The 72089-nt window shown below is 42.9% G+C and overlaps 1 long non-coding RNA gene across 1 annotated transcript; it reads right to left on the reverse strand.

The window, feature by feature from the left end:
• Nucleotides 1-21589: 21589 nt before the first annotated feature.
• On the reverse strand, nucleotides 21590-33839 carry LOC126101127 (uncharacterized). Its single transcript, XR_007522270.1, has 2 exons — nucleotides 33689-33839; nucleotides 21590-21942 (listed from the first exon to the last, which is right to left on the reverse strand). It is a non-coding gene; the product is annotated as an uncharacterized LOC126101127 (long non-coding RNA).
• Between the last annotated feature and the right edge of the window lie 38250 nt (nucleotides 33840-72089).

Here is a 72089-nt window from a genome sequence, read left to right on the forward strand (position 1 = left end):
TGCGTAGGTATATATTGGACTGCGGTAATTTATTAAATGTATACAGCGAATGGCTTTAAAAGAACAAGATTGTTGCTGTAAAATATTTTATTTCAAAAACATAAATATTTATTTATTGCGACCCTCAATATCCACCCCTGCTCTATCCTTAAACGTATCCATGCGAATTTTTCATTGATGGGAACAGTGCTGGAAGTCTTCTTCGATGAGCTGCTTTATAATGCATGCTGCTTTTCCTTTTACTGCTTCAGTGAATTGAAATTTTGTTCGTTTTAATGCAGATTAGATCTTCGGGAATAGATAAAACTAACATGTTGCTAGGTCAGGCTAGTAAGATGCATTGTCTAACACTGGGGAGCTGTAGTTGCTAGAAACCTTCTGATAGGCAATGATATGAGCTGCTGTGCTGCTTGATGCAGAGCGCATGATGTGCCCTTCCACAATCCCATTTACTCATGGAGTTGAATAGGAACCTCAAGTTAGTGAGGTTAATTAACAGTCTGACCTTCAGGATTCTTTTTTTTTAAATTTGTGGTAAGGTCTTATGGGACCAAATTGCTGGGTCATCGGTCCCTAAGCTTACACACTACTTAATCTACGTTAAACTAACTTACGCTAAGGACAACCCATACACACACACACGCACACACACACACACACACACACACACACACACACACACACATGCCCGAGGGAGGATTCGAAGATACACAATTCTGTGAATATCGAAAAAACAATGATAATGGCTTTGAATCATGATTTGCTCATTCGAGCTTTTTTCACTCTCAGTGAAATTGGGCTCTTCCAGTACATGGATTGGCCCTTATTTTCTGGATCATAATTGAAAAACGAAAATTTGACACATGTCATCAGTCTTTCCAAGAAATCAGGATCATTTTCAATAGGATTCAAAGTGTCAGTCAGACATTTTCACGGGCTCGTTTTTGTTTGATCGTGAGAATTTTCATAACCAGTTTCGCACACACTTTTCTCGTGTTAAATTGGTTATGTAAATTTTTATTTACGCGTTCTTTGTCAGTGCTACAGTTTCAGCAGTCGATCGAATATTCAACCGACAGTCAGATCGAATCAGATGACTTAATTTTCCGATATTTTGATCCGTTTTAGATGTTGATGGGCGTTCCGGCCATGAGTAATTTTCAACGTCTTGTCTACTATCTTGGAAACACTTGAACTACTCAAAAACTCGACTGGTGATGAACAGTCTTCGCCATACACTTCTTTCAATAACAGATACGTTTCAGTAGCGGTTTTTTGAAATTTCGTGTGAAACTTCACGACTATTCATTGCTCTGTTATTACACTTATCATTTCAACTATTAGACAAACGAAGGTCACGACCACATAGATTTATCTACAGACACTAAAGATGGTGCATTCGACTGAGAAGTTCTCAGATTTCACAGCTATTCATCGTTCATCTTCATGCGTACTTACTCTGTGACAGCATCAGGCCCATTATTTTATACCAACACCTGGGATTATCTTTTTTTTTTGCTTAGTTGTAGAAAATATCATTCTGTACTAAAACCTTTATGACTTGGCTGCATTTCTATAAAAATACATGATTTATTCATGGTATTACGAACAATTCTTAAGTATTCGCATATCGGAGTTTTTCTGGACAAAAAGTAAGAAAATAATCAATTTTTATGTTGTCACATAATATTTTAAATGAAATGTAAGTATGAAGCATGACTGTACTTAGTGGTTCGAATTAAAAGAGAATAACGGACAGCAAGAGTGACTATTTGTTACAGAAAATTCATCGCCCAAAATACCGTACTGGAAACGCATCGATTAGAGATGGGACTTTTTGCCCCAATGGCGGTTTTAGGGGGTTCAAAAAACCTGGCGGTTCCAGTATTAAAAGTCAGAATCCAGAGAAGATGCGCTCGACTAGGACTGTGTTACATATCTGCTTTACGTCTCACAAATAGTCCACCAGTGGACGTTGCTCCAGCAGACTCCATCAACAGTCGCCGCCAAGAAGAGCCAAATAGGACATTACACACGTGCAGTGGATTTAGGACTATACCAGCTTTAAAGACAGTTCAGTGTAACTGAAAACTGATCTACTTTATCATGCACAATCTTCATGTTTCAGTTGATTATTATAATACGTATTTCAATAACTCATGGTAAATTGTCGATGATCTGTGTTGCCATCTACTTTTGCCATAACTGTTGCCTAACTGTATTTGGTCCTGTGACCTAGCTGTGTAGTTGTTGTGTGCGAGCAAGCAACCAATTAACAGCAACTATTTTGGTGGTAGGGGGCTCTCATAATGCCATATTTATATGTTTGACCCCAAGTTCATTTGGTGAAAACACTAGAATCCCATGTGGCACACAGTTTGAATCTCTCAGGGATTTTCATTTCGATGTACGTGTCAGAGCTTAGTGATCGCTTAACAAAAATGGTGAACAAAACATCAAAAATCTTGATTTTTCTTCCTAAAAACAAACTCGACGCCAACATTTCAAACCATATTGCATACAAGTTTGGCTTAAGAAAAACAGTCAATGCTTAGCATGTTATATGGGACATTTCAAGAAGCGCCCCAGTCCGGCAATGTTTGGTTTGGATCCTGTGGGTCATAAACGTTTGAGAACAGTGGCGTCGAAGATTTTTAGTCTGGAAACCCATTGCCGGCCGGAGTAGCCGAGCGGTTCTAGGCGCTACAGTCTGGAACCGCGCGGCCGCTACGGTCGCAGGTTCGAATCCTGCCTCGGGCGTGGATGTGTGTGCTGTCCTTAGGTTAGTTAGGTTTAATTAGTTCTAAGTTCTAGGCGACTGATGACCTCAGATGTTAAGTCGCATAGTGTTCAGGGCCAACGACATGTACACAGGTGTCCGTATGCTGCTTGCACACGGAAAAGTTAATGAAAACGGCCGAACTGCAGTACGACTGTTTGTGGAAAGGTTTCCCAATATTTTCGTGCATATGCGTAGTCCAGTAGTTACTTTTATGACACAAAACAGATTACTGATAATTTAAAAACATTGCTTATGAATGAGGTGGCGTGGTGAAATGCTGGTTATTGAAGAGAGTATAATAACTGAGAGGAACATTACACAAGATTTTGCTGGTAGCAACATGTAACTTAGGATACTAAACGACGTAAACGTGACAAGAGGGATCTTCAAAGATTCAGTTTTATGAAGCGAAACGTTATTGCAATTAGACTACTGATTGGTTTTAAAGTTTAAAACATTGCTGTTGAAAACAAAAACCAAATGTAAATCGTATATTAATAAATTCCGCCCACCCCATTCCTCATTATTTAAATCAGAGGCTCTCAAACTTCTTTGGCGGTAGAACCCTTTTGATATAACAAATACTTTATGGAGCTCAAAGATAAGCAGAACTTGGTTTTATATTCATTAATTATGATCATTTAATGAAAATTTTACAAGAATAGATGCGTTGTACACTACTGACGTCTACAACAATATACAAAACAACACACAATAATACAACACAAAAATAACACTGTATTAATTCTATTGTAAACTGATAAAATTGTTTCCATTTAATGGGGTATGAAGCTGCCTTACTGTTTTTGATCAACTGTTTAATGTCATTGTTGGTAGACGAGAGTTGAAGAAGCATGTCAGGTTCAGTATCCAGTGTATAGCGGTATTTTATCCTTGTAGCTGCATATCCTAAGAATCCTGTTTCATACAAGTATGCTGTTGGGAACGGGAGAAGAATAGTCAGAGCCTGGGTGACAGGTTGCGGATATTCATCACGAACCCCGCACCAAAAACCTCAAGTAACATTCTTTTGATTAATGATTCCATCCATGAATCTGATGTCATTTCTATAAAGATTTGTAGGTTTCGTTTGACATATTTTCTGACGTATACAAATTTGATACAAAAAGATGCTGAACCCATTAATTCATTTCAGTTTTGTATTCTGCTCTTCAGGAAAATACGTCTCAGAAGATGTGTATATCACTAAGGTATTGGACCATTTCTTAAAACATTTCATTTGATAATTCTGCTGTCTCACCAAAGAACACATTCAGAGTTAAAAACCTTTTTAATTTTTTCTAACCAACACAAACAATCCAAAATTCTAATTTTTTAGGTGATTCTTTTATTGTTAGTATTGAAAACTGTTATCTGTTTTCCTAGTAAACATAGATTTAATTCATTAATTTTTCCAACTGTATCTGCCAAACAAGCTAGTCTGAACAACCAAGTCACATTGCCCAAACAGTCACTTAATTTAAAAGAAATGTCAACCATAAAAGTTTGTGATTCACGTCTTAGTTCGAATAACCTCGTTAAAGTCTTACTCTGAACAATCATCTAAGCTTGGGACAGAGCAGTAGTCTTTTATGTCTGCTCCCACAATCTTCACACAATATTGGAAGCTATCAGCAGCGAATAGCATGTAATTTAACGTGATTGATTAATTTTTACTGCTTCATCAAGAACCAGTTTTAGGTTTGGGCAGCATCCTCTTTATCGTGAATGCTTCTCTATGCAAGATACAATGGTTGGAACTACTGATACCGCTCCTGTTGTTTTATCAGTCATTGCCTTGGCTGCATCTGTACAAAAGACGACACAGTCATGCAAATCGAGATGGTTGATTTAAAAAATTCTTAGTCAAGTTATATATTTCTTTTTCAGTAGTGTTAGTTGGCAGCGATGCGGATATAAGGAAGTGTTCTTCCAGTGAATCTTTATATGGATATCGCACAATTACATATTTGAGATGGTCAGTCCAGCAACATTAGTCGACTCATCCATTTGCAAAACGAATTAGTTACATTGAAGGCGACCAATTGTTTCTTGCTTGATATAGCCTAGGACATTGTTAATTACAAACGAAACAGTGTTGTATTAAAGCGGCACTGTAGAAAGATGATTTTCAGATTTTTCACTGAACAAACATTGCTTTATGTCTGCCGCACATAGTTTTATTAAATTCTCAGCGATACTGTGCGCTTCGCCTACTTGTTCAATGTGTTAGCTGACCGACATGATGCCTCAATGGCCTTTTCATTCAAACTTTTTTGATCTCTTAATAAATGGTTCTTGTCTTTTAGTTATAAATCTCCTGACTGGTTTTTTGCTGCCATCCACGAATTCCTCTCCTCTATTACCATGGAAGTTATTCCCTGATGTCTTATCAGATATCATGTCATACCGTTCCTTCTTCTTCTCAGTGTTTTCCATATATTCCTTTATATAGCGTTCTAAGACTGTCTGATGACACTTTGATTTCACTTGTTAATTTGATTTTTTGTTTATTTCCTTTCTCTTCAGAGTGAATGAAATATCATAACAGTAGTTATAATTTGACAAGAACTTGTTGAATTTTGTATCTACAGAACTATTGGTTTCCATGTCCCAGTTTGCATTTTTTAACATTAGATTAAAGACTCTAATACTGTCATCATTAATTAATCGTCTCTTAATATATCTTCTGTTGTCACTTTTGTCATGAAATTTCTCTAAAGTCAATTTAACTGCTTGTTTATCAGAGAAACCTGTATCCAATACCTCAGATTTAAAGCCACATTTTGATTTGTCAATGAATATTTGATCTATAGTACTTTCATTTTTGGTGCTGTATCTGGTAGTATCTACTACACACATGTCCATATTGCTTGTTTTTAGTAGATTAACTGGTTTTTGCCTTTTTTTACAGTCGGCCTTGAAATTAATATTGATATATCCAAGCACAATTATGTATTTTGACTGACTATTTAGATAGTTAAGAAGATTTTCCAATTTTCATAGAATAGTTCAAAATTGCCAAATAGGGACCTATATATACATGCAATTATAATTTTACTATCTGTTAGTTCACATAAACAATATTCAAAATATTTTTCAGTATAGCATACATTTTTAAACCTAATTTCCTTTGATTTAATACCTGTTATTACATATATACATGTTCCACCCCCTCAGTATGTTTCCCTGCAAAAGCTGCTGACCAGCTGGAAGTCTGAAATCCCAACTGCACATTTTTGTAGTTCTTGTAGCCAGTGTTCACTTATACACAAGATAGAAATCTCCTTCAATGAACCATACAAAAGGACCTCTAGATCATATAGCTTACTGGTTAAGCCCTGTACATTATGATATAGGAGAGTTAAAGAATTACTCAGTTCTATGAGAGACATGTTCCTTGCTTCGTTACTTCTTTAAAGAGTGGGCTCTAGTCTTTTCGTTTCTGACCTGATTTTCACCTCCTGTGGGTCCTGGACTTCTTCTTGGTTGTTTTCTTCTGCAGTGGATTGGACCACAAAAAAAAAATCGTTCATATGTTGTTTGGATGCTAACTTCTGCCAGGTGCTTCGTCGTGATCTGTTGTTTTTAACTTCTGTCCACTCTGGTACGGCTTTCTCCTCAGTCTCTTTACATGGCGATATTGTCTTCTGTGCTGGTTCCCTGCCATTTATTTGTTTCACTGAAGGCATATTTACTGTTAACTTTTTGGTTTCTTCTCCTGTTAGTTTCGTATACTGTGGTGATACTGTCTTCTGTGTTGCTTCCTTGTCACTTTTTCGTTCCATGGAATGCATATTTACTGTTAATTTTTTGGTTTCTTCTGTTATTTTCCCATATTGTAAGTATAGAGTTTCGTTGAGTGACTGATGTGCCTGTTGCAAACAGTTAACTGCCTACCTTGGTGACCAGTAAATGTACTACCATGGCCAATACAGCGTTTAGAGTAAATGCGGTTGAGATGTTCCCTCACACGTCTGGTAAAATGTGGGAAGGCTCCATCATGCTAGAAGTACACGGAAGTCTGTGTGGTCAAAGGAACATCCTCAAGATATTGAACAAACGAATTTTCCAAGAACTGGAAGTAATTATGTCACGCCATTCGTTCTTCTAAAATGACTGGCCCTGTCATCATGTACATTAAATACATTCTGTCTTGGAAACCATTCGGAACAGAGCACACGTCCATATCAGGCTTTTGGTTCAAATGAGCTGGCATATCCCATAATAATGACCATTTCTCCTGGGACACCCTGTATAAAGCAGTTTCTTAAAAACCTACTTTGAACAATTTGACCTAAAAAGATTAAGTCTTTTCATCACATTCTAAGATAAAAAAGAAAACATTAATATGCTCATTCTATTACAAGTAAACTCTCGGTTGCTTTCGTGGCTTTTAGTTACCGTGACACAAGAAGAATGTTGGTAGACGGACTTTAGTTACTGTACTTCATTACAAACAGGTACATGGCCGATGAGCAAACGTCGGAAGACTTGTGGTTGTACACAAGACAGCCTCATTGATCGGTGCCAGACATTGTTTGTATGAACGCTGCCGCTGACATACTGGCTCTGGTGTGTTGCGTCGATATCTCTGATGGTATTTGCTCACACTCATGACCGATGTCTCCAGAGAGCTCCTAGCGAACGTTGAACTGCCTCACATTGAAATGTATCTGTTACTCAAAAATAGATATTCTGGCAGAGTGAGCTAAATGGAACGCTTCTATTAACGGGAGGGATTACATAAAAGAAAAGTACCCTTGCAGTGGAGGGTTAATTGAAACGCTATCAGATATTTGGCAAAGGTTTGCACAACACAGTTCTCAAAGAAAATGTCCTTCATATAAAATACAAGAAAAAAATTATTACACCCTTTTAGAGGTTTGCGATTCATTCAAGATTTATTGTTGCAACAGTATATATGGACATTTATAGATCAATAGCACAAGCGGTTCTGAGGTACCAGGTATCGACCTATGCCTAAAAACTCATATTAGTACGTGGTGAGTCTCCACAGCCGGCAATGCAGACGCTGACTCTGGCATCCAGTCGATAGTACAAATTGCGACTACTATCCTGGCATACGTTATAAAACTCCTGCTTGACCTGTTTACGTAGTTCTGTAAGAGTTGTTGGATGACCAGTGGCATGAGTCACCTCTCCTCGCATCATATCACACACATGCTCGGTTGGAGACAAGTCCGGAAATCGTGCTGGCCGTGGAAGCTGCTGCACGTCTTGCAGAGCACGTTGAGCATCACGGACAGTTTGTGGGCGGGCGTTATCTTGTTGGAACAACAAATCATCCTCCGGTTGCAAGAACGGCAAAAGAACGGGCCTAACAACATTCTGCACGTACCGAGCGCTGGTTAGCGCCCCTCCCCCCCCCCCCCCCCACGCCCCAGAGACACAAAAAGTGAACGAGAGACCATAAGGCCTGGAGTGGAAGCAGTGTGCGTTGGACGGATGGACTCTGAGACAGCGCTCACCAGGACTACCTCGTACGTTCAGACGAGCATCACATGCGAGCAGACCAAAACAGCTTTCATCGTTCCATACCGTCTTTCAGGGGTGATCTTCCGACGGCACCATTCGAAGAGTGCACATACACTACTGGCCATTAAAATTGTTACACCACGAAGATGACGTGCTACAGACGCGAAATTTAACCGACAGGAAGAAGATGCTGTGATATGCAAATGATTAGCTTTTCAGAGCATTCACACAAGGTTGGCGCCGGTGGCGACACCTACAACGTGCTGACATGAGGAAAGTTTACAACCGATTTCTCATACACAAACAGCAGTTGACCCGCGTTGCCTGGTGAAACGTTGTTGTGATGCCTCGTGTAAGGAGGAAAAATGGGTACCATTGTAGCCTATCGCGATTACGGTTTATCGTATAGCGACAATTCTGCTCGCGTTGATCGAGATCCAATGGCTGTTAGCAGAATATGGAAGCGGTGATACGGAACGTCGTGCTGGACCCCAACGGCCTCGTATCACTAGCAGTCGAGATGACAGGCGTCTTATCCGCACGGTTGTAACGGATCGTACAGCCACGTCTCGATCCCTGAGGCAACAGATGGGGAAGTTTCCAAGACAACAGCCATCTGCACGAACAGTTCGCCGACGTTTGCAGCAGCATGGACTATCAGCTCGGGGACCATGGTTGCGGTTATCCTTGACGCTGCATCACAGACAGGAGCACCTGCGATGGTGTACTCAACGACGAACCTAGGTGCACGAATGGCAAAACGTCATTTTTTCGGATGAATCCAGGTTCTGTTTATAGCATCATGATGGTCGCATCCGTGTTTGGCGACATCGCGGTGAACGCACATTGGAAGCGTGTTTTCGTCATCGCCACACTGGTGTATCACCTGGCGTGATGGTATGGGGTGCCATTGATTACACGTCTCGGTCACCTCTTGTTCGCATTGACGGCACTTTGAACGGTGGACGTTACATTTCAGATGTGTTACGCCCTGTGGCTCTACCCTTCATTCGATCCCTGCGAAATCCTACATTTCAGCAGGATAATGCACCACCGCATGTTGCAGGTCCTGTACGGGCCTTTCTGGATACAGAAAATGTTCAACTGCTGCCCTGGCCACCACATTCTCCAGATCTCTCACCAATTGAAAACGTCTGGTCAATGGTGGCCGAGCAACTGGCTCGTCACAATACGCCAGTCACTACTCTTGATGAACTGTGGTATCGTGTTGAAGCTGCATGGGCTGCTGTACCTGTACACGCCATCCAAGCTCTATTTGACTCAATGCCCAGGCGTATCAAGGCCGTTATTACGGACAGAGGTGGTTGTTCTGGGTACTGATTTCTCGGGATCTATGCATCTAAATTGCGTGAAAATGTAATTACATGTCAGATCTAGTGTAATATGTTTGTCCTATGAATAGCCGTTTATCATCTGCATTTCTTCTTTGTGTAGCAATTTTAATGGCCAATAGTAGTGTAGATGCTGTGTTCTGAGGGGAAGACAGGCTGCAGGCGTGCGTGCCCACAGTCCCATAGCTAATAATCGGTTCGCAACAGTTCGTGTTACGAATTTGCACTCACAAGCTATCTTGCCTGTGCTGTAGTAGCTGTACGATCCTGGTGGACGCCTGTGCTGTTAGGACGTCCAGAACGTTGTCTTGAGGATGTTCCTTTGACCACATAAACTGCAGTGTACTTCAAGCATGATGGAGCCTTCCCACGTTTTACCAGACGTGTGAGGGAACATCTCAACCGCACTTACTCTAAACGCTGTATTGGTCGTGGTAGTACATTTTACTTGCCACCAAGGTAATCAGATCGTACACTATTAGATTTTTGTTTATGGGGTGTGAAAAAGTCTGAGGTGTACAAACGAAAGATGAGTACGCGCGATGAACTGCTATTTCGCGGACGCTGCTGCTATCACTAGGGAACACAGTGAGACAAGCAACAAGACATAAGCTCCCAAGGGATCACAAATGCATTGAAATTGACGGGGGGATATCCAAATATTCATTGTGAACTGCACCACACCTGTAATGTCACGTGTACGATAATGATTAGAGGCGAACGTGTTAAAAAACGTATTTTTCATGTGATAATTTGTAAAACACATAATTTAATGTTAACTATGTGTTGTGTGTGTATGAAATCTTATGGGACTTAACTGCTAAGGTCACCAATCCCTAAGCTTACACACTACTTAACCTAAACTATCCTAAGGACAAACACACACATCCATGCCCGAGGGAGGACTCGAACCTCCGACGGAGGGAACCTCGCGAACCGTGACAAGGCGCCACTGACCGTACGGTTACATCGAGCGGATGATGTATTGAATAACACAGAAAATTAATAAAAAGGCACATTAAATGTGTTTTGTCTCGGAAACTATTGGGAATAGAGTATATGTCCAAATGAAGCTTTTTCCTTCAAATGGTCGTTACTGTCACATCCCAGAATATTGATCATTCCTCCTAGGACACGCTGTATGGTTGGTAACTACCATGAATTTAGCTATTATACAAAATCGATCAATTTTGTAGGTATCTAACTTCTAAAGGACAGTCTAAATATTCATTGCCTTAATAACAGCAGCACTGCAATATCTTGCGGAATTTTGGAATGATTTGGAAAAATAAGAAGTAGAAAAATTGTCAGATGATAAAAAAGTAAATACTGATACTATGACAAACATTTAACTCTCGATGATGTACATAAATCACTGCTGTCACATACTACTCATCTTTTGTGTGCAGATATATTCATCATGGGCATTTTCAATAACTGAGGTACAGTACTTATTTGGCCTTTTGTGATAACGGAGGAAAGGTTATATTTAGAGTATTTATGTACGTTTCATTTGACAGTTGTTGTTGTGGTCTTCAGTCCAGAGACTGGTTTGATGCAGCTCTCCATGCTACTCTATCCTGTCAAAGCTTATTCATCTCCCAGTACCTACTGCAACCTACATCCTTCTGAATCTGTTTAGTGTATTCATCTCTTGGTCTCCCTCTACGATTTTTAGCCTCCACGCTGCCCTCCCATACTGAACTGGTGATCCCTTGATGCCTCAGAATATACTCTACCAACCGATCCCTTCTTCTAGTCAGTACCCCTCAGTAACTATCGTTTAGTACAGTAATCATTTGGAAAAATGTTGTATGTAGAGTACTTATGTAGGTTTCATTTGACAGTACCCCCTAGTAGGTATCATTTGGTACAATGATCTTTTATGTAACTTACTGTATTTGCAAGTAGTGTATTTTCAAATATCATAGCCCTTTTTAGAGTCTTTCGACGCTCAAACCTCCCAAAGTAATTAATCCAAAAAACTGCGTTGTCTACATATAATCTGCAATAGGGTACCTGATCGTGTTGCAGTGTGTTCATTCTAAAACACCGTTGTATAATGCATACACATTCGTATTTCACTCGGTGTTAGGTATTCATTTCGGTAGCTACTGCAACGGTGGTAGTTGGTCTTATCTTTGTAACATATCATTTGCGTCCATGCTGGTCGCAATTGTGAACGGTTCTCAGGTTTCCGTGGGACTGAGGCTGTTCTCCATCTTGGAAGTAAATTTTCTTAATCCGGCTAAGATGAGATGGTCCAGCCGTGGCTGTTTTCTGGGTGGTTTCCACAGGATGGTTGGTGTTTCCTTATACCCTAATATCTGAAACTGTCGGCAGGCAGCAGCACCTTACGCGGTCCTCTCTCGGGAGGTGAAAACGCAGCTGGGCAAGGAGCTGGTGACGTCACTGCGTAGAATTCCACATTCTACTACACTACGGAGCGTGAAATGAAGAATCTGGCAAATCAGATTTTTGCATAGTGCAGAGGAACGCGGCCAGTGAGACGTGAAATCGATTTTACAGGCAGATTAGGAGCAGCCATATTGTATGGAATCATGCCTTGTATTTTGTTTGTTTTCTTTACTGTAGACTTGGTACGACATAAGTTGCTTCAAAGCATCAGATAACTGACGATTTCATCAAAACGTGCCTTTTAGCTACGAATTCTTATAATAAAATGACAGCCGGCCAGTGTGACCGAGCGGTTCTAGACGCTTCACTCTGGAACCGCGCGACCGCTACGGCCGCAGGTTAGAATCCTGCCTCGGGGATGGATGTGTGTCATGTCCTTAGGTTTGTTAGGTTTAAGTAGTTGTAAGTTCTTGGGGACTGATGACATCAGATGTTAAGTCGCATAGTGCTCAGAACCATTTGAACCACTTTTTTGAATAAAATGACATGGAACTCCATATCGGCAGTCAAATGCTTCCTGTATTTGATGTTTTAAGCGTTTTAACATGTGTGTTGTGAAGTAAACTCTTTCAATGCTACAGCACAATTGTGACGTATCAGTAGCGCGCTATATTTAATATCAAATAATGCCATTTGTAGATACAGTCCTTAGATCATGTATACCACATACAGAGATCCAGCTGCGATGTTGAAGCTGTAGCGTAGCTGATGGCGTTTTGAGGTTCACGTCTACCTCCTTCCAGTTTCTTTCACCTTGTGTTGTCTAAAGGATTCTGGGTCTTTCTTACTAACGATAATTTAATAGAAGCATTGTCTTACACAGTTGCTGTTAATTTACGCATAAATAATGTATATGCTCAATTCTTGTTGTGAATTCCAATGATAGGAATGTTTCCACAGTGATCAGAAATCTTAATGTGACTGCCAGTCTATGTCAGTAAGTAAACACAAGTACTACACTAGGAATGCTTTGCTACCATGAAACTTTGTGTGATGTATATAATTACGTGGTATCAGGTATCGGTACCACCCCACAGGTGTTGTTACTTTGGCGACAGGACAGCAAGTTTCTATAATGGTCGCGCAGGATTGGACAGATAAGATGGTGTGCACCCACTAAGCCACGCCTCCAGTGGCTCTGTACCACGAACGTCCTCTGCCGCCATGGTGTCGGACGGCTGGCGGCGGTTGCTCAATCCACTTGTGCTCGGAGCCACTTCACTAAGGGAGGCTACACAGACGCCGCCTAGTCACCGCACTGACGTCATTGTTCGTCATTCAGTACATAGAGACTCTTCCTTGTTGACATTGAGATGACTGGACTCTATTTCTTGCTGCATCATTTGGAATGAGTCTTGGTACGCTTGGAGAAGTACAAGTTATGTAAATCTTATTTTTGTTATCTTAAATTGTTCGCTTATCATTTCTACTCCTGTCCAAGTGGTTCAAATGGCTCTAAGCACTATGGGACTTAACATCTGAGGTCATCAGTCCTCTAGACTTAGAACTACTTAAACCGAACTAACCTAAGGACATCACACACACGTCCATGCCCGAGGCAGGATTCGAGTCTGCGACTGTAGCAGCCGCGTGGTTCCGGACTGAAGCGCCTAGAACCGCTCGACCACATCGGCCGGCGCTCCTGTCCAGCTTTCCCACAATGACAGTTCCCGCAGCACTCTGTAGCCCACCTCTCCTTACCATTGTGTATGAAGTCGTACACAACAATATACTCGTATATCTATTTCTCGATATTACTGCCTCATGTCTGATCTTGCCAGTGCGTATCTTTTTCAAAACTGGCGAGTAGCTTCGAAAAAATCTTCTCTTCCACACACATGAAGTTACGAAACGGTCGTGAAATCTATGTGATGAAGTCCGTTGCTTCAGAGTGTTGATAGCCAATGCGTCATTGAGAAAATGGGTATTATGCATACGCAAACTAACATTAGCTTCTATACATTAACTACATTCAGTTTAAAAATAAGTATGGAATGAATGGTCATTCGAGTTACCGGTAACGAATAACAAAATTATGTAATGTTCCTCTATCAACAATTTGCTGGTCAAGCCATCGACGAGTCCAGAATCTTCTCCACGATTTTCCCCATTCTTCTTCGACAGTCAACACAGCTGTCTTACACGCGTCCATTGTCGTTAAGGAAACTGTGAGTTACATGGCTGATGTAGCTGGGAACTCCTGCTGGAGAGCGCTGAAGTCGCAAATCACGTTGAGCAGCACGTTATGTTCCGTGAGATGTAGCAGGTCGTTTCGGAGCGTACAACAGCAACGCCAGACACCACATCTGGTGTGCTGCGCAATGAGAATTATGTCCCGCGTGAGGATGGTGTTAAGAGGAAATGGCTCTGGAGGCTGATTCGTCCAGTGGCATAAATATTTAAATAATCTCGTGTAACGGCTGGGAGCTGGCGAAGTCGAAGAGTCTACTGGCAGCCATCACGGGATGGAGGAGGCTAGTTTTGAGCCCTCTTGGGCAGAGGTCATGTGGAGGTTTGTATCTCCACCCACATCAATGCTCCGCGAGCCACCTGATGGTGTATGGCTGAGGGTACTATGTGGGGAGAATGATTGTCAATGATTTTCTGTGTTAGTTGGTTGGTTGGTTTGGGGAAGGAGACCAGACAGCGTGGTCATCGGTCTCATCGGATTAGGGAAGGATTGGGAAGGAAGTCGGCCGTGCCCTTTCAGAGGAACCATCCCGGCATTTGCCTGGAGTGATTTAGGGAAATCACGGAAAACCTAAATCAGGATGGCCGGACGCGGGATTCTGTGTTAGTTCTAATCTCTAAAATTCTCTCGTCGTCGTCATTTCACGAATGTGGGAGGAAGCAAATGTTGTCTGACTCTTCCCGGAAAGTGTTGTCTCGAAATTTAAACAACAACTCTTTTTGTTATGCACAACGCCTTTCTTGTAGCGTCCGCCACTAGAGTTTGTCGAGCATTTTTTGCAACGTTCTTGTGCGGAGTAAACTATCTCGTGATTGAACACGCAGCTCTTGTTTGGATCCTCTCCATCTATCCTATCAATCCTGCTTGGTGAGGATCCCAGATTGATGAAAGTTGCTCAGGAATCGGTCAAACAAGTGCCTTGTAACCCACTTCTTTAGTGGAAAAATAACATACCCTTAAAATTCTTTTTATATCATGAATATCAGTGTGGCATCTTCTCTTCCTACTAGTTGTGTTATGTAGTCATTCCACTTACGGTCGCTCAAGACAGATACTTGGTTCAAATGGCTCTGAGCACTATGTGACTTAAATACCGAGGTCATCAGTCGCCTAGAACTTAGAACTAATTAAACCTAACTAACCTAAGGACATCACACACATCCATGCCCGAGGCAGGATTCGAACCTGCCACCGTAGCGGTCACTCGGCTCCAGACTGTAGCGGCTAGAACCGCACGGCCAATCCGGCCGGCAGACAGATATACGATTTACGGTGGTTACTGTTGCCAGCAATTTTCATCAGTAGCATACTTGTACAGTAGTGAATTCATTTTCCTATGCATGCGTAATATGTTACATTTATTTATGTTAAGGGTCAATTGCCAGAGCCTGCATAATTCGTCAATCCTCTAGAGGTCATTCTGTAAATCTTTACTGTATTCTGGTGTTGCTACCTTCTTGCACACAACCGCATCATCTGCGAACAGCCTTAAAGAGCTTCCGACACATTCTACTGCAGTATTTACATACATTGTGATTATAACAAAAATTTGGCTAACAAAGCAAGTATAGCAGCGCACAGTCCGAAAGTCATTCCTATGAAGTTGGGTACTCATGTGATAAATAGGTTTCTAGAATCATTAGCCCAAAATATCGGGAATCCCTACTATCTTTAACCCTAAATGGGACTACAACAAGAGAAGATAGTAAGATTTTTCGACTGGTTCTGACAAGAAGAAGGATGCCAGCAGATGAAATCCAGGTAGAGGTCGCAGGCAGAGGGTCACCACTGACAGACGGGAATCGATTGCTGGAAGCTGGCTTGAGATCTGGAGTTTCTACCCGTCGTTTGCCGCTGATACAATTCGACAGACAACATGGGCTTGAGTGATGTTTGAGTGATGTAGGGCCATAGTCAGCGACTTTCTGTGGTGATCAGCGTTCCGTTTGTGCGGGTCAGATCGATGCCAACAAATTCGTATATGACCTGATCAGAGATCACAGGAAGCAAAGATTTTTGGAATCGTGGATTCCCCAGGGTTCAGTATAATGTCCTATACTCTTTTCATTATGCGTAAATAATGTGTAATCAGTTTTGACCTACTGCAAGTACCACAAGTATTTTGATGACTTCTAATTGTATCTAAATGCAAAATCTATATACCTGAAGACAGCTATTGAGAATCCCAATGCCGATCTGTGTGTACTGTCAAAATTGGGGCATCCAAACGACGGTGGCTGGTCATTCTAAACTCATTAGCTCACAATATTGGGAATTCGTTCCTTCTTTAACTCTAAATGGGACAATTGTCCACTCTAGTCCTGCAGCAAAGAATCTAGGCATAATAATAGATGAAACTCTAAACTGGACTGAGCACGGAACTGTCCAAGAAGACATCAATGGTGCTTTTCCAATTGTGGCATATGTATGTAGGTATCTGTTTATCGTTAAGTAGGGCCAAACCATCTTCTTCTAGGGTTTCAACGGCTAGTTTTGTTTTATAGTTTTCTGTTTCTATTCTGCAGTTGAGATCGCCTGCAATAATGGTGGGTTTGCTGTCGCATTGTTTGAATATTTAAAAAGCTCTTACCTCTTGACCTGAAAAAGAACCTGTAGAAACATACTCCCAGTTATTGATTACAGCGACGTTATCCTGCGAGGCCATTCACAGGGAATCTTATGACCCCTAGCTTAGGAATGCCTGTGTTCCTTATATTGTGATATTCGACTCTTTGGTCACACTTCACAGCTACCCTTTCCACGTGCGCGCAGATACTCTTTACCCTTGTATGTCCCTCTTTTCAACCTGCCTTTCCTCATTTCTCAGTGTTCTTCACTGATACTTAAATCCCCTTTCCACAGAATTCGTTGTATCAGAAAACATCCGTTTTGTACAGATACTGGCACTATTAGCTGTATTTGCCCATAGTCAGTATAATTTACTCACAATGCCACTTCAGACGCACAAATAATTTTAATACTAACTGTCATATTAATATTGTTATTTCTTAGGGAACTAGGATGTAAAAAATAAACTGTATGTGTGAAGCCCTGGTCCAGTGTAAGAGAGGGCCTGTTGACCCTAATCAGATGAGGTTCAATAAATAATTAAGTAAAAGTAAAGTAAAGAAGCTATTAGATACCGTAAGAGGACTGGTTTGGTAATTGCTGAAGAGATCAGTATCTGGCAAGAATGTCATACCCTTCTTGACGAGTATGTCAGTTGGCATACTTCAGGAGAGTAATCCAGAGTCGTATAGCTACGTCTAAAAGGCAAAGAGAAGAACCTAGAACGAATCATTTTGCTTGAGAATACAAAGGTGACGCTGCAGGAATCCTGTTATCTTAAGCATGGACTCACCTGAAGAAGGCACTACGCGCGGCAAGGCACTGGCTAGACGTAATACGGTGACCTGAGGTGTCACTAGACGATGGCCAGAAGCGTCAGTGTGGAGTAGGCGACGTGGCCTGACGCACTAAATACACTACTGGCCATTAAAATTGTTACACCAAGAAGAAATGCAGATGATAAACGGCTATTCATTGGACACATATATTATACTAGAACTGACCTGTGATTACATTTTAACGCAATTTGGGTGCATAGATACTGACAAATCAGTACCCGCAACAACCACCTCTATCCGTAATAACGGCCTTGATACGCCTGGGCATTGAGTCAAATAGAGCTTGGATGGCGTGTACAGGTACAGCAGCCCATGCAGCTTCAACACGATACCGCAGTTCATCAAGAGTAGTGACTGGCGTATTGTGACGAGCCAGTTGCTCGGCCACCATTGACCAGACGTTTTCAATTGGTGAGAGATCTGGAGAATGTGCTGGCCAGGGCAGCAGTCGAACATTTTCTGTATCCAGAAAGGCCCGTACAGGACCTGCAACATGCGGCCGTGCATTACCCTGCTGAAATGTAGGGTTTCGCAGGAATCGAATGAAGGGTAGAGCCACGAGTCGTAACACATCTGAAATGTAACGTCCACTGTTCAAAGTGCCGTCAATGCGATCAAGAGGTGACCGGGACGTGTAACCAATGGCACCCCATACCATCACGCCGGGTGATACGCCAGTATGGCAATGACGAATACACGCTTCCAATGTGCGTTCACCGCGATGTCGCCAAACACGGATGTGACCATCATGATGCTGTAAACAGAACCTGAATTCATCCGAAAAATGACGTTTTGCCATTCGTGCACCCAGGTTCGTCGTTGCGTACAGCATCGCAGGCGCTCCTGTCTGTGATGCAGCGTCAAGAGTAACCGCAGCCGTGGTATCCGAGCTGATACTCCATGCTGCTGCAAACGTCGTCGTACTGTTCATGCAGATGGTTGTTGTCTTGCAAACGTCCCCATCTGTTGACTCAGGAATCGAACTGTGGCTGTACGATCCGTTACAGCCATGTGGATAAGATGCCTGTCATCTCGACTGCTAGTGATACGAGGCCGTTGGGGTCCAGCACGGCGTTCCGTATTATCCTCCTGAACCCACCGATTCTATATTCTGCTAACAGTCGTTGGATCTCGACCAACGCGAGCAGCAATGTCGCGTTACGATAAACCGTAATCGCGATAGGCTACAATCCGACCTTTATCAAAGTTGGAAAGGTGATGGTACCCATTTCTCCTCCTTACATGAGGCATCACAACAACGTTTCACCAGGCAACACCGGTCAACTGCTGTTTGTGTATGAGAAATCGGTTGTAAACTTTCCTCATGTCAGCACGTTGTAGGTGTCACCACCGGCGCCAACCTTGTGTGAATGCTCTGAAAAGCCAATCATTTGCGTGTCACAGCATCTTCTTCCTGTCGGTTATACACTCCTGGAAATTGAAATAAGAACACCGTGAATTCATTGTCCCAGGAAGGGGAAACTTTATTGACACATTCCTGGGGTCAGATACATCACATGATCACACTGGCAGAACCACAGGCACATAGACACAGGCAACAGAGCATGCACAATGTCGGCACTAGTACAGTGTATATCCACCTTCCGCAGCAATGCAGGCTGCTATTCTCCCATGGAGACGATCGTAGAGATGCTGGTTGTAGTCCTGTGGAACGGCTTGCCATGCCATTTCCACCTGGCGCCTCAGTTGGACCAGCGTTCGTGCTGGACGTGCAGACCGTGTGAGACGACGCTTCATCCAGTCCCAAACATGCTCAATGGGGGACAGATCCGGAGATCTTGCTGGCCAGGGTAGTTGATTTACACCTTCTAGAGCACGTTGGGTGGCACGGGATACATGCGGACGTGTATTGTCCTGTTGGAACAGCAAGTTCCCTTGCCGGTCTAGGAATGGTAGAACGATGGGTTCGATGACGGTTTGGATGTACCGTGCACTATTCAGTGTCCCCTCGACGATCACCAGTGGTGTACGGCCAGTGTAGGAGATCGCTCCCCACACCATGATGCCGGGTGTTGGCCCTGTGTGCCTCGGTCGTATGCAGTCCTGATTGTGGCGCTCACCTGCACGGCGCCAAACACGCATACGACTATCATTGGCACCAAGGCAGAAGCGACTCTCATCGCTGAAGACGACACGTCTCCATTCGTCCCTCCATTCACGCCTGTCGCGACACCACTGGAGGCGGGTTGCACGATGTTGGGGCGTGAGCGGAAGACGGCCTAACGGTGTGCGGGACCGTAGCCCAGCTTCATGGAGACGGTTGCGAATGGTCCTCGCCGATACCCCAGGAGCAACAGTGTCCCTAATTTGCTGGGAAGTGGCGGTACGGTCCCCTACGGCACTGCGTAGGATCCTACGGTCTTGGCGTGCATCCGTGCGTCGCTGCGGTCCGGTCCCAGGTCGACGGGCACGTGCACCTTCCGCCGACCACTGGCGACAACATCGATGTACTGTGGAGACCTCACGCCCCACGTGTTGAGCAATTCGGCGGTACGTCCACCCGGCCTCCCGCATGCTCACTATACGCCCTCGCTCAAAGTCCGTCAACTGCACATACGGTTCACGTCCACGCTGTCGCGGCATGGTACCAGTGTTAAAGACTGCGATGGAGCTCCGTATGCCACGGCAAACTGGCTGACACTGACGGCGGCGGTGCACAAATGCTTCGCAGCTAGCGCCATTCGACGGCCAACACCGCGGTTCCTGGTGTGTCCGCTGTGCCGTGCGTGTGATCATTGCTTGTACAGCCCTCTCGCAGTGTCCGGAGCAAGTATGGTGGGTCTGACACACCGGTGTTAATGTGTTCTTTTTTCCATTTCCAGGAGTGTATTTCGCGTCTGTAGCACGTCATCTTCGTGCTGTAGCATTTCTAATGGCCAGTAGTGTAAATTTGGAGGCAGGGGCGCTCGCTAGGTCAGTTAGAGAGTGAAGGCACCCGTACACAAGTTGACCGGTCTACCGACACGCTCGCCGAGCCGATCAGGCCAGACCTACTCGCCTATGGTTGAGCGAAGGGCTCGTTGCCGGCTCTGTTTCGGGTGAGTCATTCCCACTGGCAAGTCCCTCCCTCCTTACCTCGACTGCTACCTGCCGGCCCACACTCCGCCAGTACTGGTAAGCAGCGTCTGCCACGCGCTTGGCAGTGTCCACAAACAGTTGGAGAAATCACAGCTATTGTTGGCGAGCGGTTCGGCCAACCGTTCGGGCTGTGATTGAATGCCTTAAAGTCGCCATGGAGGGATTTCTTATAGATCAGGCCTGTGGTCTGGGTTTAGAGTATTTGCTCTGGCTCTGCTTACATTTTGTACACAGCTGTGTTCCACCCTCCAAGGGAACTCTACAATTAGTACAGACAGGAATAGTATATCATTATCCATTTTGCTCAGACGAGCAGAAAAGTGTATTGCTGCTAAAGTTTTGCCTTAATTTGTTCATATTTCCGAACCAAGTTCGACAGATAATTCCTGAAATCATTTGGTCAGCCTGCACCATGTTGGCTGACCGAATGGGCCTCTCTCCATATCTATGACTTTCAGTGTCTAGAACACTCACTGGACTCCATACCAAGACCCCATATAGCAGCTCACAGCACAAACATTTTGAGGAATGTAGGGATCATCGACTGGCCTGCCCAGTCCCCTGATTTATTACCCATAGAACATGTCTGGGATACGATGGGAAAACGTGAAGATTCATTACCAGTCTCCAGCCAGCAATCGTCGTGTATTGACACAGCATCAGCTTCAGGCACAGCAGGAATCATTTAATACCCTTTATGTGATGACCATCCCCATAAATACTGAAAAATGTCAGACTGGTGCTGGATGTTGTAACGTTTACATTCCAGTCAGTGAATACTTAGGGATATGCGACGACAGCTAAACAGGCAAAACATTCAGTAAACAAACGAAGTCAGTAGTGCTTTTTGAGTACTAAAATTTATTTATTTTTTGTAGTGTTCTTTTATAGATTTGAAAAAAAGAGGAAAGGTCGCTCTTGATATAGAAACAGGAATAGTGTTAAAAGTCTGAAGTGTGGAATAAACTGAAAACTTTAAAATAAGCTAGATCTCTGTTTTTCTTGATGCTGCCAGCAATTCGCTCAGCCGCTATGGAAGTGCACGGATATTCCCCAGCGGTCTTGTAGCGCCTGGTCCCCAGATGCCTCGTCGCCCGCTACTGGCTGCACCGGCTCCTGGTTGCTGGCGACATCCCCGCCAGGGACCGCTGGTGGTGGCACGTCAGCAGACTGCTGCGGCATGGCGGCCACAGCCTGCAGACAAGGACGACAAGTAGCTATTGAAAAATATCACCACGTCTTGAGAAAAGCCAAAACACGATCATATGTCTACCTAGAAAAAGCGTTCGACAGTGCAAATGCTACAAGATGTTTGAGGTTTTCAGGACAATAGGTGTAAGCCAAAGGAAATGACGAGTAATACACACTATGTACAAGAAACGAAAGCATAAAATAATGATGGAAGACCAAGAAAGAAGCATCAGTTTGAAAGGGTTTAGACAGATGTGTACTCTTTCGCCCCTACCGTTCAATCTATACAGTCCGAGAGACAATGATCTACATCTACATACATACTCCGCAATCCACCATACGGTGCGTGGCGGAGGGTACCTCGTACCACAACCAGCATCTTCTCTCCCTGTTCCATTCCCAAACAGGACGAGGGAAAAATGACTGCCTATATGCCTCTGTACGAGCCCTAATCTCTCTTAACTTATCTTTGTGGTCTTTCCGCGAAATGTAAGTTGGCGGCAGTAAAATTGTACTGCAGTCAGCCCCAAATGCTGGTTCTCTAAATTTACTCAGTTGCGATTCACGAAAAGAACGCCCCCTTTCCTCCAGAGACTCCCACCCGAGTTCCTGAAGCATTTCCGTAACACTCGCGTGATGATCAAACCTACCAGTAACAAATCTAGCAGCCCGCCTCTGAATTGCTTGTATGTCCTCCCTCAATCCGACCTGGTAGGGATCGAAAACGCTCGAGCAGTTCTCAAAATAAATACTCGAAATAAAAGAAGGGTTGAGGAAAGGGATTAAGCTCCAAGATGAAAAGATATCAATGATAGGGTTCACTAATGATATTGGCATCCTCCGTGAAAGTGAGGAAAAGTTACAGGGCTTGTTGTGTGGAATGAACAATCTTCTGAGCACAGTGTATACGAGGGTTGCCCAAGTAGTGCACCGCATTTTTTGCTCAGCCGACAACAATGCTACAAATGCGAAACGTTACGTATGTATTATTTGAAGTCCCTTGAATGAGCGTGCCAAGTTTCCGTCACTTCCGACAGATAGCGTAGCTGCAGGACAGTTTCAAAATGATGTCTGCATGTGATGTATGTCACAAGCAATGTGCCGTCAATGAATTCATCACTGCAGAGAAAGAAACTATGGGGAATATTGACAAACGGTTTTGCATAGTCTATGGAGCACCTGTTGTCGTCAGAAGTACAGTTAGTCGCTGGGCACGGAGTGTGAGGTCATAAAAAAGGCGGAGTTCCATGATTTGCAGCGGTCAGGGAGACCATCCATGGCTGTCATACCTGACATGTTGCAGCTAGCTGATTCTGTCATGCGCGAGGAAAGACGCATTACTGCTCGGCAGTTGGCACTGCATATGTCGATCAGCAAACAAAGTGTTGATGCAATTATCCGGACTCTTGGATATTCAAAAGTGTGTGCAAGATGGGTCCAGCGGTACCTCGCGGTGGATCACAAATCGCACAGAAAAAACATTTGTTTTGATTTGTTGCATGCTGAGGGAGAGGCTTTCTTGTCCTGATTTGTGACAGGTGATGAAACCTGGGTTCGCTATTTTGAACCCGAAACAAAACGACAGATGGTTCAGATGGCCCTGAGTACTATGGGACTTAACATCTGAGGTCATAAGTCCCCTAGACTTAAACCTAACTAACCTAAGGACATCACAGACATCCATGCCCGAGGCAGGATTCGAACATGCGACTGTAGAAACAAAACGACAGTCGATGTAATGGCGCCATTCCCACTCTCGACAGCAGAAAAAAATACTAAGCATCTGGGACTTTGAAGGGGTGATTCTCATTGATGTGATGACAAAAGGCCGTACCATTAATTCAGAAGCATATGTCAACACATTAACGAAACTCAAGATGCGCTTCCAGCGACTTCGACGCCACAGCAATCCAGGAGATGTTTTCCTGCAACATGATAACGCTCGGCCCCACACAAGTCTGAGGTCTGCTGAACACATCGCAAAACAGGGATGGACAGTGTTACTCCATCCACCCTACAGCCCTGGCCTCTTGTTTGGACCATTAAAGGATGCCATTCTGGGAAAACATTTTGAGGACGATGAGGAGGTGATTCACACAGTGAAGCACTGGCTCCACCACCAGGACAAGGACTGGTAGCGAGAGGGCATACACGCCCTCGTTTCGTGCTGGAGGATTACATGGAAAAATAGGATGTGTAGATAAAGCACCATTCTTTCGTATGTGCAATTCTTATTATGTCCAATAAAGAAATGTTGAAGAAAAAATGCGGTGCATTACTTTCTGGGCAACCCTCATAGATTGAGATAAACCAAAGAGAGACGAAACTGAAGAGGGGTAGTAAAAATGAGATTTGAGATAAATTTAATATTGGGGTAGTAAAAATGAGATTTTGGATAAACTTAATATCAAAACTGGCGAGCGCGAAGCAGATGAAGTGAAGAAATTCTTCTACCTTTGAAGCGAAATAATTTATGACAGACGTTACAAGGAAGATATAAAAAGCAAAAGAGCACAGACAGAGGAGGCATTTCTGACTAAAAGAAGTCGGCTAGAGAAAAAACGGTCTTAATTACAGGAGGAAGTTCCTGAGGGTATATGTCTGGAGCACAGAATTGTATGGAAGTGGATTATGGACTGTGGGAAAACCAGAAAAGAACAGAACTGAAGCGTTTGAGATGTGATGCTTCAGAAATATGTTGAAAATTTGTAGGACTGATAGGATAAGAAATGGGGAGGTTCTCTGCAGACTCGTTGAAGAGTGGAACAACTGGAAATCATTACCAAGAAGAAGAGACAGAACGATTAGACATAGGATATCAGGATATATAGAGGCTAAAAACTGTAGGGAAAGATGAATGAATAACTGAAAACGTTGTGTGCAGGGGGGGGGGGGGCGGAAGGTAATCTGTGTACATGCCACTTCCCCGTTCTGCTGTTCCAATCGAGTATGGTTCGCGGGAAGAACGATGGCTGATAAGCCTTCATATGGTTTCCAATCTCTCTGATTTTAAATTAACGGCCTTTTAGCGAGATATACGTAGGAGGAAGCAAGATATCGGTTGGCTCTTCTAGTAACGTACACTATCGGAATTTTAACAGTAGACCATAACCTATTGCAGAATGCCTCTCTTGGAGCGTGTGCTACTGGAGTTGACTAAGCATCTCCCAGACGCTTTCACGCTTTGTAAATGAACCTGTAACGAAACGTGCTGCTCTATTTCCTATTTCTGTGTGTGGTTCCCAGACTTACGAGCAACATCCAGTTATTGGTTGAACGAGGGTTTTGTAAGCGCCTCGTTTGAGGGTGGATTACATTGCCTGACATTCTTCGAATGAATCTCGGTCTACCATATGCTTTCCCCGCGACTAGTTTTATGTGATCGTTCCTCTTCAAATTGCTCCGTACGCATACTCCTAGATATTTTACGGAGATAGCAGCTTCCAGTGATTGTTCTGCAGTTGTGTATCGCACAATACTGGGTCTCTCCGTCTGCATATACGCAATACGTTACATTTGTTTATGCTGAGGGTCAATTTGCGAATCCCTGCACCAAGTATTGATCCTCTGTAGGTCTTCCTGTATTTCACTATAATTTTCTACCGTTGCAACTTTTTTGTATACAACAGTATAACCTGCGAAAAGCCTCACGGAACTTCCGGCGTTATCTGCTAGGTCATTCACATACAGGTTGCTTCAGAAATGATGGTCAATAATTCGCACATGGAAAGAACAGGCCAAAAGTAGCTAAAAATCTCCAATAAACATGGGTCCACAAACAAATCGTTGTTGAGATACAGCGCATTTTCTGTTGCCCTTCATCAGTGTCTAGGAACAAGTGGCATCCGAAAACGTTAAAGTACGTGTTCGAAATGTTGTCCATGCGTCTGAATGCAACTCGTCTCTGAAATGAGTTGTGAATCCTCTCAGCAGTCCAGAGGAACTCTGTAAATGCTGGATGGCTGCTTCAATCTGCAAGCGTAATTCCTCAAGAGAGTTGACCGCGGTAGCGTAAACCAGTCTTTTGACATGACTCCACACACAGAAATCTAGGGATTTAAATCCGGAGACCTTGGAGACCATGGCACAGACCCTCCACTATCTACCCAACGTTGATCATAAGTCCAAGCTAGAAGCCGGCGCACTCGTAAACGAAAATGTGCTGGAGCACCATCATACATGAACCACACGTTGAGGCGTTGGTTCAGAGGGACATCATCACGTACATCTGGAAGTCCGCAGGAATCGCATGTACTGCTGTTCGGTTTCTGTCGTAGGAAGTGTGGTGCAGTTACGCCGTCTCCGAGCAGTCCTGTCCAGACCTTAAATGAATAACACTGCTGATGTCGTGTTGCACTAGGATTGACGTCAGCCCAAATTTGACAGTTATAGTAGTTAAAATAACGTCACGGGTAAATCCAGCCTCATTCTTGAACAGAATACTGCTTACAAACGGGGGATTCAGGGTACACCTATTCGCAGAAATTCTCTCTAGGGGGCAGGTCTGCATAGTTGAGGGCTTGCAATCACTGAAAATATGGACTGAGTACTTGCCGATGTAAAATCCGCCACACACCCTTGGGGCGTCCTTGTTAAAGTACCCGGATGTTGATGTGTTGATGTACGTACAATGCGTAACACCCTGTCCTATGGATCTGGGCAGGTCGAACTTCTCGTACGTGGTGTGCGGAGCTCTCTTTTTTCCTCTAAGGCGCTGATGTAACCGGCTAAATGTACGCCTGTTGGGCCACCTGCTGAGACCACAAGCTTCTTCATACACTCGTGCAGCCTCAAGGGCACTGCCATTCGCTTTGCCGCACATGAAGTGCATCTCGGCGTACTCTTTATTGGTGTTACCTCCGTCCATGCTACCTTCACATTCGTAACTGATTGTGAGGCCAGTACGGCACAGTGCACGGAAGGGGAAAGGGAAGTAGTATCGCACGCGTAAAAAAAAAAAAAAGGTCGTTCCCAGACCTTGACATAACAAGGTAAATACCACGGTATCCAGGTGCGTTTCCAGTTAGTTTTTTTTTTTTTTTTGGTCATCAGTCTACTGACTGGTTTGATGCGGCCCGCCACGAATTCCTTTCCTATGCTAACCTCTTCATCTCAGAGTAGCACTTGCAACCTACGTCCTCAATTATTTGCTTGACGTATTTCAATATCTGTCTTCCTCTACAGTTTTTGCCCTCTACAGCTCCCTCTAGTACCATGCAAGTCATTCCCTCATGTCTTAGAAGATGTCCTATCATCCTGTCCCTTCTCCTTATCAGTGTTTTCCACATATTCCTTTCCTCTCCGATTCTGCGTAGAACCTCCTCATTCCTTACCTTATCAGTCCACCTAATTTTCAACATTCGTCTGTAGCAACACATCTCAAATGCTTCGATTCTCTTCTGTTCCGGTTTTCCCACAGTCCATGTTTCACTACCATACAATGCTGTACTCCAGACGTACATCCTCAGAAATTTCTTCCTCAAGGCCGGTATTTGATATTAGTAGACTTCTCTTGGCCAGAAATGTTTTTTTTTTTTGCCATAGCGAGTCTGCTTTTGATGTCCTCCTTGCTCCGTCCGTCATTGGTTATTTTACTGCCTAGGTAGCAGAATTCCTTAACTTCATTGCCTTCTTGACCATCAATCCTGATGTTAAGTTTCTCGCTGTTCTCATTTCTACTACTTCTCATTACCTTCGTCTTTCTCAGATTTACTCTCAAACCATACTGTGTACTCATTAGACTGTTCATTCCGTTCAGCAGATCATTTAATTCTTCTTCTCTTTCACTCAGGATAGCAATGTCATCAGCGAATTGTATCATTGATATCCTTTCACCTTGTATTTTAATTCCACTCCTGGACCTTTCTTTTATTTCCATCATTGCTTCCTCGATGTACAGATTGAAGAGTAGGGGCGAAAGGCTACAGCCTTGTCTTACACCCTTCTTAATACGAGCACTTCGTTCTTGATCGTTCACTCTTATTATTCCCTCTTGGTTGTTGTACATATTGTATATGACCCGTCTCTCCCTATAGCTTACCCCTACTTTTTTCAGAATCTCGAACAGCTTGCACCATTTTATATTGTCTAACGCTTTTTCCAGGTCGACAAACCCTATGAAAGTGTCTTGATTTTTCTTTAGCCTTGCTTCCATTATTAGCCGTAATGTCAGAATTGCCTCTCTCGTCCCTTTACTTTTCCTAAAGCCAAACTGATCGTCACCTAGCGCATTCTCAATTTTCATTTCCATTCTTCTGTGTATTATTCTTGTAAGCAGCTTCGATGCATGAGCTGTTAAGCTGATTGTGCGATAATTCTCGCACTTGTCAGCTCTTGCCATCTTCGGAATTGTGTGGATGATGCTTTTCCGAAAGTCAGATGGTATATCGCCAGACTCATATATTCTACACACCCACGTGAATAGTCGTTTTGTTGCCACTTCCCCCAGTGATTTTAGAAATTCTGATGGAATGTTATCTATCCCTTCTGCCTTATTTGACCGTAAGTCCTCCAAAGCTCTTTTAAATTCCGATTCTAATACTGGATCCCCTATCTCTTCTAAATCGACTCCTGTTTCTTCTTCTATCACATCAGACAAATCTTAACCCTAATAGAGGCTTTCAATGGATTCTTTCCACCTATCTGCTCTCTCCTCTGCATTTAGCAGTGGAATTCCCGTTACACTCTTAATGTTACCACCGTTGGTTTTAATGTCACCAAAGGGTGTTTTGACTTTCCTGTATGCTGAGTCTGTCTTTCCGACAATCATATCTTTGTCGATGTCTTCACATTTTTCCTGCAGCCATTTCGTCTTAGCTTCCCTGCACTTCCTATTTATTTCATTCCTCAGCGACTTGTATTTCTGTATGCTGATTTTCCCGGAACATGTTTGTACTTCCTCCTTTCATCAATCAACTGAAGTATTTCTTCTATTACCCATGGTTTCTTCGCAGCTACCTTCTTTGTACCTATGTTTTCCTTCCCAACTTCTGTGATGGTCCTTTTTAGAGATGTCCATTCCTCTTCAACTGTACTGCCTACTGCGCTATTCCTTATTGCTGTATCTATAGCGTTAGAGAACTTCAAACGTATCTCGTCATTCCTTAGTACTTCCGTATTCAGCTTCTTTGCGTATTGATTGTTCCTGATTTCAGTTGGTTACTATCGCGAATTAATGCGATAACTCGGCAACGGTTGATCTGCAAATCCATGGTTATTGGCGCTTTTTACCTACTTTTCGTCTGTACTTTCCCTGTATGAATTATTGACCATCACTTCTGAAACAACCTGTATATTGTGAAAATTAATGGTTCTACAACATTACCTTGCTGCGCGCCAGAAGTTACTTTTACGTCTGCAGACTTCTATCCGTTGAAGAGTGACATGCTGTGTTTTGTTTGCTAGAAACTCTTCGATCCTATCACGCATTTAGCTTGACATAGCGTAAGCTCGTGTTTTGTTAATTTGGAGACAGTGCAGAAATGTATCGAACAGTTTACGGAAGTCAAGGAACACGGGACCTACCTGAGCGCATATATCTATATATTTCTGGATCTCATTTTGCTATAAAGCAGGGACGGCCACGATGGAGTTCCTATACAGTGAGGTCTGCACCCAACAGAGATAGCTTAGACACTGGAAATCAGAGTTAGGAGCTGGGTGCCATTACCACCACCACCACCATCCACCATGGCGGCTGCATGGATAGCAATAGAAGCGGAATGATCGAGGGGTAACGGCCAGCTTATAAAGGATACTGACAGATGTCAAGCAGCAGTCATCAGGGACCACCTGAAGACAGCAACAAATATGTTTGCCAAAAGTTCACGAGTGCAGCGTCTCGGCTTGGTTCGGTCCTTCTCGGAAGTACTCGGAACAGCGCGTCATTTTGTTTAGTATTGCGGTTAGGCCTGTGTTTGAACACGGCTCGAACTGTTCGAGCAGTTTTCGTTCGTGAAATCTCGGATTCTGTTCAATATTTTGATCGATCAACGATCTGGTCATTTTCGTTGGTAATATCACAACGACCTGTCTTAGCGTTTTTAATGAACTATGGATTTTAATAATAAAAATAACTTTGAAAGACGGACTGAAATATCTTCTAGAGTACAGGTCATGCGTAACAACAGCAACTAGTAAATAAATAAAAGATTTCAATCATGATTCTGTCCAGTTCTCCAGCTTTTGCTCGTACTGCACTATTTCCAAGACGGGCCTTGTCGCTGTAATTCATTCTCGCAATATGAATTGCAATCATTTTGTTACGATGTATTTTGTTAGTTTCGTATCTAGCTCTTGATTAATTTCTTTGTTGTTTCATCCTTAATGTTGCCGTCTGGTTTTCAAACTCATTATATGTGGTAACGTTTATATCTCTTACTCTAACATGTGAACAGGTATCGATCTGTTCATTTGCGGCTTACCTGGTAAATCAGTACCGCCTCTCATAAACGAATAAAATATTATACTGTGGTCAGTCAAGCAACTTTTTTGGAGAACAAAATTGTCGTCTTTGCCTATTACCTTTACCTAAAAATCAGCATAAACGGTTATGCTAATATATCCATACATACCAGTACTGCATGAGAATTCGTAAATTTGTTCAGACACAATATGAGTTTGTGAAATGGTAGGATTTATTGCTGTTCTCGCCAGTATTTCACAAAATTGTGAAATTTAAAACAATGCCTTAGCTTATTGTTGTGGCTTGTTTCTTACATATACTTTGAACTCGGATACTTTGCTTGTATATTTGTATGTATACTTTGTACTTAAGTCTATTTTGCACGATTATTCGAACAAACTCGATATTGTGTCGAACGCTGCGGCATATCGGGAAATCTCGAGCAGTTCGAAGGCGAGTATCGTCTGCGCAGTCCTAACTGCGGTGCGGCATTTTTCGGTCGGCACAACTCTCTTCAGTTCGGTAGAAGATTAGATTAGATTAGATTTACTTTCATTCCAATTGATCCGCAGTAAGGAGGCCCTCCAGGATGTAGAACATGTCAGAAAAACAATAATACATGACAAATACTTACAACTGAAATAAATAAGCTAATGTACCTTCCATAGGTCCAAAGTGGAAGGATCGTAATTTTTTTAATGAAAACTGTATGAAAGGATCATTTTACAAAACTCCTTTACTAAGATCGCATTAATGCACTGAATTTAAAATTAAAAACGTTTTTTTATTTATAAGGTAATAAACATATAATAGAATTACTACAATACTTATTTACAATGAACACATTACTGTACTGAAATGGTGCAGAGGTCAGATTGTACTTTATATATATATATATATATATATATATATATATATATATATATATATATATATATATATATATATATATATGCATTCAATGGAGTCATCAATGGAGTAGAAGGAGTTGACCACCAATAAATCCTTTTGGCTTCCCTTAAACTGAATTTCATTGGTTGTTAAGCTTTTCATGGCTCTGACAAATTACTGAAAATGTGTTTTCCTGAATAATGCATACCTTTTTGTACAAGAGTAAGTGATTTTAAATCCTTGCGAAGATTGTTCTTATTTCTAGTATTGATTCCATGAAGTGAGCTGTTGGTTTGAAAAAGTGATATATTTTTAATGACAAATTTCATTAAGGGATAAACATATTAGGTAGCAGTAGTTAGTATCCCCAGTTCCATAAGCAGGCCTCTGCAGGATGTTCTTAAGTTCACACCACACGTTTTTGTGCCCGGAAAACTTTCGCTTGACTTGATGAATTACCCATAAAAATAATCCCATATGACAATATGGAGAGAAAGTGAGCTTAGTATGCCAGCTTTTTAATTTTAATACCCCCTATGTCTGACAGAATTCGCATTGCAAGTAGAGATTTGTTTAGACGTGTCAGCAGATCTGTGGTGTGCTCCTCCCAGTTGTGTTTATTATCAAGCTGTAATCCCAAGAATTTAACGCTGTCCACTTCTTCCATCTGCTTGTCATCATACGTTAGGCATATACTCATGGGATACCCCTTATAAGTTCTGAACTGCCTGAATTGTGTTTTTTTCAAAGTTTAGTGACAAAGAATTGACTAGGTACCAGTGATTAATGTCTACAAATATTTTATTATCCGATATTTCTAAGACTACACTTGATTTGCTATTTATTCCAATGTTTGTATTATTGGCAAACAAACTTGGCATCTGGTAATGTTACTGATGAAAGGTCATTGACATACACAAGAAAAAGTAAGGGCCCTAAGATGGAACCTTGAAGGACCCCACATGTAATTAGTTCTCAGTTGGATGATGTCTGATAGCTTAATCCATGTCTCTTTCTCAATAACAACCTTTGCTTCTGCCAGAGATATAAGGTCTGAACCATTCTGCAGCATTTCCTGTTACACCATAATATTCTAATGTACTTAAAAGGATATTGTGATTTACACAGTCAAATGCCTTTGACAGATCACAAAATATACCAGTTTCCTGCAGTCCTAGTGTCAGCACTGTTTACCCTTCCCTAGTTGTCCATGGTATGAAGGACTTTACAGGCCTAATGGCTGCTCTTACAAGAGGAGACAGTGTAGCGATCTATCGTCACAAGCGTTTAAAAATGAATGGGAATGACAGAAGAGAGACATGAGAATTCTCAGTGTACATCATGCAGTCGCATAAGCGGCGGGTATTGCGAATTTGCTATGAAACGACATCACAATACCATGCAGAAAGAATTAAAGATTTAATTGACAGTGAAAGAGTACAAAATTAGAACGGTAGACAGACAGGATTCATTGTTATGTACATGTAGAAGCACTTTCTGCTAAATTTGGAGTTACGGAACACGTGGAGAAATTAATGGTACGAATAGTAAAGTTTCTTAAGTCGCACGCGTTATTCTATTCTCAGTTGCAAGTTTTCAAGGGAGCTGAACGAAGAGTATGGATACTTTGTATGTTACTGCAAAATACTTGATTTAGTCAAGGGGCATGCCTGGAACAATTTTTGGATTTAAAACTCGCTATTATTAAATTTATGAAGGGAAAATAAGAACAGGAAAGAAAATTAGATCTGGAATGGATTGCAGACCTCACGTTTTAAGTGGACTGCACTCTGCCCATGGTAAGATACTGCAAGATAAGAAACAACTACTTTCTGATCTGACGAGAAAGCATCTAAAACGAAAATCGCGCTGTAGAAGGGAGATATTCTGACGAACACAGCCCAATTCCCGAACACAATTCAGTTCACTAAACTCACTGTAGTTAAGGAAAACGCGATGTTTGAAGAATTCGTTGTGACCCTGAAACAATTACAAGGACAGTTTCCTAAACGTTTTGAGGACATTGCCAGCTGTTTAGGCTGAGTAGACCACTGATCAAAAATAAAAAACTTGTTAACAATATATGTGTTGGAATTTAATGTAGAAGTACGACATTACTTTTCGATCCCACAGATATTTCATTACTTACAACTGTATTAGCTCCAAAAACATGAGGTTAATGTTAATATGTCTGCCTAGTCATTAAGATGTAATATGAACACCAAGCGTCGCAATAAACTTTCATCTTGTACGTCTGCGGTTACTTTTACATCTGTCGACGACTCTCCATCCAAGGTGACATACTCTGTCTTCCCAGTCAAGAAATCTTCTTTCCAGTCACCCGTTTCATTTGATACCTCATATGGCCATACTTTGGTTGATAGGTGTTGATGTTGTTCTGAGCCAGTTGCACTTGTCTATGTGAATGAAAGAACGAAGCGTAGTCGAACTTACCGCTAGAACTAGGCAGAGGAGCAGGAGACACTTGGTGCAGGCTGTCATGACGACTGATGGAGCTCTGATGTCTCCCTGGCCCTTATAAAGGATTTGCTGCGTGCTCCTCGAAGCGGAAGAGAGCCGAAATGTCGCGTGAGGCTTGCTCTTACAGCTGTCTGCGTCAACCAAAAACACATTTTGTAAGGTGCCGAAAAGGGCTACTGCACAAAAGCACCGACTGTGACATACAATGGCCATTGTGTTACGTCTACAGATCGTACAAATAGGTTTCGTGTGGTGGCATATGGCATTCTGTGAACTACTTAGCCGAATATTTCTTTGTTTATGTTAAATTCTTGTTTTGTTACCGAAAAATACTATTACAGTTGCGTTATTAACTTGAATGTTCTTGGTTTGCTGTCAGATAGGTCCAGTGTGTTCATCATTATCACGGTACAGAATGATATTGAAACCATAATCAGACGAGAAAATATTTTACGTTTAGGGGACCGGATAGTAATGTATTTTTACATTAAATTCAAACAAATAAATTGTCTTCGTATTTAATCCATGACGTAAGCAGCCTCGTTACCAACAACCTTACGCCATTAGTATGGAAATTTTCAATGCCAGATCGATAAAAATCAAGTAGTTTTTGAACAAAATATCTGGAGATGGCGTTTAGTACATAATCCTCATTTTCACATTTTTTGCTACTTATAAAATGTTGTACCCTTCGGAAAAAATGGAAAACCGAAGGCGCAGTATCGGGCGAATATGGTTGGTGAGGTCATACGTCCAACTTCAATGTAATAATTTTTTTTTTCGGCGTTCGTCTTCCGCAGTGCGGTACTACGTTGTAGTGTTGCAGAATAACGATTTTTCCGTTGACAATCGCTGGTCAATTTTCAGTTAAAGCTATGTTTACTAAATCCAGTCATTCATAGTAAAGGTCTGCATTTACCGTTTGTCCAGGTTTCAGCAGCCCAAAATGAACGAACCCGAGAATACTCCACTAAACATACAAAAGCGCATTTTGGGATGTAAACATAGCTTAGCTGTGCTTCGTGACGATTCATTCGGAGAGAGACAGTACCTGTTGCGTTTTGGATTACCACAGAGGATTCATTTTTCATGTGGAGTGAAGTGATCAAGCGATCAAAAAACGCTTCTGTATTGCAATGAGTTGCATGTGGTGGATCGGTTAGCTTTGTTTGTCTTTATCGATCTGCTGCGAATATTCTTGCATGGTCGAAAGTGTTTTCAAGTTCTTCCATTGTCTGACACGGATTTGCTTCCATTTCCACCCTCAATATGTCACTCTCTAACAATTGTTGGACTTCCTGATTGATAAGAGTCGGAAAGATCAGATTTACCGGATTTAAACTTAGAAAAGCCATTCAGGCATTTAAGAACGCCTAACATCGCAGTTGTTTTTAGTAGCAACTGTTGCGTTACTACCCTTGAGAAACTTATAAAGTATACTACAGCGGATATGTACCTCTTCTGGTATTCGGCTGGCCGTTTCACCATAAACTGAAAAAAATGAGATTTGATTATTTACGAGTATTCAAGTCATTCTAACCTTAAAATGTTTCTAGCAGGACTTTGAAGTACATATTGAGCTGATAAATGGTAAACGAATATTGGCAGAAACGACATTACTCATGATAAATGCAGGCCCGTGCATTCCAAGGAAGTTAAGGAAGGACGTATACGAACCGTCGCTCTTTTCATTGGTGCTGGTTGCTGGAGTAAATAGTATATCATGAATCATGAAGAGAAAATCGGAAAAAGGAGCCCATATTTGTTTAGAAATTGCCAGTAGCTCCCCACCCCCCTCCATTCCCTCCGACACCACAGTTCTTTAAGTAATTGAAGATTTATGCTCCGTTTTAAGAACAGCTAGTTTTTCAGACATCGCATTGTTTTCGACGTCGTGTCTGCTGAATTATGCGTCGCGAAATGACGTAATTTTGCACATTCCTTCAGTGGTATATGTGAATAGCATTTTAAATTTATAAATTCTATCAATAATTATATGAAATACTGAAAATCATTTTTTTTTTGCTTCTGAGAGCCGTTAAATAGGCAACCTCCAACTGGAATTGGGTGGCCGGTTGAATATTTTAGCCGTTTGGTGCTGTGTATGCGAAGCGCAAGTGTAGAAGCATGAGAATTTATCTACAAGACTACTCTCCAATTTACACTGAAGTGCCTAGTGAAGGGTTTATCGAACCATCTTCAGACTATTTCTCTTCCGTTACACTCCCGAACACCGCGTGGGAAAAACAAACTCATACTATTTCCGTGCGAGCTTCGATCTCTCTCACTTTATTACGATGATCGTTTCTCCCTACGTAGGTAAGCGTCAACAAAACATTTTCATATTCGGAGGAGAAAGTTGGTGTTTGAAATTTCGGAAAAAGATCTCGTCAACGTAAAACGTCTTCTTTGTCGTCGTGATAAACACTCCAACTCGTGTTAATATCCTTGACACTCTCTACCCTATTTCAACTTTTTCGATGATCTTATCTCATAAGGATTCCGTACCGCGCAACAATACTCCTGAAGAAGACCGCAAGGATAGGATAAACGCCAATGGTGGAGGAGTATTTATAGCAGTAAAGAATTCAATAATATCCAGTGAAGTTATTAGCGAATGCGAATGTGAAATAATCTGGGTTAAGCTAAGTGTCAAAGGTGGGTCAGATATGATAGTCGGATGCTTCTATAGACCACCTGCATCAGCAACCGTAGTAGTTGAGCGCCTCAGAGAGAACCTGCAGAACGTCGTGAAGAAGTTTCGTGATCATACTATTGTAATAGGGGGAGACTTCAATCTACCAGGTATAGAATGGGATAGTCACACAATCAGAACTGGAGCCAGGGACAGAGACTCTTGTGACATTATCCTGACTGCCTTGTCCGAGAATTACTTCGAGCAGATAGTTAGAGAACCAACTCGTGAAGCTAACGTTTTAGACCTCATAGCAACAAATAGACCGGAACTTTTCGACTCCGTGAATGTAGAAGAGGGTATCAGTGATCATAAGTTAGTGGTTGCATCAATGACTACAAGTGTAATAAGAAATGCCAAGAAAGGAAGGAAAATATATTTGCTTAACAAGAGTGATAGGGCACAAATCGCAGAATATCTGAGTGACCACCATCAAACGTTCATTTCTGAGGAAGAGGATGTGGAACAAAAATGGAAAAAATTCAGAAACATCGTCCAGTACGCCTTAGATAAGTTCGTACCGACTAAGGTCCAAAGCGAGGGGAAAGATCCACCGTGGTATAACAATCATGTACGAAAGGTACTACGGAAACAAAGAAAGCTTCATCATAGGTTTAAGAGTAGTCGAATCATAGCTGATAAGGAAAAGCTGAACGAAGCGAAAAAGAGCGTAAAGAGAGCAATGAGAGAAGCATTCAACGAATTCGAACATAAAACATTGGCAAACAATCTAAACAAGAACCCTAAAAAGTTTTGGTCATATGTAAAATCGGTAAGCGGATCTAAATCCCCTATTCAGTCACTCGTTGACCACGATGGCACCGAAACAGAGGACGACCGAAGAAAGGCAGAAATACTGAATTCAGTGTTCCGAAACTGTTTCACTGCGGAAAATCGTAACACGGTCCCTGACTTCAGCCGTCGCACGGACGCCAAAATGGAAAATATTGAAATAAACGATATCGGAATTGAAAAACAACTGCTATCACTTAGTAGCGGAAAAGCATCCGGACCAGACGAGATACCCTTAAGATTCTACAGTGATTATGCTAAAGAACTTGCCCCCTTTCTATCAGCAATTTATCGTAGATCGCTGGAAGAACGTAAAGTACCTAGCGACTGGAAGAAAGCGCAGGTCGTTCCCATTTTCAAGAAGGGTCATAAATCAGATGCGAATAATTATAGGCCTATTTCGCTTACGTCAATCTGTTGTAGAATAATGGAACATGTTTTGTGTTCTCGTATTATGACGTTCTTAGATAATACAAATCTCCTTCATCATAACCAACATGGATTCCGCAAACAGAGATCATGTGAAACTCAGCTCGCCCTATTTGCCCAAGAAATTCACAGTGCCGTAGACACTGGCGAGCAGATTGATGCCGTATTCCTGGACTTCAGGAAGGCATTTGATACGGTTCCGCACTTACGTTTAATGAAAAAAATACGAGCTTACGGAATATCGGACCAGGTTTGTGATTGGATTCAGGATTTCCTAGAAGAAAGAACACAACATGTCATTCTTAACGGTTCAAAATCTGCAGATGTAGAGGTAATTTCGGGAGTACCGCAAGGAAGCGTGATAGGACCTTTATTGTTTACAATATACATAAATGACTTAGTTGACAACATCGGTAGCTCCGTGAGGCTATTTGCAGATGACACGGTTGTCTACAAGAAAGTAGCAACATCAGAAGACTCGTACGTACTCCAGGAAGACCTGCAGAGGATTAATGCATGGTGCGACAGCTGGCAGCTTTCCCTAAACGTAGATAAATGTAATATAATGCGCATACATAGGGGCAGAAATCCATTCCAGTACGATTATACCATAGGTGGTAAATCATTGGAAGCGGTAACGACCGTAAAATACTTAGGAGTTACTATCCGGAGCGATCTGAAGTGGAATGATCACATAAAACAAATAGTGGGAAAAGCAGGCGCCAGGTTGAGATTCATAGGAAGAATTCTAAGAAAATGTGACTCATCGACGAAAGAAGTAGCTTACAAAACGCTTGTTCGTCCGATTCTTGAGTATTGCTCATCGGTATGGGACCCTTACCAGGTTGGATTAATAGAAGAGATAGACATGATCCAGCGAAAAGCAGCGCGATTCGTCATGGGGACATTTAGTCAGCGCGAGAGCGTTACGGAGATGCTGAACAAGCTCCAGTGGCGGACACTTCAAGAAAGGCGTTACGCAATACGGAGAGGTTTATTATCGAAATTACGAGAGAGCACATTCCGGGAAGAGATGGGCAACATATTACTACCGCCCACATATATCTCGCGTAATGATCACAACGAAAAGATCCGAGAAATTAGAGCAAATACGGAGACTTACAAGCAGTCGTTCTTCCCACGCACAATTCGTGAATGGAACAGGGAAGGGGGGATCAGATAGTGGTACAATAAGTACCCTCCGCCACACACCGTAAGGTGGCTCGCGGAGTATAGATGTAGATGTAGATGTAGATGTTTTTGTATATGTATGCAACTGTATATGTATGGTGAAGCTGTTTAGTATACCTGTCGCATTTCTAAGTGTCCCGCCAACAAAACGCAGTTTTTGCTTCACCTTTTCCACAAAATTTTTTGTATGGTCGTTCCAGTTTAAATTATTCGTAATTGCAATCATCAGGTATTTAGATGAACTGATAGCCTTTAGATTTGTGCGATTTACCGTGTGACCCAAATTCAAGGGATTCCTTATACTACTCATGTAGACGATCTCACAGGTTTCATTATTTATGGTCAATTCTCTTTTTTCGGAATCTAGAAGTATCTTGTCAAAATCATTGCGTAATTGGTTTTGATCTTTTCATGATTTCACTATGCAATAAATGACAACCTCATCTGTAAACAATCTGAGAGGGCTGCCCAGACTGTCTCCTAAACAGTTTATATACACTCCTGGAAATGGAAAAAAGAACACATTGACACCGGTGTGTCAGACCCACCATACTTGCGCCGGACACTGCGAGAGGGCTGTACAAGCAATGATCACACGCACGGCACAGCGGACACACCAGGAACCGCGGTGTTGGCCGTCGAATGGCGCTAGCTGCGCAGCATTTGTGCACCGCCGCCGTCAGTGTCAGCCAGTTTGCCGTGGCATACGGAGCTCCATCGCAGTCTTTAACACTGGTAGCATGCCGCGACGGCGTGGACGTGAACCGTATGTGCAGTTGACGGACTTTGAGCGAGGGCGTATAGTGGGCATGCGGGAGGCCGGGTGGACGTACCGCAGAATTGCTCAACACGTGGGGCGTGAGGTCTCCACAGTACATCGATGTTGTCGCCAGTGGTCGGCGGAAGGTGCACGTGCCCGTCGACCTGGGACCGGACCGCAGCGACGCACGGATGCACGCCAAGACCGTAGGATCCTACGCAGTGCCGTAGGGGACCGCACCGCCACTTCCCAGCAAATTAGGGACACTGTTACTCCTGGGGTATCGGCGAGGACCATTCGCAACCGTCTCCATGAAGCTGGGCTACGGTCCCGCACACCGTTAGGCCGTCTTCCGCTCACGCCCCAACATCGTGCAGCCCGCCTCCAGTGGTGTCGCGACAGGCGTGAATGGAGGGACGAATGGAGACGTGTCGTCTTCAGCGATGAGAGTCGCTTCTGCCTTGGTGCCAATGATGGTCGTATGCGTGTTTGGCGCCGTGCAGGTGAGCGCCACAATCAGGACTGCATACGACCGAGGCACACAGGGCCAACACCCGGCATCATGGTGTGGGGAGCGATCTCCTACACTGGCCGTACACCACTGGTGATCGTCGAGGGGACACTGAATAGTGCACGGTACATCCAAACCGTCATCGAACCCATCGTTCTACCATTCCTAGACCGGCAAGGGAACTTGCTGTTCCAACAGGACAATGCACGTCCGCATGTATCCCGTGCCACCCAACGTGCTCTAGAAGGTGTAAGTCAACTACCCTGGCCAGCAAGATCTCCGGATCTGTCCCCCATTGAGCATGTTTGGGACTGGATGAAGCGTCGTCTCACGCGGTCTGCACGTCCAGCACGAACGCTGGTCCAACTGAGGCGCCAGGTGGAAATGGCATGGCAAGCCGTTCCACAGGACTACATCCAGCATCTCTACGATGGTCTCCATGGGAGAATAGCAGCCTGCATTGCTGCGAAAGGTGGATATACACTGTACTAGTGCCGACATTGTGCATGCTCTGTTGCCTGTGTCTATGTGCCTGTGGTTCTGTCAGTGTGATCATGTGATGTATCTGACCCCAGGAATGTGTCAATAAAGTTTCCCCTTCCTGGGACAATGAATTCACGGTGTTCTTATTTCAATTTCCAGGAGTGTAGATTAAGAACGGAAGAAGGTCTCCGACATTTACTTAGGGAACGCTAGATATCACTTCTGTTTTAGTCGACGACTTTCCGTCAGTTACTACGAACTGTAACCTTTCTAACAGGACATCACGAAGTAAGACGACTGATACTCCATAGACACGCAGTTTGATTGAAAGCTGCTTGTGACGAACGGTAAAATGTAATTGTTGTGTGACTAGGGCCTCCCGTCGGGCAGACCGTTCACCGGGTGCAAGTCTTTCGTTGACGGAACTTCGGCGACTTGCGTGTCGATGGGGACGAAGGACAACACAACACCCAGTCTCTGAGCGGAGAAAATCTCTGACCCAGCCGGGAATCGAATCCGGGGCCTTATGATTGACATTCTGTCGCGCTGACCACTTTTTTTTCCAAATCTCATTCTTGCTCTATATTGTTTGTTGAATTTGTTCAGGGCGGACGTCCGATGATACCCGTTCAGGTTTTTCGTTGATCAGTTCACTCAGTTTTTTTTTTTTTATTAAAGCGGGTAGCTAACCCTTTGACAGAACACTCTGAGCTACCGTGGCGGCACCACTCAGCTACCGGGAGCGGACGTGAAGAACGCTGTCAAATGCTTTCTGGGAATCTGGAAATATGGAATCAATTTGCGATCCCCTGCCGATAGCACTCATTACTTGGTGAGAATAAAGAGTTTGTTGTGTTTCACTAGAACGATATTTTCTAAATCCAAACTGGCTACTTGTCAACAGAATTTTTTCTTCGAGATAAACAGTATACGTCCAACAATACTACTGTAAATCGACACCAGTGAAACAGGTCTATAATTAATGTAATCTGTGCAACTTTCCAGTCTTTAGGTATAGATATTTCGTTGAGCGAGTGGTTGTATATGTTTGCTACGTATTGAGCTATTATACGTATTGAGCGTATTGTGAAAAGGACGTAATTGGTATACAAGTCGACTGCAAGACTTGTCTTTATTATTTGCTTTAAATTGGTTCATTATACCGAGGATATCGACTTCTAAGTTTCTCGTGTTTGCAGTTGTCCTTGATTTGAATTCTGGAATATTTACTTCGTCTTCTTTGATGAATGAATTACGGAGCACCATGTTTAGTAACTCAGCTGTAGTTGCGTTATCATCGGTAACGTCAGACGTTAAGTGACAAATAGTTTTCTGTTTAGGGAAAACACAGCTGATGTAATTCTTGTACCTTAGTTAAACCACTTTCAGTTGCATGCGACCTTTTACAGGAACACAACCGGAAGTATTTTATAGTTTAAGTGGTGATAATGTGTAACAGGGGCCTCTATCATCCACAAGATACTGGATACGAGCGAAAATGTTTGTAATTTTCCCCGCTACGTGTATGGTGGCAGTAGTGCTCTCAGTGACAAAAAGGGAGCACAATGACTAGAGGTGAGGCGCTTGGAGGGTTACTGTCCGCCGCTTCTTAGTATGAAGTGAGTTTTCTTAACCATTGCCTTTCAGTGTTGCTAGCTGGGGCTTTTACCTTTTCTTTCTTTCTTATTTTGCTTTTTCATTGCAGGTAAACGCACTTCTAACATGCCAGTTTTTCAACTGATTAATGTGAACTATGACGCTCTGAATGTTGCGGGTAACATTATTCTGTTTTGACAAGTTTGACTCTCACTCCTTCCCGTACCAGGGCTTAAGTGTTTTTACTGATGCGTGAGTATGTTATATTGGTTGTCATAGAGAATGCATTATTGGAATGAGCATATTTTTGTCATAATGTTGATTGTACGTTTATTATCTTGTGGATGTACAACTGACGATGTGATGTGAAGTCACAAAACCAGCCATATTCCCTGTAAACGTTCACATGCAGCTGAAAGCGGTTTACTTCAGAAACGTGGACGTTAAGAGGTCTACACCGCCATCTGCTTCTCTCCCTGTCTCTGTATCTGATGCTTGAAGTCTTCTGATCACAAGGAAGGAGATTCTTTAGAAGTTACAGGATGCCAATCGGACAAAAACACACACAGTATCATCATCAACTTCACTTCACTAGTGTATGGAACTATCAGTTTCTATGTTAGACGTTTCAGAACAAGTCTTTGTGAACAATTTTGATTAGTACGTTGGAGATTGGCTTTTCTTGTTTCGTTACGACTCGCTGTCTGCGTCCGTTGCTACGTAAATTATTTTCGTTTGAGTGAACCTAATGCTACCCTTATTGTCGATAAATTTCCGCGGCGCCAACGGTAGACTGAAATTTTAATTATGCGGTTCATACCATATATACCCCCTGTGGAGTTGAATTTTGAATGGTGTCTAAGGTACATAATGAAAGTTCCCTCCAAATTTCATGTTTCTAGGAGCAATGAATCAGACTGAAGTAGCATAGCAGAGCCGGTTCCGCTCCTTATGCAAACAAACCAGTCACTTGGCCTATCACCTTTATGCAAAAATTGCTCACTTGTTATGTTTACTTAAATAAACTACATATGTACGCTCTTACGTTTATGCAAGTCTAATTTTTGACCAAATGCTTCGAGACTAATCTTAATTACCATAATTTCTGACCTACAAAATGGCGGCCTCCTCTCCCCTATTCCTCTAGCCCGAAGAGGGGAGATGTGCTATTGTTGCAGGTTCCCTCCCCCCTCTCCCCACCACCAACACTCTTAGCGGTATGGGTGCCCCTATCATAAAATGGACTCTTCCTCCATGCAGTGTACGAGGGCTGGTCAACAAAGACTGTGAATGATGTTTTCCTGTAGCTTCCATGATAGTTTCCTATTTGTGCCACGAAAATTTGAAAAGAGCGGGTTTTTGTGTATAATGTCCATAGGCAGCGGCAATCTCGTATCAGTAGGCTGGCAGTAATGTTTTATTTCTGTAGGCGCTCTTTGCATTTCGCATACCAAACAATGGAGGTGATGCAAAAGGAAGAGTTGTTGTGGTCTTCAGTCCTGAGACTGATTTTATGCAGCTCTCCATGCTACTCCATCCTGTGCAAGCTTCTTCATCTCCCAGTACCTACTGCAACCTACATCCTTCTGAATCTGCTTGGTGTATTCATCTCTTGGTCTCCCTCTACGATTTTTACCCTCTACGCTGCCCTCCAATACTAAATTGGTGATCCCTCGATGTCTCAGAACATGTCCTACCAACCGATCCCTTCTTCTAGTCAAGTTGTACCACAAACTCCTCCTCTCCCCAATTCTATTCAATACCTCCTCATTAGTTATGTGATCTACCCATCCAATCTTCAGCATTCTTCTGTAGCACCACATTTCGAAAGCTTCTATTCTCTTCTTGTCTAAGCTATTTATCGTCCACGTTTTACTTCCATACATGGCTACACTCCATACAAATACTTTGAAAAACGACTTCCTGACACTTAAATCAATACTCGATGTTAACAAATTTCTCTTCTTAAGAAACGCTTTCCTTGCCATTGCCAGTCTACATTTGATATCCTCTCTACTTCGACCATCATCAGTTATTTTGCTCCCCAAATAGCAAAACTCCTTTACTACTTTAACTGTCTCATTTCCTAATCTAATTGCCTCAGCATCACCCGACTTAATTCGACTACATTCCATTATCCTCGTTTTGCTTTTGTTGATGTTCATCTTATATCCTCCTTTCAACACACTGTCCATTCCATTCAACTGCTCTTCCAAGTCCTTTGCTGTCTCTGACAGAATTATTATGTCATCAGCGAACCTCAAAGTTTTTATTTCTTCATTTAATCATACAGTAAAGCTGCATGCCCTCGGGAAAAATCACGGCTGTAGTTTCCCCTTGCTTTCAGCCGTTCGCTGTACCAGAACAGCAAGGCCATTTTGGTTAGTGTTACAAGGCCAGATCAGTCAATAAAGGAAGAGTACGGTGCAATAAAATTCTGTGTCGTTTAAATGATACAACCAATGAAACTTCCAAAAAGTTGCAGCAAGTGTATAGTGAAGGTGCATTATCTAGTGCAATAGTGTTTGGGTGGTTCAAGGACTTCAAAAACTTGTCTGTGTTAAGCATGTTGGGCCTGGTGTTTCGACTTCTGCTGTGACTGAAATCAACATCAACACAGCTGTTTGGATTGTCCGTGAGGATCGGAGGATAACATTACGTAATCTCTGTGAAGTGTTGAGAATTCATGTGGCAATGTTATTATGACTATGCATGATCCTCTCCATATGACCCGTGTTTTTGCCTGTCCCGAACAAAAGGCTGCGCGAATGGAGACATTCAGTGAGGTGCCGCGTCTCTTTGTGATAAGGGTAATGTGTTTCTGGATTGGATTATCACCAGTGACGACTCGTGGATACATTATTATGATCCGGAAGGAAAATGAGCGAGCACAGTGTGGAAATCGCCAGGTTCTCGAACACCAAAAAAACGCAAAAGTTCTTTCATCTGCGGAGAAAATAATGGTGATCACATTTTTTAAACTGTCATAGAATGATTTACCAGTATGCAGTTCACACTGCAGTTACAGCAGCATACTGTACATCAGTATTGGCTAGATTAAACAAGCACATTTTGAGGAAACGGCCAGAAGTTTCTCGGAATGTGTGCCTACTTCCTCGTGACAATGCACGGCCTCACGTTGCAAATAAAGTCATTTAGATTCTGGCCAATTCAACACCACCTGTGTACCGTATCCGCCTTATAGCCGCGATCTTGCAACTTATGACTTTTTTGTTCCCATAAGTAAAGGCAGATTGGCGGGGCATTTGATTTAAGAACTCTGAAGCAATGCTCAGGAAGAGTGAGGCGATTTCAAGGACCTGAGAAAGAGTGACCTACCCATGTGTTCGAGGGCTGGCAGAGACGCTACAAAAAGTACATTCAAGTAGTGGGAGGAGGGGGGGGGGCGTACTTTGAAAAAGATCATGAAACACTGAAATGGAGTTATAAATATATGTGAAAAAATACGTCTCAGCAGTTGTTGATCAGTCCTCGTAAGTCGATCGATCACCATCAAGCGCCAGCAACGGCCAACAGGGATCAGTCACCTCCTCCAGAGGGAGTGAAAAGAATCCATCATTCCATCTTCCTCACTGCTAATTATATGTGTTACATTGATTATTATTTATCTTACTGTGCGCAACGAACCACTGATGATGCAGTGGCTCATTATTCTCATATGTGCAGCAGCACGTAGGCGAATAGAGGGTGCGGCGCTTACATCCGGACAAATGAAACTTCTTTTTTAAAAACAAATTTATTAAAACAAAATTCAAATGAAAATGAAAATCCTTTTACATATAACTAGTGATATCTTTCAAGAGTAACCCCTTTCAGCTGCAATGACCGCCTCCAATCTTGTCCAGAAGCGATCGCACTCACTCTTTAAAGCAGCGCTGCCCATATTCGCGAATGCTGCTTCGATAGCGATGCGTAGAGACGCGAAATTAGGGTGCTTCGTCTTACTGGTAACTCTTTCGACTACGCTCCAAATTTAGTAGTCGAGGGGCTTCAAACCCGGGCTATTCGGGGGGCCAGAATTTCTTAGACCAGAACATGTCAACGTTATCCGAAAGCCAGTTTTGGTCGAAATGGCTCGTGTCTCCCCTGCCATCCGACGCATTGTTCTCTCTGACATTCAATATTGACGTTAATTTCATCAGTGATTGCCCCGGGTCCTCCGAAATCAGCGCCTTAGCGTCTTCGATGACTGCCGCAGTTCGTGACACGCATTTCCTCGGATGAGGTTTCCTTGCCGGAGTAGCGGAAGCCGGCCTCTGTGGCCGAAAGGTTCTAGGCGCTTCAGACCGGAACCGCGCTGCTGCTACGGTCGCAAGTTCGAATCCAGGCTCCGATATGGATGTGAGTGATGTCCTTAGTTAGATTTAAGTAGTTCTAAGTCTAGGGGACTGATGACCTCGGATATTAAGTCCCATAGTGCTTAGAGCCATTTGTACCACTTTTTTTTCAAATAACTTCCGGGAATTCAGCCAGGTAACACTTTCAGCGACCGCCGATATTTCGGCGGGAGAACACCCCGCCATTTTCAAGGCAAACTGCAATGGACAGGTGGCGTACATGCAAATTTAATACCTCGGTTCTCGGACCGAAGCAGGAAAGATAACACACACACACACATACACACACTGAACACTAGTGCCACCAAAGATGACCAAAGTCAGAGCTATCGACAGTGAGACTATGAATTCGCAGGTGAGGCAGCATAGACTCTGTTCCTCTGTTTTTTGACAAGGGAGAGAGCCGGATTCCAAACAGAGTTTAAACAGAAACCTCCATCCCTGTTAACGAGGTTGCTCGCTAATTTAATCTCAACTGCCTCCCTAATCACACTGCCCCAATAGCTGGACGTGCATGCCAATATCTCGGTGTTATTATATAACATGGGGTGACCAGTATCCAAGCAATGTTCGGCAATAGCAGATCTATTTGGCTGCTGTAATCGTGTGTGCCGTTTATGCTCAGTACATCTGTCCTCCACGGTCCTGATAGTTTGACCAATATATGCCATGCCGCAGCTACAAGGGACACGATATACACCCGCCTTACGCAGTCCAAGATCATCCTTAACGGAACTCAAAAGTGCTTTAATTTTAGATGGAGGTCGGAAAACACATTTCACATCGTATTTCCGTAAAATACGACCGATCTTATTGGACGTGTTTCCTACGTAAGGCAAGAAGGCAGTAGACTTAGGTGTTGACTCAGAATTATCATCAATCACCTGATGTACAGTTGGTCGATAGCGCAATGCACGTTCAATCTGTCTATCACTGTAACCATTTTGACGAAATGTAACTTCAAGATGGGACAGCTCAGCTGGCAAAGTCTCAGCGTCAGAAACGACATGTGCCCTGTGTACCAAGGTACGAAGTACCCCTTCACGCAGAGCCGAATGGTGGCAACTATTAGCTTGTAAGTACAAGTCGGTGTGAGTACGTTTCCTGTAGACTGCATGTCCCAATGATCTATCATCCTTCCTCCTAACCAACACGTCGAGAAAGGGAAGGCAACCATCCTCTTCCACCTCCATCGTAAAACGAATGTTCGGGTGGATCGAGTTCAGATGTTCTAGAAAGACATTCAAATTCTACCTACCGTGAGGCCAAACAACGAAGGTATCGTCAACGTATCTAAAGAAACAGGCGGGTTTTAAAGGCGCCGACTCCAATGCACGTTCCTCGAAGTCTTCCATAAACAAATTTGCGATCACAGGAGACAACGGACTACCCATCGCAACTCCATCTGTCTGCTCGTAATACTGGTCATTAAATAAAAAGTAAGTGGATGTCAACACATGCCTAAAGAGATTAGTTAAATCAGCACCAAACCTGGCTTCAATTAACCGCAACGAATCAGACAGAGGAACATGAGTGAAGAGAGAGACCACATCGAAACTCACTAAAATATCAGAGTCATTCAGCCTCAGTCCCTCCAAACGCCGTAAAAAATCAGCTGAGTTCCTGTTATGATGTTCACACCGTCCTACTTGTGGATTAGCGGAACCTTCCCCAGACTTCTCCGAAGCATTATACTTGGCCACAATATCGTAAACAACTGATATCGGGTACCCGACGAATCTGTTTCAGTCGGCGAACGCCCAGAGCGGTGACTTTCGATAATCGCTGCTCTTCGGCTGTATTCCGCAGTTGTCCGCAACATATCCGCGATTATGAGGTTATGACTGTTTATTAGATGCGTATGGCTTCCAAGGACGCCAATCGTGACCTCTGGCAGAACTAAGATATGGTGGGAAATTCAAATTGTAATTTGCCCTGATTTTATGGGCCGCACCCTGTATATAGGAGCAGCAGGATGTAAGAGAGCCCTTTTTCTCGGATTTCGAGTTCCCCGCCATCACCATCGCCAACACGCTCACTGAGGTGAGTGGGAGTAAACGTGTGGTCGTGGGCACGCCCTCCAATGAATAGTTCAGCGTAGTGGTGAGAAGAGGAATGGGTGGCTTCGAGAGATGAAATAGTGAAGGCAGCAGTGGATGAAGTAGGTAAAAAGATGAGGGCTGGTAGAAATACTTAGATAACAGAAGAAATATTGAATTTAAATCATGCTGTTGTTGTGGTCGGTCTTCAGTCCTGAGCTCTCCATGCTACTCTATCCTGTGCAAGCTTCTTCATCTCCCAGTACCTACTGCAGTGTAGTGTATTCATCTCTTGGTCTCCCTCTACGATTTTTACCCTCCACGCTGCCCTCCAATACTAAACTGGTGATCCCTTGATGCCTCAGAACATGTCCTACCAACCGATCCCTCCTTCTAGTCAATTTGTGCCACAAACTCCTCCCCAATTCTATTCAATACCTCCTCATTAGTTATGTGACCTACCCATCTAATCTTCGGCATTCTTCTGTAGCACCACATTTCGAAAGCTTCTATTCTCTTCTGGTCCAAACTATTTACCGTCCATGTTTCACTTCCATACATGGCTACACTCCATACAAATACTTTCAGAAAAGACTTCCTGACAATTAAATCTATACTGGATGTTAACAAATTTCTCTTCTTCAGAAACGCTTTCCTTGCCATTGCCAGTCTGCATTTTATATCCTCTCTACTTCGACCATCATCAGTTATTTTGCTCCCCAAATAGCTAAAACTCCTTTACTACTTTGAGTGTCTCATTTTCTAACCTAATTGCCTCCGCATCAGCCGATTTAATTTGACTACGTTCCATTATCCTCGTTTTGATTTTGTTGACGTTCATCTTATATCCTACTTTCAAGGCACTATCCATTCCGTTCAACTGCTCTTCCAAGTCCTTTGCTGTCTCTGACAGAATTACAATGTCATCGGCGAACCTCGAAGTTTTTATTTCTTCTCCATAGATTTTAATACCTACTCCGATTTTTTCTTTTGTTTCCTTCACTGCTTGCTCAATATACAGATCGAATAACATCGGGGAGAGGCTACAACCCTGTCTCACTCCCTTTCCAACCACTGCTTCCCTTTCATGTCCCTCGATTCTTATAACTGCCATCTGGTTTCTGTACAAATTGTAAATAGCTTTTCGCTCCCTGTGTTTTACCCCTACCACCTTCAGAATTTGAAAGAGAGTATTCCTGTCAACATTGTCAAAAGCTTTCTCCAAGTCTCCAAGTGCTAGAAATGTAGGTTTGCCTTTCATTAATCTAGCTTCTAAGATAAGTCGTAGGGTCAGTATTGCCTCACGTGTTCCAATATTTCTACGAAATCCAAGCTGATCTTCCCCGAGGTCGGCTTCTACTACTTTTCCATTCGTCTGTCAAGAATTCGCGTTATCATTTTTCAGCCGTGACTTATTAAACTGATAGTTCGGTAATTTTCACATCTGTCAACACCTGCTTACTTTGGGATTGGAATTATTATATTCTTCTTGAAGTCTGAGGGTATTTCGGCTGTCTCATACATCTTGCTCACCAGATGGTAGAGTTTTAATTCATGAAAGGAGAAAATATAAAAATGCAGTAAATGAAGCAGACAAAAAGGTCAAAAATGAGATCGACAGGAAGTGCAAAATGGCTAAGCAGGGATGCTTAGGATGTAAAGGCGTACAGGGTGTTACAAAAAGGTACGGCCAAACTTTCGGGAAACATTCCTCACACACAAATAAAGAAAAGATGTTATTTGGACATGTGTCCGGAAACTCTTAATTTCCATGTTAGAGCTCATTTTAGCTTCGTCAGTATGTACTATTCTTCCTCTATTCACCGCCAGTTGGCCCAATTGAAGGAAGGTAATGTTGACTTTGGTGCTTGCGTTGAAATGCGACTCATTGCTCTACAGTACTAGCATCAAGCACATCAGTACGTAGCATCAACAGGTTAGTTTTCATCACGAACGTGGTTTTGCAGTCAGTGCAATGTTTACAAATGCGGAGTTGGCAGATGCCCATTTGATGTATGGACTAGCATGGGGCAATAGCCGTGGCACGGTACGTTTGTATCGAGACGGATTTCCAGAACGAAGGTGTCCGACGGATTTCCAGAACGAAGGTGTCCCGACAGGAAGGCGTTCGAAGCAATTGATCGGCGACTTAGGAAGCACGGAACATTCCAGCCTATGACTCGCGACTGGGGAAGACCTAGAACGACGAGGACACCTGCAATGGACGAGGCAATTCTTCGTGCAGTTGACGATAACCCTAATGCCAGTGTCAGAGTAGTTGCTGCTGTACAAGGTAACGTTGACCATGTCACTGTATGGCGAGTGCTACGGAAGAACCAGTTGTTTCCGTATCATGTACAGCGTGTGCAGGCACTATCAGCAGCTGATTGGCCTCCACGGGTACGCTTCTGCGAATGGTTCATCCAACAATGTGTCAATCCTCATTTCAGTGCAAATGTTCTCTTTACGGATGAGGCTTCATTCCAACGTGATCAAATTGTATATTTTAACAATCAACATGTGTGGGCTGACGAGAATCCGCACGCAATTGTGCAATCACGTCATCAACAGAGATTTTCTGTGAACGTTTGGGCAGGCATTGTTGGTAATGTCTTGATTGGGCCCCATGTTCTTCCACCTACGTTCAATGGAGCACGTTATCATGATTTCATACGGGATACTCTACCTGTGCTGCTAGAACATGTGCCTTTACAAGTACGACACAACATGTGGTTCATGCACGATGGAGCTCCTGCACATTTCAGTCGAAGCGTTCGTACGCTTCTCAACAACAGATTCGGTGACCGATGGATTGGTAGAGGCGGACCAATTCCATGGCCTCCACGCTCTCCTGACCTCAACCCTCTTGACTTTCATTTATGGGGGCATTTGAAAGCTCTTGTCTACGCAACCTCGGTACCAAATGTAGAGACTCTTCGTGCTCGTATTGTGGACGGCTGTGATACAATACGCCATTCTCCAAGGCTGCATTAGCGCATCAGGGATTCCATGCGACGGAGGGTGGATGCGTGTATCCTCGATAACGGAGGACATTTTGAACATTTCCTGTAACAAAGTGTTTGAAGTCACGCTGCTACGTTCTGTCGCTATGTGTATCCATTCCATGATTAATGTGATTTGAAGAGAAGTAATAAAATGAGCTCTAACATGGAAAGTAAGCGTTTCCGGACACATGTCCACATAACGTATTTTCTTTCTTTGTGTGTGAGGAATGTTTCCTGAAAGTTTGGTCGTACCTCTTTGTAACGCCCTGTATATCTCTAGGGGTAAGATAGATACTGCCTACCTTTTGAGAAAAGAGAACCACTTCTGTGGATATCAAGAGCTCAGATGAAAACCCAGTTCTAAGCACAGAAGGAAGGCAGAAAGGTGGAAGGAGTACACACAGGGCCTATAGAAGGGCGATGTACTTGAGGGAAATATTATGGAAATGGAAGAGGACGTGGATGTAGATGAAATGGGATGTATGATACTGCGTGAAGAGTTTGACATAGCACTGAAAGACTTAAGTCGAAACACTGCACTGGGAGTAGACAACATTACATTACAACTACTTATAGCCTTGGGAGAGCCAGCCATGCCAAAACTACCATCTGGTCAGCAAGATGTATGGGGCAGGCGGAATACCACCAGACTTCATGAAGAATATAATAATTCCAATCCCAAAGAAAGAAAATGTTGACAGGTATGAAAATTACTGAACTATCAGTTTAATAAGTTCCGGCTTCAAAATACTAATACGAATTCTTTACAGACGAATGGATAAACTGGCAAAAGCCGACCGCGGGGAAGATCAGTTTAGATTCCGGAGAAATGTTGGAACACGTGAGGAAATACTGACCATACGACTTATCTTACAAGATGGATTATGGACAGGCAAACCTACGCTTCTAGCATTTTTAGACTTGGAGAACGCTTTTACAATGTTGACTGGAATACTCTCTTTCAAATTCTGAAAGTGTCAGGGGTATAATACAGGGAGCGAAAGGCTATTTACAATTTTTACTAAACCAGACTGCAATTATAAGAGTCGAGGGGCACGAAAGGGAAACACTGGTTGAGGAAAGAGTGAGACAGGGCTTTAGTCTATCCCCGATGTTATTCAATCTGTATACTGAGAAGCAGTAAAGGAAACAAAAGAAAAGTTTGCAGTAATAATTAAAATCAATGGAGAAGAAATAAAAAACGTTTCCTGATGACATTGTAACTCTGTCAGAGATAGCAAAGAACCTGAAAGAGCAGTTGAACGGAATGGAAAGTGTCTTGAAAGTAGGATATAAGATGAACATCAACAAAAGCAAAACGAGGATAATGGTATGTAGTCGAATTAAATCAGATGATGCTGAGGGAATTGCATTAGGAAATGAGACACTTAAAGTAGTAGATGAGTTTTGCTATTTAGGGAGCTAAATAACTGATGATGGCCGAAGTGTAGAGGATATAAAATGTAGACTGGCAATGGCAAGGAAAGTGTTTCTGAAAAATAGAAACTTGTTAACCTCGAGTATAGATTTAAGTGTCAGGAAATTGTTTCTAAAAGTATGCGTATGGAGTGTAGCTTTGTGTGGAAGTGAAACATGACGATTAACAGTTTAGACAAGAACGGAATAGAAGCTTTCGAAATGTGGTGCTACAGAAGAGTGCTGAAGATTAGATGGGTAGATAATATAACTAATGAGGATGTGCTGAATAGAATTGGGGAGATGAGGAATTTGTGGCAGAACGACTAGAAGAAGGGATAGGTTCGTAGGACACTTTCTGCAGCAGCAAGGAATCACCAATTTAGTATTGGCGGGAAGCATGGAGGGTAAAAATCGTAGAGGGAGACCAAGAGATGAATACACTAAGCAGATTCAGAAGGATGTAGGTTGCAGTAGTTATTCGGAGATGAAGAGGCCTGCGCAGGATAGAGTAGCATAGAGATCTGCGTCAAACCCGTCTCTGGACTGAAGACCGCCGGCCGGTGTGCCTGAGCTGTTCTAGGCGCTTCAGTCTGGAACCGCTCGACCGCTACGGTCGCAGGTTCGAATCCTCCCTCGGGCATGGATGTGTGATGTCGTTAGGTTAGTTAGGTTTAAGTAGTTCTAAGTTCTAGGGGACTGATGACCTCGGAAGTTAAGCCCTATAGTGCTCAGAGCCATTTGAACCACTTTTTTGACTGAAGACGACGACAACAAGAACAACAACAACAACAACAGTGGCAACGTTTGAAAAATCCTCTGTTTAGTTGCACGAAAGTAGTGCTATGTTACTATGAATCATAGAAGTTGTGTCAGAATTCTGTAAAGACAATCTACAGTTCAACGCTAAAACGGCTCCGTTGTCCTACAGTGTGTGATGCGAAATCCCCAAGAACAATTAACGTGTACGGCAACGAGAGTACCGGACAGAACACTCACTTTCAGGAATCAACGTCATACATATGAAGTGTGCTAACTCTGAAACAGAGTGTGCTGTGAATGACTGTCTGAGGTGGTGGGAGTATACGTATGAATTTTTTTGGAAATGTATGATGACTGCTTTCAAAGATCACCCATCAGAACACTTTAGAGGAAGCTTTCACCACTAATTTCAATAGTATGTTGTGCTTCCGATGCAGTATAAGTGATGCATCATGACTACCTGTCGCTGATAAACATATATGCAAATCCTACAACGTTAGCTGAAATAATAAAAAGGAAATAAATCAAATCTCTCTAAACTGTGTTTCATTTCAGCTAGAATGAATCTACATATATATGCAGAGGAACTGCCAATGTGTTTAGGTTTGTGGGGAGTCTAGGTATGGGGTTTTTGTAAATAAGAAAAACAATAGAGAAATATGTTAGCAAATTAATTTCTGGTTTATTCGCTAAGTATTGATATAATATTTTCTTTGGTAAGAGTTTTTTGTAGAATGTGTGCAAAGATACTTTTCCTTCGGCAGTAATACATTCAGATGGACTATAACAATAATGACTAGAAACTTTTATGTTCAGAGGTACTTTTTACACAAAAACTACTAACATGAGACATTAAAGAAGAATATGTAGAGCACCTTTCCTATGACAATCTCTTTTGAAAATATTAAAGTGTCTTTCTTTGATACCACTATTTCAGTAAAGACTTTTTTGCGTTATCATTCTTCAATGTAACATTCTTCCTTCATGCGTCTGCCTAACACACACACACACACACACACACACACACACACAATAGCGTACAATCAATTCAAACGTGCGCGTAATACATATATAAGAGAACGTGCTGAAACGTAATGTCTCTGAATTTTTTATGTGAAAACACTTACATCAGTTAGAGGTGGGGCTCCGTCACCTCCAAAGGTCCGAGGCATTTTGCTCTGATTATTGCCAGCATCATATTTAAAGTACCAGGGAAGCAGGTTGCTAGCCTTACTTGCCCCGAGTCCCATTGGGTTTTACCCCTAACGGCTGAGGGACTAACCGGTGGATTTGGTAGTCTTTGCCGTATGAGCACAAAGGTGACCACGACTCAGAATATGTCCGAGATGCCCAGCCTTATTCCAAAGTAACTGGTATCCCGACTGTCGGGACCACTTACTTGGCCACTCATACGTTGCCCGTGGTTCATGAACTAGGACATGACTACAGGAACCCACACCATGAACCATTTACAGTTTTTTTTAAATAAAACAAACGTTATTAACTTTCTACAGCTTTCTTCTTCATGTCTTCATTTTTATTTCTCAACGTTGTCACCCTGGCGATGAAGATATTTCTCCCAATGAAAGACCAGTTTATTGATACCGTCACTGTAGAATATTTGACTTTGTTGATAGTGCCACAACCTCACCTGTGCTAGCATCGCTTCGTGACTATCAAAGAGAAGTCCTCGAAGGTGTTCTTTAAGTCCTGGAAACAGACGAAAATGGGTTGGGGCCAAGTCGGGACTATGTGGAGGATGGTCTATGACAGGGGAACCCAAGACGCCGGATTGTTGCAGATGTCGCAGTGCTCTCGTGTGGTCCGACATTGTCATCCGTTGCTCCATGTGTGGACGTACTCTTCGAATTCGACTCTTGATTAAAGCACGGTGTTTCTCACGCACGGACTTAGAGACGCTCCACACTGCCATGTTACAAGCCACAATTGAGACCTCTGTGGTGGTAGAGGGCTGAAAATACGTAGACACGAAGAATAAAAATATAGAATATTAACAACGTTTGTTGTATTTAAAAAGCTGTAAGAGTTTTCTCATTAAAAATTCGGAGACATTATTTTTCAGTGCGCACTTGTACAACATACACACATGGCAAATAGTGTGCAGTCAACTTTCACATACCTATTTACATAAACTCATTTTCACTATATATATGAGTTTATGTATGTGGAATAGTATAGTGGCCCTTTTGTCATAGTGTAAATAGGTATGTGAGAGTTGATTGCGCACTATTTGTCATGTGTGTGTATATATATATAGGGTGAGTCACCTAACGTTACCGCTGGATATATTTCGTAAACCACATCAAATAATGACGAATCGTTTCCACAGACCGAACGTGAGGAGAGGGGCTAGTGTAATTGGTTAATACAAACCATAAAAAAAATGCACGGAAGTATGTTTTTTAACACAAACCTACGTTTTTTTAAATGGAACCCCGTTAGTTTTGTTAGCACATCTGAACATATAAACAAATACGTAATCAGTGCCGTTTTTTGCATTGAAAAATGTTAATTACATCCGGAGATATTGTAACCTAAAGTTGACGCTTGAGTACCACTCCTCCGTTGTTCGATCGTGTGTATCGGAGAGCACCGAATTACGTAGGGATCCAAAGGGAACGGTGATGGACCTCAGGTACAGATGAGACTGGAACAGAACATTACGTCCACATGCTAACACCTTTTTATTGGTCTTTTTCACTGACGCACATGTACATTACCATGAGGGGTGAGGTACACGTACACACGTGGTTTCCGTTTTCAATTACGGAGTGGAATAGAGTGTGTCCCGACATGTCAGGCCAATAGATGTTCAATGTGGTAGCCATTATTTGCTGCACACAATTGCAATCTCTGGTGTAACGAATGTCGTACACGCCGCAGTACATCTGGTGTAATGTCACCGCAGGCTGCCACAATACGTTGTTTCATATCCTCTGGGGTTGTGGGCACATCATGGTACACATTCTTCTTTAACGTACCCCACAGAAAGAAGTCCAGAGGTGTAAGATCAGGAGAACGGGCTGGCCGACTTATGCGTCCTCCACGCCCTATGAAACGCCCGTCGAACGTGTACCTCACCCCTCATGGTAATGTACATGTGCGTCAGTGAAAAAGACCAACAAAAAGGTGTTAGCATGTGGACGTAATGTGCTGTTCCAGTCTCTTCTGTACCTAAGGTCCATCACCGTTCCCTTCGGATCCCTACGTAATTCGGTGCTCTCCGATACACATGATCGAACAGCGGAGGAGTGGTACTCAAGCGTCAGCTTTAGGTTACAATATCTCCGGATGTAATTAACATTTTACAATGCAACAAACGGCACTGATTACGTATTTGTTTATATGTTCAGATGTACTAACAAAACTAATTGGGTTCCATTTAAAAAAAACGTAGGTTTGTGTTAAAAAACATACTTCCGTGCATTTTTTATGGTTTGTATTAACCAATTACACTAGCCCCTCTCCTCACGTTCGGTCTGTGGAATCGATTCGTCATTATTTGATGCGGTTTACGAAATATATCCAGCGATAATGTTAGGTGACTCACCCTGTATATAGTGAAAATGAGTTTATGTATGTGGAATAGTATGGCATTATGTTGACGAGGCGACAGCCTGACTTTCAGTTGCGATACACTGTGTACCACGTGGTCTCGTGACTAAGTGCTTAGTTAGTGTTCCATACGCTGAGGAGCAGCTGGAGCACCGCTAACAACACTCATCAAGCAGTCCTTGTAGTCATCAGTTGTGAGAGCCATTGAGGCCGCACGATGCACGCTCTCCGCTCTCCTATGCCTGTACAGTATGCGTTCTTTTTGATCCAGGCTCACGAAGTACACACTCGTTCTTCATTAGACCGATAACGTTATTGTTTCCAAGCGTTATGCCATAATGGTTATCGGTTGTGTACCCAGAGGTGTCGTCTGAGTTAGGGTGACACCTTATAAATTTATGTGAATAAAAACCCTTCACCCAGTAGATGAAACTGTCTGTATCTGCATAAAGTAACTTTGGATCTGCAAAATGAGATTTTACAAATCTGTAATGAGAGAGGTGTATATTGAGCTTTGATAGGTCCAATAGACACATACCGTGTTATCAAAGGATTTTACTAGGCCTTGTCATCTTCCGCTCCCATTACTATTTCAACTCTCAAAGTTACCCATTCGTCTCCTACTGTATTCCTTTTCACCGTTCTTGTCAATCTCTCAACAATCGCTTGTTCTTTATCCAGATCCCATCTCCCTAATTTCCTGCCTCTTTGCAATTTATTTGGTTTTAAGCTACAAAGACGAAGATGACATTATGTATCTGAAGGCGAAAATAGGTGTGTTAGAAGGGGAACGGGAACAACCACTCAGAATTTCGAACGAGTAACTGATAATAGTTTAAGTAATTTTAACTAGATTTAATCGTACGGTAGGCTCCGTAGGACAAATTAAAGGGATTATAAGGCACGGCATGAAACAATTGAGCCGGTGTATTGAGAATACGAAAACAGAACTGATGTACTGTTACTGAAAGCCGTAATTCCGATCACTGTAAAGGATTAGCTGATATGGCTTACTGATATCATCAATAAACTAGATCGGGAATATGACACGTTAATATCGGCAATAGTAAACGCTCAGAAAGGTATTATAGAACCATATCCGATCAATCCAGTCCAGACAGTAAAGTACTTAGAACTGATCAAGGACGACATCAAGGAGAAGAGTTTCTCTATCGTCCTTACGGCACACATTGGCTACAACTGGTAAAAATTATTTATCTGCATGTTTTTGTTACCACGAGCATCTTAAGTTATATGTTGTATACCTCGTTAATCTGAGAAGATTTTTATAATCTGTTCAGGATTCTACCGCTGTCGTCGGAAGTGGACGAGCAAGGCGTTTGTGTACGGTCGAAAAATAAAACTGTTAGCACGAAAAGGCTATGGCCCACATCCGGCATTCTCGGCGTGTACAGTCACGTCACAAATTGTGGCAACACTTTCACCCCTTAACGCCGATTTTGGGTTATAGCAGCGACATATTATCATAGCAGAGAGCTGTGAATTGGCGAAAACCCTTGAATTTAAGGTTTTTTGAGTGTATGTGTTCGTAGAGCTTTAATACCTGAAGTTGTGTAGATGTTGCAACAGTATGGTTATATTTTGCACGAAGTACTCTTACATTAGCTAAATGACTTGTCCTCCAAACTGTTTAGCCTAACTATGAAGCTAGGTTTCTGCGCAAGATGGCTTATTTCCAATACGCTGTACCATAGGTATCCCAGAACGTGACAGCGTCGCATATTAGGATATGCTATCTCGTTCTAGGATAACTTCAGCTTGCCATTCTAATATTATATGGATTCAGAATCATGTATTAACTAAGTGGTTGACAATTTTGTGAACTTTGTGAAGCCATCTGATGATCATATCGTGCTAATTCTTACTGGGCATCAAAAATGGCTCTGAGCACTATGGGACGCAACATCTTAGGTCATAAGTCCCCTAGAACTTAGAACTACTTAAAACTAACTAACCTAAGGACATCACACACACCCATGCCCGAGGCAGGATTCGAACCTGCGACCGTAACAGTCCCGCGGTTCCGGACTGCAGCGCCAGAACCGCTAGACCACCGCGGCCGGCACTTACTGGGTATCATATCACATTTGTGTGATACACAAAGCAAGAGAAAAGTATGTCCACATCGTCTGTTCATCACATCCCCATTATACACATAAAATGCAGCTTCCTATTTGGAATTCATGGGACGGTTTTAAACACATTTTCACCAAGAAATATAAACTTGGAGGGCAAATAATCCAGTCCAAGCAGTAAGTCAAATAACACAACGCTATGTAGGGATCAGGAACATGTCCCGTCTACTTTCCTCCTAATTGAATAAAATACATCATAAACAGCATTGTTCTTCTAGATGTCTCATTTGCTTCTAGCGAGAAAAAGTATCTGTTGGACTGCTCTAGCCAGGAAGTGGCAAATGCCAAAATGACTACAGAGAAAAACAAGGGCTTAAAATTTAAGAATTTCCACCATCTGTAGCGTTGCTCCTTTGCAGTATTCGCTGACATAGAATGCCTCCTCGCTCTTGTAACAGTTTGTGAGGGTGACCCCATTGCTTCCCATACAACGTAAGCAGAGTGACACATACCATATGTGGCAGCAACTCAAGCCTACCGTACGATTAAATCTAGTTAAAATTGCATAAACTATTATCAGTTACTCGTTTGAAATTCTGAGTGGTTGTTCCCGTTCCCCTTCTAACACACCTATTTTAGCCTTCAGATACATAATTTCATCTTCGTCTTTGTAGCTTAAAACCAAATAAACTGCAAAGAGGCAGGAAATTAGGGAGATGGGATCTGGATAAAGAACAAGCGATTGTTGAGAGATTGACAAGAACGGTGAAAAGGAATACAGTAGAAGACGAACGGGTAGCTTTGAGAGTTGAAATAGTAAAGGGAGTGGAAGATGACAAGGCCTAGTAAAATTCTTTGATAACACGGGAGATATTGACTTTAATTGATGAAAGAAGAAAATATAAATAAATACGCAGCAAATGAAGCTGGCGAAAGGGAATGTAAATATCTAAAAAAGACCTAATTGACAGAAGGTGTAAAATGGCTAAGCAGGAATGGCTAAAAGACAAAAGTATGGTTTTAGACGTATCACTAGGGGAAAGATAGATACCTACCGGAAAATTAAGTAAGCCTTTGGAGAAAAGAGAAGAAGCTGTATCAAAATCAAGAACTCAGATAAAAAACCAGTCCTAAGCAGACAAAGGCAAGCTGACAAGTGGAAGGAGTATATAAACGGTCTTTACGTAGGAGGTAAACTTGCAGGCAGTATTATAGAAACAGAAGGAGACATAATGAAGGTGACATGGAGACATGATACTGTAAAACGAATTTGTGACAGCACTAAAAGAATGGACGTTGTCTTGAAAGGAGGATGTAAGTCAACATCAATAAAAACAGAACCAGGATAATGGAATGTTGCTGAATTAGTCAGGGGATGCTGAGGGAACCCGATTAGGAAACGAGATACTTAAAAGAGTAGATTAGTTTTGCTATTTGGGTAGCAAAATATCTAATGACGGCCGAAGTAGAGAGGATGTAAAATGCAGAATGGCATCGGCAAGAAAAACGTTTCTGAAGAAGAGAAATTTGTTAACATCGCATACAGATTTAAGTGTCAGGAAGTTTTCTGAAAGTATTTTTTGGAGTGTGGGTACGTATGGAAGTGTAAAAATGGTTCAAATGGCTCTGAGCACTATGGGACTTAACTTCTAAGGTCATCAGTCCCCTAGAACTTAGAACTACATAAACCTAACTAACCTAAGGACATCATACACATCCATGCCCGAGGCAGGATTCGAACCTGAGACCGTAGCGGTCCTGCGGTTCAAGACTGTAGCGCCTAGAACCTCACGGCCACCCCGGCCTGCATGGAAGTGAAACATGGATGATAAACTGTTTAGAAAATAAGAGAATAGAAGCTTTTGAAAAGTGGTGCTGCATAAGAATGCTGAACATTAGACGTGTAGAACACACAACTAGTGAACAACTAGTGAGGAGGTACTGAATAGAATAAGAGAGAAAAAAATTTGTAGCGCAACCTGACCAGAAGAAGGCCCCTTACCTAGTTTGCATTTATCGTGAATCTATCGCCCACCACAAAGTCCCAAGCGACTGAAAAGAGCCATAGGGGACTCCAGTGTACAAGAAGGGTAAAAGAGAATTACAGATCAATATTCCTAACTTCTGTTTGCTGCAGAATTTTACTTTGAATATGTTAAATTTTCTTGACACTGAGAAACTAATGTCCACAAATCAGCATGGTTTTATAAAGCATCGTTCGTGCAAAACTCAGCTTGCCCTTTTCTCACATGATATACTGCGAACTGTGGTCGAAGGGCAATAGGCAGATCCCATATTTCTAGATTTCTGGAAAGTATTTGACACGGTGCCCCTTCACAGGATGTTAATGACTTAGTTCACTGACGCGTGAGTAGCTCGAAGGTTTCTTAAATAATAGAACCTGGTATGTTGTAATCGATAGCGAGTTTTCATCAGAGACAAGGGTATCGTCGGGAGTGCCCCAGGAAAGTGTGATAGGACGGCTGTCGATCTGTATATACGTAAATGATTTGGCATACAGAGTGGGCAGCAATCTGCGATTGTTTGCTGATGATGCCGTGGTGTACTGTAGGATGTCGAAGTTGAGTGGCTGTAGGAAGATAAAAGACGACTTAGTAAAACTTCCAGTTGGTGTGATGAATAGCAGCTTGCCCTAAATGTGGGAAAATGTAAGTTAACGCGGATGAGTAGGAAGATCAAACTTAAAAATGAATTACTAGTGTTCTGCTTGACAGAGTCAAGTCATTTGAATGTCTGGGCGCAACGTTGTAAAGCGATGTGAAGCGGAACGAGCACGTGACAACTGTGGTAGGGAAGACGGATGGTTGACTTCGGTTTATTGGGAGAATTTCAGAAAAGCAGAGGAGACCGCTTATAGGACGCTGGTGCGACCTAGTCTAGATTACTGCTCGAGTGTTTGGGATCCTCCATGTCAGATTGAAGGAGGACGTCGAAGCAGTCCAGAGGCGGGCTGCTACTTTTGTTACCGGTAGGTTCTAAAAACACGCAAGTGTTACGGAGATGCTTCAGGAACTGAAATGGGAGTCTCTGGAAGGAGGCGACTTTCTTTTCGATGGAAATGAGCAAATGGCTTCATTGGTCGGGAGGCCCCTATTCGGGGAAGTTCTGCAGCCACGTGCAAGTCTTATTTCATTCGATGCCACATTGGGCGACTTGCGCGCCGGTAATGATGATGAAACGATGATGAGGACAACACAACACCCTTCACCAGGGAAGACGAATAGAATATTCCAGAATCTGAAACACGAACAGCTGCTAGCATGAGTTTCTTAGAAGTAGAAACCTTAGGGGTTGCGAAGCAACTCACATCGCTTGATACGGGCAAGTCTTCAGGTCCAGATTGTATACCGATTAGGTTCCTTTCAGATTACTCTGATACAATAGCTCCCTACTTAGCAATCATATACAACCGCTCGCTCACCGATACATCTGTTCCTACAGATTGGAAAATTGTGCAGGTCGCACCAGTGTTTAAGAAGGGTAGTTGGAGTACTCTATCGAACTACAGACCTATATCATTGACGGTTTGCAGTAGGGTTTTGGAGCATGTACTTTATTCAACCATTATGAATCACCTCGAAGGGAACGATCTATTGATACGTAATCAGCATGGTTTCAGAAAACATCGTTCTTGTGCAACGCAGCTAGCTCTTTATTCGCACGAAGTAATGGCCGCTATCAACAGGAGACCTCAAGTTGATTCCGTATTTCTAGATTTCCGGAAAGCTTTTGACGCCGTTCCTCACAAGCGACTTCTAATCAAGCTACGGGCCTATGGGCTATCGTCCCAGTTGTGCGACTGGATTCGTGATTTCCTGTCAGGAAGGTCGCAGTTCGTAGTAATAGACGGCAAATCATCGAATAAAACTGAAGTGATATCAGGTGTTCCCCAGGGAAGCGTCCTGGGACCTCTGCTGTTCGTGATCTGTATAAATGACCTGGATGACAACCTGAGCAGTTCTCTTAGGTTGTTCGCAGATGATGCTGTAATTTACCGTCTAGTAAGGTCATCCGAAGACCAGTATCAGTTGCAAAGCGATTTAGAAAAGATTGCTGTATGGTGTGGCAGGTGACAGTTGACGCTAAATAACGAAAAGTGTGAGGTGATCCACATGAGTTCCAAAAGAAATCCGATGGAATTCGATTACTCGATAAATAGTACAATTCTCAAGGCTGTCAATTCAACTAAGTACCTGGGTGTTAAAATTACGAACAACTTCAGTTGGAAAGACCACATAGATAATATTGTGGGGAAGGCGAGGCAAAGGTTGCGTTTCATTGGCAGGACACTTAGAAGATGCAAGAAGTCCACTAAAGAGACAGCTTACACTACACTCGTTCGTCCTATGTTAGATTATTGCTGCGCGGTGTGGGATCCTTACCAGGTGGGATTGACGGAGGACATCGAAAGGGTGCAAAAAAGGGCAGCTCGTTTTGTATTATCACGTAATAGGGGAGAGAGTGTGGCAGACATGATACGCGAACTGGGATGGAAGTCATTACAGCAAAGACGTTTTTCGTCGCGGCGAGATCTATTTACGAAATTTCAGTCACCAATTTTCTCTTCCGAATGCGAAAATACACTCCTGGAAATGGAAAAAAGAACACATTGACACCGATGTGTCAGACCCACCATACTTGCTCCGGACACTGCGAGAGGGCTGTACAAGCAATGATCACACGCACGGCACAGCGGACACACCAGGAACCGCGGTGTTGGCCGTCGAATGGCGCTAGCTGCGCAGCATTTGTGCACCGCCGCCGTCAGTGTCAGCCAGTTTGCCGTGGCATACGGAGCTCCATCGCAGTCTTTAACACTGGTAGCATGCCGCGACAGCGTGGACGTGAACCGTATGTGCAGTTGACGGACTTTGAGCGAGGGCGTATAGTGGGCATGCGGGAGGCCGGGTGGACGTACCGCCGAATTGCTCAACACGTGGGGCGTGAGGTCTCCACAGTACATCGATGTTGTCGCCAGTGGTCGGCGGAAGGTGCACGTGCCCGTCGACCTGGGACCGGACCGCAGCGACGCACGGATGCACGCCAAGACCGTAGGATCCTACGCAGTGCCGTAGGGGAACGCACCGCCACTTCCCAGCAAATTAGGGACACTGTTGCTTCTGGGGTATCGGCGAGGACCATTCGCAACCGTCTCCATGAAGCTGGGCTACGGTCCCGCACACCGTTAGGCCGTCTTCCGCTCACGCCCCAACATCGTGCAGCCCGCCTCCAGTGGTGTCGCGACAGGCGTGAATGGAGGGACGAAGGGAGACGTGTCGTCTTCAGCGATGAGAGTCGCTTCTGCCTTGGTGCCAATGATGGTCGTATGCGTGTTTGGCGCCGTGCAGGTGAGCGCCACAATCAGGACTGCATACGACCGAGGCACACAGGGCCAACACCCGGCATCATGGTGTGGGGAGCGATCTCCTACACTGGCCGTACGCCACTGGTGATCGTCGAGGGGACACTGAATAGTGCACGGTACATCCAAACCGTCATCGAACCCATCGTTCTACCATTCCTAGACCGGCAAGGGAACTTGCTGTTCCAACAGGACAATGCATGTCCGCATGTATCCCGTGCCACCCAAAGTGCTCTAGAAGGTGTAAGTCAACTACCCTGGCCAGCAAGATCTCCGGATCTGTCCCCCATTGAGCATGTTTGGGACTGGATGAAGCGTCGTCTCACGCGGTCTGCACGTCCAACACGAACGCTGGTCCAACTGAGGCGCCAGGTGGAAATGGCATGGCAAGCCGTTCCACAGGACTACATCCAGCATCTCTACGATCGTCTCCATGGGAGAATAGCAGCCTGCATTGCTGCGAAAGGTGGATATACACTGTACTAGTGCCGACATTGTGCATGCTCTGTTGCCTGTGTCTATGTGCCTGTGGTTCTGTCAGTGTGATCATGTGATGTATCTGACCCCAGGAATGTGTCAATAAAGTTTCCCCTTCCTGGGACAATGAATTCACGGTGTTCTTATTTCAATTTCCAGGAGTGTATTTTGTTGAGCCCAACCTATATAGGTAGGAATGATCATCAAAATAAAATAAGAGAAATTAGAGCTCGAACAGAAAGGTTTAGGTGTTCATATTTCCCGCGCGCTGTTCGGGAGTGGAATGGTAGAGAGATAGTATGATTGTGGTTCGATGAACCCTCTGCCAAGCACTTAAATGTGAATTGCAGAGTAGTCATGTAGATGTAGATGTAGATGTAGTCTCCCAGCGGAGAAAGCCTCCAACCCAGCCGGGAATCGAACCCAGGCCCGCTCGCACGGGAGGCGAGCACGTTACCACCCAGCTGAGAAGGCGGACTTTTTTTTTTTGGTAAACACTATAGATAAAATTTAGAGAACAGGCATTTGAAGCTGACTACAGAACGATCCTATTGCCGCCAACATACATTTCGCGTAAGGGCCACAAAGATAAGATACTAGAAATTAGGGCTCGTACGAAGGCATATAGACAGTAGTTTTCCCTCGCTCTATTTGAAGTGGAACAGGAAAGGAAATGGCAAGTAGCGGTACAGGGTACCTTACGCTATGCACCGTCCGGTGGCTTGCGGGCTAGCTGTATAGATTTAGATGTAGATCGGGTGATAGGACACATCTGAGACGTCAACGGATCACCAGTTTAGTACTGGAGGAAAGTGTGGTGTGTAACAGTCGTAGAGACAGATCAAGAGATGAGTACAGTAAACGTATTCAGAAGGATTTAGGCTGCAGTAGTTATTCGGAGATGAAGCGATTTTCGCAGGACAGAGTAGGGGAGCTGCATCAAACCATCTTCGGTCTGAAGACGACAACCACAACATTTTCGTCTATCATTCCGAGAAAAATCTTATTGATTCCGCCCACAATATCTAAGAGTCGTCTCTTTTTGACATGGGATCGGCGTCGTGTCTGCTGCCTCATCAGGCCTTGTGCTTTTTCAGTCTCACCTACGTACCAACGTACCACATGATCTGTACTTTTGCATTCCGCTGCACTCATCTTCTGCACTGCCAGTCTTCCTTTACCTAATTCGACTGCCTGACTCGAGAGAATTTCCGTGTGTTTAAATTTCTCGTTTACCTCTAGTAAATTTAATAACGTCGTTATTCTCCAAGTGACAAGATAAATTTAAATATGCTCCATGTCTTCATAAACAGTCCAGGTGACATTGGAATTTTGTCATCTGCATATATGGTTTCTCTCCCGTATGCTCAACAACAACAGAAGAGTAACGCCAATTCTGTATACGACACCCGGAATCAGAAAAATTCCTTCAGTCTTTTGGCAAGAATCATAGTTCATACTATCTTGTACGGACTTTGCCATTGCGTATCTAATTCAGCCGATCTCTCTTATTGTACACTCTCGTTCTACAACAGAACTTTATTGTCAAAACTGAATTGTTTTGGATTCTGTGCCTTGTCATTCTTTATCTTAGGTGTGAATTCTGTTCTCTCTCATGTATTCTCTTGTATGCTCTCTTCCAGTTTGGCCACATAATCATTAAAATTGTACCTCAGTTCAGATGGATCTTTCTGCAGTATCCCCAGAATGTTACATATACTTCCAAGAAATACTTCATGTGACAAAAATCCTGTTCTGCTGTGCAGTGTCTTATTGTACAAAAAAATCGCATACGGAACCCAACTGTACCTGTCTGTTTGCGCTTTGTTTATATAGCGTCCTACATCTCTATTACAGTTCGATGTGGGCCGTCTACTGCTCCGTTCGTTTGAGTTAGTTAGCTACCTTACGACACACGTCCCGTGTAGATAAGAGAGAATCTTAAATATTGTAGGCGAAATCAATAAGATTTTGTTCAGAACGCTAAACGAAAATCATATCACGCATTTGAAGGCGAAAATATGTGTATTGGAAGGTGAATAGAAACAGCTACTCAAACTTCTGAACGAGCAGTTGACAATAGTTGAAGCAACTTTATCTAGATTTAATCATACCGTAGGGTCCATTGCTGAAAGTAAAGGGACTATAACGCAGGGCATGAAACAGTTGAACTGATGCATTGCACAATACGAAAATAGCACTGATGTACTGTTACAGACAATCGTAATTCTGATCACTGTAAAGGAACAGCTAATACGGCTTACTGGCATCTTCAATAAACTAGGTTGGTAATATGACACGTTAATATTGGCAATAACAAACACTCAGGAATGTATTCTAGAACTGCATATGAACAATCCATTTCAGATACTACAGTATTTAGAACTGATCGATGACGACGTCAAGGAAAAGAGTTTCCCTGTTGTCCTTACGGCACACAGTGACTACAATTGATCAGAATTATTGATCTAGGTGTTTTGATTGTCGGTAACATCTTACGTTATGTGTTGCATATCTCGTTAACATGAACGGATGATTATAATCTGTTCAGGATAGTACCGTTGTCGTCAGAAGTGGACGGACAAGGCACTTGTGTACAGTCGAGAAACAACATGGTTCGTAGACAAAAGGACAATGTTTCAGAAGTTAAATGTGAAGAAGAAGACACTGAATGCAAATTCGTCTAAAGACTAACACAGAGAAAAAGGCGCAGTGCATCGAATTCTATTCTTAGACTGCCGAAGAATGTTAGCTTTAGAAAGAGCTTTTATATGACATTATTGGACTTCTTTTGCACAATAAACGCAGAAATGTTGGGGAGATTGTAAGGAAAAGAATACTAGTATTTTAAGGCTTGCTTCTTTTTGTATTGGTCAGTATTAAGTGTTTTCTCTAAGTGTTTCATATTAGGATACCATTTCACTTTCGACTGAAACTCGTTTGTGCTTTACTCAAAAATACGTGTACGAGGCGTGCTAAAAAATAATACCCCCGATTTTTTATGTGAAAACTATTAAGGCTTTTTATATAAAACAAACTTTATTAACATTCTGCATCTTCATTCTTCGTGCTTACATATTTATTTTACGAGACAGCCACACTGCCGACGACACATTTCTCCCTACGAGAGACCAGTTCGTTGATGTCGTGACTGAGGAATGTTTGACTTTGTCGACAGAGCCATAACCTCACCACTGCTTGACGGTTTCATCGTTATCAAAGTGAAGTCCTCGCAGGTGTTGTTTAAGTTTTGAAACAGATGAAAATCGGATGGCGCCAGGTCGGGACTGTGTTGAGGATGATCGATAACTGTGAACGCAAGGCGTCGGCTTGTTGTAGATGGAGCGCTAGCGCTCGCGTGTGATCTGTCATTTTCATGCTGATGGAGAGAGTGCTCCATGTGTGGAAGAAGTTTTCTGCGGCAGTAAACTCGATTAGAGCAGACTATTTCTTAGGCACCGACATAGTTACGTCACATCACCACGTTACACCCTACAATTCGGTGCCCTCTACCGGTGGAGAGCTTCAGCTTTCGTCAGTGAAGCGGGAAAGTCGACCGCATAATATTCATGACATCTAATATCTCAACCGATGTTGGGCACATAATAAAAATTTCAGAGGCATTACTTTTAAGCACGCCCTGGCATTAGGTGTTAAGCAGGATGAATCAATAATTAAAATTGAAACTACAATGATTTAACGTAGATTTCCAATTAACAAGCATTCATTTGTGTCAAATATTGTAAAATAAAATGGAGTAATATAAGATGTGGGAAGTTTCGCATCAGAGATGAGGTTGGTGGTGAGGTCGGCCCACCATTGGCATCAGTTACCTGGCTCATCTGACGGTCTCTGGAAATACGCCTCATCATCCATGAGACTCTCATATCTATCCAATATAGGTCCCACACTTGATCAGGTTTGCATTTGGCCGGTGTTGGCCTTTGTAATCTCATGTCCCATAAATTTTAAATGAGACTGAAGTCCGGCTCTCGAACAGGCGAGTCGATCGGATAGACGTCAGCCTTTTGCGAAAATCGTTGCTGATCGATTCGTCTCCAGTGAATCAGTGAGTGGTCCTGCTGTAACTGGATAACTCCACTGAGATAGCGCCTCCTCACACTCGCCTCTATAGTACCGTTTTCATGTGCATATACAGATTCTGAGCGAGATGACCATAAATTCGAAGTGTTCCTGCCCCGTCTCAGGTACTGCATTACTGATGGTGCGAGCTGTACACAACCGAAGGTATCCGAGTGTATCAAGACATGTTAACAGTTTTGTTGTGTCCATTGTACATTGTCCCCAAAAAGGAGCTAATGCTAACTGATGATGAAAAGCAGCAGTACGCGAAGTAAGTAGCGAGTAGCTGCAGTGTAAGATTAGCAGATCATAGTCTCAGAATATGTAACGAAGTAGTTATACTTTTATTTATTTACGATTATGTGATGTGGGAGGGTACGATGCTACAACTAGCCCGAGAACTACCGAAGGACGGCGTGCAGAATCTAATTGTGTTAGACAAAAGTCTGCGGATGCCGCTGAGTAATAATGAAAGTATGATATTTGGTCCTACGAGTGAAGTCATTACCATCATCTGCCATGAAGGCAAGCCCACTGATATCGTGGCAAGGGGAAGTTGAACGTCATAGATACACTATTAAAATGGTGGTAAAAACTGAGTATGTGATACGGACAGATGTCACTAGTAGCGATACTGCTAGTTTTAAGCATGGAATTCGACCGCTGCATAGTAAGCAAGAAAAGCAAAAATATCAGAGGTATTAAGTTGGACTTGCCAATACAGCGTGCTGTCAGGCAGTTAGATGACCTGACAGCTGTCAGAGATACTCGTAAGCCTGATGAATTGCAGCGTGAAACTGAGTATTAGGGATGTGCCTTCAGCAGCTTCTAGATAAGTCGTTTCCGTTTCTGGAGTTCCAAGGGCTGTGACGTAGTGATTATATGTTATGTATGTAAAGACTATAAATGCTGTAGAGAATTTTTAAAGTTGTGTTTAGAGCAATGGGTGAAGATCACTGTGGAAGAAAATGTGTTAGAAACACTTTTGTTATTTAGTGTCTGGACAGGGATGTAGTGAGATGTCGTCCTAATCGAAGAACATCGAGAGTCAGTGAATAAATAATTTGTGGTAGATATCATACGCCTGTTAGGAGTGTGAAGTGAAGTTCTATGTCCTCGTCTCGCGCAAAAAGCACTGCCTCCAACTGTTGTAGCGAAAATAGACAAATGCTAAAAAATGAAGTGTAACCATCGTAAGCAATGTGAAATATTGTAAATCAGATATATCTCTCTTTCAAGTATTAGAGACGCAATCATGATATTGTTGTTGTGGTCTTCAGTCCGAATACTGGTTTGATGCAGCTCTCCATGCTACTCTAACCTGTGCAAGACTCTTGACCTCCGAGCAACTACTGCAACCTACATCCTTCTGAATCTACATCTACATCCACACACCACAAGCCACCTGACGCTCTTTGGCGGAGGGTACCTTGGGTACCTCTATCGGTTCTCCCCTATATTCCACTCTCGTGGAAAGAAAGAGTGTCGGTATGCCTCTGTGTGTGCTACAATCTCTCTAATTTTATCCTCATGGTCTCTTCGCGAGATATACGTAGGAGGGAGCAATATACTGCTCGGTGAAGGTATGTTCTCGAAACTTCAACAAAATCTAGTACCGAGCTACTGAGCGTCTCTCTTGCAGAGTCTTCCACTGATCTATCATCTTCGTAACGCTTTCGCGATTACTAAATGATCCTGTAACGAAGAGCGCTGCTCTCCGTTGGATCTTCTCTACCTCTTCTACCAACCCTATCTGGTACGGATCCCACACCGGTAGGCAGTATTCAAGCATTGGGCGAACAAGTGTACTGTAACCTACTTCCTTTGTTTTCGGACTGCATTTCCTTAGGATTCTTCCAATGAATCTCAGTCTGGCATCTGCTTTACCGACAATTAATTTTATATAGTAATTGCATTCTAAATCACTCCTAATGCGTACTCCCAGATAATTTATGTAATTAACTGCTTCCAGTTGCTGACGTGCTATATTGTAGCTAAATGATAAAGAATCTTTCTTTCTATGTATTCGCAGCACATTACACTTGTCTACATTGAGATTCAATTGCCATTCCCTGCATCATGCGTCAATTCGTTGCAGATCCTCCTGTATTTCCGTACAATTTTCCGTTGTTACAACCTCTCGATATACTACAGCATCATCCGCAAAAAGCCTCAGTGAACTTCCGATGTTATCCACAAGGTCATTTATATATATTGTGAATAGCAACGGTCCTACGACACTCCCCTGCAGCACACCTGAAATCACTCTTACTACGGAAGACTTCTCTCCATTTAGAATGACATGCTGCGTTCTGTTGCCTAGAAACTCTTCAATCCAATCACACAATTGGTCTGATAGTCCATATGCTCTTACTCTGTTCATTAAACGGTTGTGGGGAACTGTATCAAACGCCTTGCGGAAGTCAAGAAACACGGCATCTACCTGGGAATCCGTGTCTATGGCCCTCTGAGTCTCGTGGACGAATAGCGCGAGCTGGGTTTCACACGATCGTCTTTTTCGAAACCGATGCTGACTCCTACAGTGTAGATTTCTAGTCTCCAGAAAAGTCAATATACTCGAACATAATACGTGTTCCAAAATTCTACAGCTGATCGACGTTAGGGATATAGGTCTATAGTTCTGCACATCTGTTCGACGTCCATTCTTGAAAACGGGTATGACCTGTGCCCTTTTCCAATCTTTTGGAACGCAACGCTCTTC

Source organism: Schistocerca cancellata, chromosome 9 (assembly GCF_023864275.1).
Source record: "Schistocerca cancellata isolate TAMUIC-IGC-003103 chromosome 9, iqSchCanc2.1, whole genome shotgun sequence".
Taxonomy (NCBI): domain Eukaryota; kingdom Metazoa; phylum Arthropoda; class Insecta; order Orthoptera; family Acrididae; genus Schistocerca; species Schistocerca cancellata.